The sequence below is a fragment of the Megascapheus bottae genome, chromosome 17, assembly GCF_031878675.1.
Source record: "Megascapheus bottae isolate mThoBot1 chromosome 17, mThoBot2.hap1, whole genome shotgun sequence".
In the NCBI taxonomy this organism is placed as follows: Eukaryota; Metazoa; Chordata; class Mammalia; order Rodentia; family Geomyidae; genus Megascapheus; species Megascapheus bottae.
The window spans coordinates 13,191,136-13,263,224 of record NC_143525.1 but is presented as its reverse complement, the minus strand read 5'-3'; the positions used below and the strand labels follow the sequence as shown (position 1 = coordinate 13,263,224).

Here is a 72,089-nt window from a genome sequence, read left to right as displayed (position 1 = left end):
CCGGGGCGCCTCGGGGTGAGCTGGTCTGCACGCCGGGACTCCTAGAGGCCGAGGTACCGCGGGGCCTCTCCCCGGCCTGGCCCGGCGCCCGCACCTCCGCCCGCGCTCCGCTGGCACCTGCCTCTGGCGCAGCTCCCCAGCCGACTCCCCATCCCTCCGCGCGCTCTGCCGGTCCACCTTGTCATCCAGCCACTTCTGCGGCCCCTCCTCCCCACGCTCCCCACCTCCACCCCCTCCGCTCCTCAGCTGGGCTTGGACTACGCACAGTTTGGAGAGGAAAAGATGAAGGGGAGGGGAGGGGAGCTGACGCCTTTTATTTCCATTTTCAATTTTTAGAAGACATTGCAACCCCTGAAAAGCCTTTTTCCTGTAAGCTGGTGCCAGATGCGTGCGAGTGTGTGTGTGTGTGTGTGTGTGTGTGTGTGTGTGTGTGTGTGTGTGTGTGTGTGTAAAACGACTCGGTATATTCTCTTTTTTGCAGCCTCCTGGCAGGCCACCTCCTGGCCGAAAAGACTTCTTTTACCTAGAATCTTGGTGATTTCCTGTTTGGATGGAGTTTGAATCCAACTCGGCCTGGACTTTCAAAAGTGGACAGAGAAGACTCTTGCACGGGAGGGAGGGGCCGCAGCGAGTTCCATTCGGAAGAGTTTAGCTTGAGCCATGAGAAAGTCAGCCCACATGACTCACTGGGGTCCCCCTTCTCCTGATCGCCGTGAGATCACTGACCTACTCCGCCCCTGGTGAGGAGCCCAGGGAGCTGGGAATTCCTCCTCACCAAGCCCTTGGAGAACTGCGGATTCAAGTCAAATGCAAGCAGACCTAGGAGGCAGCCAGCCCTCACTGAATATTCAGGAAAAGACACCTTTTTGTAAGGAGTTGCCTGCCAGGGTAACTCAGCTCCAGTGTGTGTGTGTGTGTGTGTGTGTGTGTGTGTGTGTGTGTGTGTGTGTGTAAATTGCTTCCTTTTTCTTACTGGAGTCAGTCTGTTTTTACAGATTCAGATTAGAGCTCCTGCCCCTGCTGCTCATGGAATATTCTTTGTGGTTTCTGCTCTCTTCTGGTCTGCAAATGGAAATGACAATCGAACTTAGTCCTGCTGAAGCTGGGTGCTTGTAATCTTAGCTACTCAGGAGGCTGAGATCTAAGGTTTGAAGTTCAAATCAGCCTGGGCAGGAAAGTCCCTGAGACTCTTATCTCCAATTAGTTACCAGAAAACTGGAAGTGCCATTTCCTTCAAGATGGTAGAGTGCTAGCCTTGAGTGAAAAAGCTCAGGGACAGTGCCCAGGCCCTGAGTTCAAGCCCCATGATTGACACAATCAAAACCAACCACCAGCAAATTTATTCCTGTTGGGATTATGAGGAAACCCAAATGAATGAAAATATAAAGACTACTGACAGCAGCCCCTATGTCAGGCTGAGTACAGGGTATGTCTTGGTGGTGGTGGTGGTGACAATGATGAAGGTGATGATAACGATGGTGATGATGATGCTTGCTTCTTGCCTCCTGTATCAAGAAGGCTAGGTTAGAGACGATTGCCGAAAACCACAGAAGTCTGGGAAAGGTGGATTCCAGAGTCTGAAGGCCAAGTCTAAGTGAGAAACCCCAGTACTCCCAGTGAATTCACTTAGCTAGGTATGGAAGGAGGCATATGAGAGGTTCTGAGACATTTTAAGTTTTCTCTAGAATGAAGTTTTACTTGGCATTCAATTTCTGAGAAATGTTATGCCTTCTGGCATGTCTACTTGGGCTTCCTGGCCTGTAGATAAGTCAGGCATTGAACCATGGTGCTGTAGCTGCTTTTCATTTCTTCTGCACTGGCACAAAACCCTGGGCAGAGCCAGGTGCCAGTGACACATGCCTCTAATCCTAGCTATTCAGGAGGCTGAGATCTGTGGATTTGGCCCTGTGAGTCTATATGCATGAAAAGTTTCTCAAGTCTCCAGGTGCTTCATGCTCCCACAGATACATTTTTGATTAAATGCTTCCCCACCTTTCCCTCACATGGAGAGCAGCCATTGCATTCTTAAATTTCAGCTACTTGCCCCATTTTCTCTTGTCCCAGGTTAGGAGCCCATCACAGCTCTTATGAACCCTATAGTTTCTCTTGTTTCCCTGTTACATATTGTCTTTAGTGGTTTGGATATGGTACGGGTTGAATGATGGCCCTTCTCAAGTATGTGTGTTAAATTTTTACCTTATTTACAAAGTCAATTTATTGCAGATATAATTACTTAACATAAAGTCATGCTGAAGTAGACTTTATTTCTATATGATATGTATCTCCTTTGTGTATGTGTGCATGTGTGCACATGTGTGTGGGGGTGTGCAAGTCCTGGGGCTTTAACCCAGTGAGTTTTTTCATACAAGGTTAGCACTCTACTACTGGAGCCACAACTCTATTTCTGGATTTTTGATAATTAACTGGAGGTAAGAATCTCAAGAACTTTCTTGTTTAGACTGGCTTAGAACCTCAATCTTCAGATTTCAGCTTCCTGAGCAACAAGAATTAGCCACCAATGCCTGGCAAGTATCTCTTTTTATATAAAGAGGAAACTTGGATACTGAGACACATATTTGGAGAGTACTAGGTGAAGCTGGAAATTGGGGCTGTGCCACTACAAGCCAAGGAATACCAAAGATGACCGGCAAAGTAGTAAAAGCTGGGGAAAAGACATGGAATAGGTTTTTTCTCAGGAAATCTCCTCTTATTAGATCTTAAACTTTAACCACCAGAACTGTGAGATAATACATTTCTGTTGCTTAAGACACAAATGCATGGTGTTTTGTCACAACATCCTGGGCACACATCCCGTGCAGTATGCTCATCTGCCCCCTTTAAAGACGCTTTGCAGCCTTGCATTGGGAAATGCTCAAGAGATGCTCACTGACTGTGAACAGGGATTTTGTCATTTCTGCCCCCACAGGATCTCACACAGGTCAGTAAGGCCAATAGGGTCCAATAGGGGCCCAACTATTGGTTATTATAAAATGAGCCCTATAGGAAACCTGGAAGAAATATCTGATAATTATTTCCTGCTGTCAAGCATCTTTTATGATCAATAGAGGGACAAGCTCTGATTCTTCCAGCCAATTAAGAAAAAGAATGAGATACAGCCTGGAGCAGATTTATGAATCTCTGCCATTAGGAGGAGTGAATTCAAAGGGCATTTGTGTTTCCTTTCAGTCTCCTAAATATCAAGCTTTCTACTTCTAGGAATTAAATCATAAAAGCAACAGTGTCTACAGAGTCAACATTTAAACACATGCGTATCCCCCATCTGTGAAGGTTATACTCTATTTTTATCTAGCACATGTTCACATGTTGCTTAAAACATGCTTTGTTGTCTCTTGGTTGGGTGGTTTGGCTGGTTTTGTGCGCTGGATGGTAACTCCTTGAGTACAGAGTTGACAAGTTGCTTGTGTTTGATTTTTTCAAATGTCAGTACTGGCGCTTAAACCCAGGGCCTTGATGCTGTCACTTAGCTATCTTTGCTTAAGGCTGGTACTCTACCACTTGAGCTACTACACTATTTCAGACTTTTGGATGATTAATTGGACATAAGAGTCTCCTAGACTTTCCTGTTGGGGCTGGTTTTGAACTGCAATCTTTAGATTTTAGCCTCCTGAGCAGGTAGGATTACAGGTGTGAGCCACTGATGCTTAGCTCTGAGGGTTTTCGTTAGCATACGTGTGTGTGTGTGTGTGTGTGTGTGTGTGTGTGTGTGTGTGTACAGAGCGAATCTTTGTGTGTATGTGCTTCACTGGTGTTTAGATCTTGTGCCTTGTGCTTGTATGGCTCGTGGTTTTCCCCTGGAGTCATGCCTTCATTAGATTCGTCTGAAGCTGCTGGCTGTTTGAGAGAGCCACAAGAGGACAGAAGCAATTGAAATGGCCATGAGGGGCAAGCCCAGAATGCAATCAGCTTTAAATACCTGATCTTCTGAGCTCAAAAGTCCAGAATTTGCTTATTCTGAATTAGAAAGCTCAGAACTTTTAATGTGTGATGAAAACAGAAGGCCTCAAAATAGACTAAAAAGACTTTTTCAAAGTGCTGCTTGTGGGTCCGATTACCCATATGTATGTACGTATGTGTGTCTGTAATTGATCTGCTTTGGATCAAGCAAGATCAGAATGCTTGGAAGTGGGCTGGGAATGCACCATTTGAATTATTATTAATCTGATATGAATAAGCTAGTTGTTAATCAGCTTTTAAGAATGAGATTCAGATTGGAACCTGAGAATCACTGGCCACAAGGACAGAGCTATCCAGAACAGACTTGTGGTTTTGATTACAAATGGTTCAGCTGGGACACTTGATCAAGGGCTGGAAGTCAAACATGCCTTGTTAAAGTCTGATGGGTGCTGGAAAGAGAGCGTGTGTTTGGCCAGCACAGTCTATAACTATTATCAGGAAGCACAAGTGGATCGAGACTCCAGTGCTTGTCCTTTATAAATGATGGGTGTGCAAGGCGATTGTGCTGTGAAAAGCCGTGACTCTCCTTATTTACAATTTCCTTTGGGAAACTGAATTACCTCCTCTGGGTCCCATTTTCCTCATTTGAAACACTAAAGCCAATGATCTCTGAGGTCCTTTTCAATTTAAAAATAATAAATTGACATTTTTTCCCCATTAAGCATTCAAGAATCAAACTCTTGGGTTGGAGGTATGCCTCAGGCGGTAGAGTACCAGCCAATGAGCAAAAGCAAACAGACAGAAATTTTGAATCCCAGTCTTGAGCAAAAAAAAAAAAAAGAACAAGAAGAAGCAATCTCCTTTTTGCAGAAATATATTCCTAGAAGTATCCAAATAGGTGGGAAAGGAAACCAAGACATTATATAGGAAGAGGAAACGCATAGTGCTGGGAGTAAGGGAGCTCAAGTTGCAGGTCTGGCTCATCCGTGATGGCACACAATTAGCTTTATCATATGCCCATGACTGCTATAAGCTAGACAAGTTCAAAATTCCTTCTGGTCTTAATTTATTTTAGGAGTAAAAATGAAATAAGAGCATTATTAAATGAAAAATAATAAATCAAGAAAATTTATCATCAGCTACCTGCTAAGGGAAGTTTTCAGGTGAAAGGCACATTTCTCCCAGAGACATCTGGAATGTCAGCATTGAAGGATGAGTAAGAAAAATGGTGGGCAAATATGAGGAATTTTTTTCTTTTAAGTTCCTTAAAATATGTATGTCACTGAAAACATTATGACATTGTCTCCTGGAGTTTATATGTACATAAATATATGTTTATATATTTATATACACATATATACCTATCACAGTACATGTGTGTCCATATACATATGACCATTATATTGTAAAGGGAAAGGGTAAAAGGACCTATATGTTGGTGAGAGTTTTGGATTTTACTTGAAGTGCTAAAAGATTAATTCTAAATAGACTGAGAAGCAAAACAGCTGGGTGTTGGTGGCTTACTCTTGTAATCCTCAGTAACTGAGAGGCTGAGATCTAAGGACTGAGGTTCAAAGCCATCCCTGGAAGACACAAGCCTCTAACCAGGCAATGTTGGAAGTGGAGGTGTGCTTCCACTTGGAAGATGGAAGAGCATCATATTTGAGTGAGGAGCCCAAGCGAAAGCTCAAGCCTTGAGTTCAAGACCCGGTACCTGTGCGTGCGTGTGTGTGCGTGCGCGTGTGTGTGTGTGTGTGTGTGCGTGCACTCTAATCATCCTAAATATTAAAATAAATATGGTCCACTGTATTGAGCACGTTAGTCAACTAAATATGTGTTATAATGAAATAAAAAAAATAAAGGATGCATACTTCTATCCCAAATAATTTTCCCTACAGACTGGCTTATAATGGCAAAGAATTGAAAAAAAGAGTGAAAATGTTCACAGGAGAGTAAGGCAATAAGTTGCGGTGCACTGGTGCATGAGAAGCAGCAGTTAAAGGAAGTATAATTATATTGTTTTGGCTATAGATGAATCTTTAAGCTGTGTAAGATTATAAATATTTATGATGTGTCCCTAGATGCTATTTAGGTAGCATTCAAAACTGACAAACTAACTCCTGATGTGTGTGTGTGTGTGTATGTTAAAAGTATAAAAATAAAAATATTCATAAGAACGACACCTACTCTCTTAGTTGATTTGGTCTGTTGTAGTAAGTATACAGTTGCCTGTAGATTGAACAGCAGAAATGTCTGTCTGTCTGTCTGTCTGTCTGTCTGTCTGTCTGTCTGTCTCTCTCTCTCTCTCTCTCTCTCTGCTGGTCCTAGGACTTAATTCTGGGTCTGAGCACTGTCCTCGGATTTCAAGGCTAGCACGTTACCATTTGAGCCATAACACCACTTGCATCTTTGTCTGTAATTAACTGGAGATAAGAGTCTCACAGACTTTCCTGCCTGGGCTAGTTTTGAACCCCGATCCTCAGATTTCAGCCTGAGTAGTTAGGATTATAGATGTGAGTCACCAGTGCCAGGCAAACAGGAGGAATTTCTCACCATTCTAGAAGCTGGTAAGATCAAGATCAATGTGCCAGCAAATTCTTTGGTGAGGGTTTCCATCTTGGTCTGCAAATGGCTATATTCATGTTGTATCTTCACATTGTGGAGAGATGGAATTTATCACATTTATGAGGTCCGCATTCCCCTGACCCACTCACCTCCCAAGCTACCATCTTCACATATGCTCACATCCTTTGTTTCCTTAGTTTTGGAGTTTGTTTCTGTATGTAGAATATATATATATATATGAAGAGGTGCTTGGCTATTACAAGTTGATACTTTTCTCCTAAGACTATCCTCTTTTGTGCTGGGACTGGCTTTGAAACATGATTCTCAGATCTCAGCCTCCTGAGTAGCTAGGATTACAGGCGTGAACCACTGGTATCTAGTGAAGGTATGATTTTTTTTAAACATGTATATATTGTATGATGCCCCAAATCAGACAAAGTATCTCTATCGTCCAAATTATTTGCCATATTATTATAGTTTAATTTGTTTGTGTTCTGATAGTACTCATTTCTAAGCTCAGTTTTGTGCTTGCTAGATAGGTGTTCTACCAACTGAGCCCTACCTCCAGCTCTCTTTGCACAGGTTGTTTTTGAGATAGACTCTAGTTTTATGCCCAGGTTAGTGCCTGGACAGGGGCAAAGGTGCATGTCACCATACCCAGCTTCTTCCATTGTGATAGTCTCAAGACTATTTTTTTTTTTTTGCCTGGGTTGCCATGAGCCTCCTGACCTTAGCCTCACATTAACTGAGATGATAGGTGTGCAACACCTTGGCCAGATATTGGATGAGATAAGAGTCAAGTGAACTTTGTGCTGGGAAAGGGCTTGAACAATAATATTCCCATTTCTCAGCTTCCTAAATAGGATTACAAACACGTGTCACCAAAGCCAGCCATATTTCAGTTTCTTAAAGAGACAGCTGAAGTGATGTTGGGTTTTGTGGTAAAGGTTAAAGCGGGTAAGAGAGGTCAACAGTCCAGACATTTCTCCTGTTCCTGTTTTAGAAGAGATACAAGTTAAGGAGAATACACAGGAGGCTAACCATATTTCTGTTTCAGAATGAGAAGAAATCCAGAGGCCTTATGCGTCTTTGCTTTTATGCTGTGCAAATCTGAGCAACCCCCCCACTCTACAACACACACAGTTTGTGAACTTCAGGTGAACCACAACACTGCATCCTATATTCATGTAGTACCACTACAGCACAGTGTTCTCAGGAGGTGGGAAGGCAGTACATTGTTGGATATCTAGAAAAATGTTCCATCTTAAAGGATTTTTTAACTGTAGGTTAGCAATTTCCAAATGACGATATGAATTCACTGAGATTAAGTGAGGCAAGCTTTCAACCAGTGTGACATAGATAAATAACCTTGTTCTGGTCAAAGATCAGGCTTAGAACATCCGCACAGCCAAACCAAACAGACAGGACTCCCGAGAGCATTGACAATGAATGCAGATCTGCACGCAATAACTCCTGAGGGGTGGAGAAGGGAGAATTACGTTTTTGAGGTATACAAAGATTAGTCTTCCTTTCTACGTATTCATTGCACATGTTTGTGTATTCACAAACTCCAGGTTTTGTGTCCTTTTCCCTCTCTTCTTTTCTTTCTCTTACATGCCTCCCCTAAACCAGTCTACAAGGATGATTCCTTCCTTGCTTCATTCCTACCCTCTCCTCTCACACATGGGCCTTCTCCACTCTGTTCCCACCCCTGCCCTTTCCCTCTCTACTCTCTAAGCAGCTCAACCCTACAAGGTTCTGTTAGTTTGCTGGGCTATCAAAGTTCTCCAGATGGAGAACTCTAAATATATGTAATATATAATATAGCAGTAGGTAATTTCTTGTAGTCAGCTGATAATCATTAAATTCAATAGATTTATTTATTAGTGGTTTTATTGCTGGTACCAGAGCATGAACTCAGGATCACTCTGCTAGAATTCTTGATCATGGCTGGTGCTCTACTACTTGAGCTCTGCCTCCAGTTTGGCAGTTTTGTTAGATCACTTGGAGTTGGAGTCTCATAGACTCTTCTGTTTGGACTGGCTTTGAACTATGATCCTCCAGGTTTCAGCCTCCTGAGAAGCTAGGATTACCAATGTGAGCCACTGATGCTTGACTCTATGTTTTGCCAGTCCTGGGGCTTGAACTCAGGGCTTGAGCACTGTGCTTGGGCTTTCTCAAGGCTAGAGCTCTACTACTTGAGCCACAGCACCACTTCCAGCTTTTTCTATGTATGTGGTACCAAGGGATCAAACCCAGGTCTTTGTGCATGCTAGGCAAGCGCTCTACCACTAGGCCAAACTCCTGGCCCTGTGCTTGACTCTTAAAATAATAATATTCTTGATACTGTCAAGACAAGGATTATAACTAATTATGACTAAGACAAGAAAAATGGCATTATCCTTCTCTCTCTCTTTTTGGAGAAGTTTGAATTCAGAGGCTTGTATTTGCTAGGAAGGTAAGGGACTCTTCCATGTGTTGCTTTGGGGGTTTTTGAGATAAGAGAGTCCTGTGTTTATGCTTGGCCACCATTTTCCCATTTATGATTCCATGTAGCAGGGGTGACAGGTGCATTTCACTGTATCCAGCTTTAATAGTCTGAAATATGAATCACATGTTCCTCTCTCCCTCTTTTTTCTCTCTCCTTTCCTCCTTCCCTCCTCTCCTTTCTCTCCTTCTTTCTTCTTCCTTTCCTCTCTTTAGCCCCCATTGACCTCTCCCCTCTCCCCTTGTTCCTTTCCAGAAATATGGTAGCCATGTGTTGCCAATAAAAATCTCGACTTAGAGTCCAACACCTCTGGAGCCTGCCTGTTATATCAGGTTGTCGTTTCCTAAACTGCTTACTCAGCGAAGGAAGATGGCTTAGGTTCATCTTGGGTTGCCATAACAAAATACTCAAAATACAAAAGAGGGGGGGGAGAAAGAGAGACAGAAAGAGAAAGGGAGGGGTAGAGATAAGTGGGGAGAGAGAGAGAGAGAGAGAGAGAGAGAGAGAGAGAGAGAGAGAGAGAGAGAGAGAGAGAGAGAGAGAGAGATTTATCTAAGTGCTACTGGCTCACATCTGTAATCCTAGCTACTCAGGAGGCTGAAATCTGAGGATGGCAGTTCAAAGCCAACCAGGGCAGAATAGTCTGTGAGACTCCTATCTCCAATAAATTGAACTAATCAGAAAAAGCCAGAGTGGCACTGTGACTCAAATAGTAGAGCATTACTGTGATGCTATGGCTCAAATAGTAGGCCCCTACTATATTTTGAGTCTTAGGGACAGCACCCAGGCCCTGCGTTAAAGTGCCAGGAATGATGTGGGGAGAGGGAAGAGATTTATTTTGGGTCACAGTTCTGTATACTGCCCGTGTCAACATCTGGTCAGCAACTATGGAAGACAATATACAGCTCCATGCAGGGTGAGGAAGCTGAAAGGAGCATGTAAGAGACTGATCACATGGTAAGGGAAGCCAAGAAAGCTGAGCTCACATTGTGACAACTTTCTCTTACTGTGCAGAATCTTATCACGTGAGACCCAGTCTAGTTTAGAGAGAAACAACACAGAGTCTCAAAAAGCAGCCAGGAGAGAGGCTAAGGGAGGATTTGCCATCTCTGTTGAGTTGTATCAGGGAAATGTAGAGAAAGGATGTTGGAGGGAGACCCCTGACAGTGAGAAGGGGTGGTCCAGGTAGTCAGGTTGCTTGTATGAGTGTACCCAACAAGGCAATGCTGTTCTTGAGGAAGTCTTCTACATAGAGGAATGTGTCGGGTGTGAGAAAATTGTTACATTTCAACAAGATTTTGGATCTGATCATATATCTATGTGTTTATTTTTATATGTATCTATCTATATCACTAAACATTATATACAAATGTGTACATTACAAATAAAATACACCATATATTAGACACATTGTTTATGTATGTATATATTATATATTTACTTACCTATCTAGCTTTCCCTTTCCCTTTCCCCCTCCCCCTCCCCTCCCCTCCCCCTCCTCTCCCTTCCTCTCCCCCCTCCCTCTCTCTCCCTCTCTCCCCTTCCATCTGAATACACAGTCATTTTCTTGAGGTTGTGGAGGGTGGGAACCTCAGGGCTTTGCATCATGCAGCCTTCCCAGCTCGGGCAGTCCGGGTTAGTAGCACACCCATGGGTTTAGAAGAAGTCTCTCCAGCAATGTTTGGCAGCCTGGGGAATCTCAAACAGAGAAAACAGCTGGCTTTATTCAAGGTCAGGAATTTGTGGCTGAAAAGTCCAGGGGCTAGCAGGTGACAAGATTTCACTTTATTCTTTTATTTTTTTGTCTTTACTTCAAAACAATGACTTACCCGATGATCTTGGGGAGATGTGATTGGCAGGGGTGGGGTGATCTCACTGTCATACACTTAGGTACTTTTTGTCCCCATGAAGGCCTGTGGTCATCCCAGACCTGCAGATGGGCTATTTGCTCCTTCTGACTATAAGTCTGGGTGGAAAGGATATGGCTCTGAACTGGACTTCAAGACCCCTGGGTTTTTTTTTCCGTCCTCTCTTTCAAAGGCTCACACTTGCAGGGAAGTAATGACCTGAAGAACAATGGTACGTTTCTTTTCTTGCCAGTTACCTATGTTTTCTGGATATACATGTTTCACATTATTGTAGGTGGCTTCTAAAAAAGAAAAAGAAAGGCTCTCAGACCTCTGTGTTTCATGACTTTGTTTAATGAAGTGTGAGAGAAACCTAGTGACTTCCCCCCAAGGAATAGAAAAGCAGGACAAGCAATAGGAGGTCACTCCTGAGACCCAGTCCTAGACATGGTGACTTTCTGTTTCATTTGCTCTCTCTTTCTTTGTGACTTTCTCATTTTGATGAAGCCAGGTTCTGGGTTTTTGAGCTGTCCTGTGTAGAGGACCGTGTGGCAAGGAGAGGGTCATTTCTAGCAAGGAAAGAGGCTCTCAGTCCAACAAGGTGAACAGCATCAACCATCAGAAATTGATTCCTCCCCAGACATTTCTTGGTGACACCAGCCCTACGGGACACCTCTACTTAGGTATCTAGTACCAATCAGACTGAGTCTCAGCTGTGCCTGAATTCTGGACCCACAAATCATTTTATTTTATTTTATTTTATTTTATTTTATTGCCAGTCCTGGGCTTGAACTCAGAGCCTGAACATTGTCCTTGGGCTTTCCTCAAGGCTAGAGCTCAATCACTTGAGCCATAGCACCACTTCTGGCTTTTTCTATGTATGTGGTACTGAGGAATCGAACCCGGGTCTTCATGCATGCTAGGCAAGCACTCTACCACTAGGCCAAACTCCTGGCCCCAAAAATCTTTTTTGTAAAAAGCATTCATGAGATTTTTAAGCCATTAAGATGTAGGATCATCTGTTACACGGCCACAGTTAACAAATATACACATGTCACATTTTCTCAGATGCTATTACTTGAAGATACCATTATTGTATGTACCCCAAATAAGAAATACTACTGCTCTTATGGTCTATCATAAGAAGGATGATCAGCACTGTTGATTGGAGGACATAGTCTAAATTCAGAGATGCTCTTGTGCGCAAAAAATGCATCTTGGGATTGATGACACTATGGTAAATTGCAGTCATTACACATAAATTTTATGATATATATATTCATTCATACATACATATATACATACATAAATACATGCATGCATTTACTGTATGATTTATTATAGGCACAGTGCCACAGTGCAAGGTTGTATGAAATATTTTCCTCATCCAGTTTTATCTGAGCAGGCAGTATAAACATATGGCAGAGACTTTCAACTAGTGCATGTGCATCTATTCTTATATCTAATCAGCTTCATATATTTCCAAGAATAGTTAATGCACACTCTAGCATTCTGTCCTTTTTCTTTTATTCTTCTCTCCCTCCCTCCCTTCCTCTCTCCCTCCCTCCCTCCCTCCCTCCCTCCCTTATGTATGTATGTATGTATGTATGTACGTATTTATTTATTTATTTTGCACCCTTCTTGGAAAGAACTCTTGGAAATATTTTCATCATGATATAAAGTGCTCCCTGTGCCTCTGGTGGTTCTGTAGACATTTGGAGTGCCTTATGAACATTTCTTAGCACCACACTTTCGAGGTTAAACACTCTGCCATTGCCATACTTTCCTCAACTGTTTTTCCCCTCTATGATCTTTTAGGATCTTTTCTTTATCCATTATTTATGTGCCCTGATATAGGTCTGTTACTGTCATTATGGTCACTCATGTAATTATTTACAGAGGCTTTGGGGGTTATTATCATTATTTTACATTTTAGGAAAGAGAGATTTTTGGGGGGAGGGAGTTCCCCAATCATCCAGCCTGTTAGCAATGGAGCCATGATTAAGACCTACAGTTTTGCGCTTCATGTTGAGTCCTTTATTGTATTGAATACAAATATTTTTCTATTCCCCATTTTCCTCACTTATCATTTAGGTATCATAATTATATTCATTACTTGTCAGTTTTGCTTTAAATGGCTTAAAGTTTTGTACAAATCATAAAGACTTTCAGAAATTTAAGCTATACAGAATAGTATGAGAGAAGAATTCATAAATGGGTCTTCTGGCACATACTTACAATCTTGGCTACTCAGGAGGCAGAGACAGCAGGATTATAGTTCAAGGCCAGCTGAGCCAAGGTGTGAGACCTTATCTGAAAGACAAACTGAAAAACAGAATAACTGGGACATAGTTCAAATAGCAGGGCAGGTACCTAACAAGTTGTCAGAGCCAGGCCCTGAGTTTAATTTCCAGTAGATCAAAGAAGAAGAAGAAAGAAAAAGAGGAAAAGGAGAAGGAGGAAGAGGAAGACAGAGAGGAGGACGCAGAGAAGGAAAGACAGAAAGAAAAGGGGGAATAAAAAGTTAAGGAACAGGAAGAAGAGGAAAAGAATCAGAAGGAAGAGGAAAGGAGGAAGAGGAAGAAGAGGAGAAGGAAGAAAAGGAGAGGGGGAGGAGAGAAAAATAAAAAGGATCAGACTGGGAAAGAGCAAGGGAAGGGATGACATTATCCAAAAAGAAATGTATTCATTACTTATGGAAATGTAACCCCTCTGTACATCACCTTTATAACAGCAATAATAAAAAGAAACAGAAATCCTGCTACCCAGTGGTAGATAGTTAACACCTTGGTGAGCATCTTTTCCACAAACTTCATAGGCTGACACACATTCAAATTTATGTTAATATGGCCATTCTCTATGTGCAGTTCTCCAATGAACTTTTCAGTACAAGAATATTGATGCATGCCTTTCCATGATCAACACAGTCTGTCACTGGGGACGAATGCAGAGTGTCTTTGTATGTAGCAGTTCCCCTCATCTGGAGTTCATTTGTTTTCAACTTCTTAGTTACCTTGTGGGTCACCCATGTTCTGAAACTATTAAGTGGAACATTCCAGATGTAAACAATTCCTAGGCTTTCAAGTTCACACCATTCTGGGTAGAAGGATGAAATGCCAAGTCATTCTGTTTGTCCATCCAGCCCAAGATGTGAACTGTCCTTTTTTTTCCCCTAATATATCTGTGTGGTACCTAAGTGTCTAATCTTAGTTCTGTCTACACTATCAGACCATCTATCAACATGCCAGTACTTGTAAATAGTGCTTAGTATGCTGAGGGTTCAGTTGACTCTTGTAAGAAGGTTTAGCCATTGACCCATCTTTCTTCAAGCAGTTGTGTCCACCGAAGTGTCTTTTTTTTTTCTTTTTCAGTTAGTAATAAAATCCACCTGTCAGGCTGGAGGCATGGCTGAAGCAATAGAGTGCTTCCTAGCAAATACGAGGTCCCAAGTTCAGTTCCTGTTACTGACCCTTCCCCATCTCTCTTTACCTTTTAATTTCTTCACTTCAAACCTTAAAGAATTCTTTTTCAAAGGCTTGGCATATCTTTGTTATTTTCCTCCCCTATAACTTGATTAAAAAAGATGAAACTTTAATCCATTCAGAGCAAGAAGGCTTTTGATTTCCAGTTTTATTAGAAATGAAGTGACAGACCCTGTCTTCAGGGTAGGAGAAATCTCATTCTTCAGATGAAGAAATCTTTCTTACAGTAGGGTTTGCTTTCTTTATAAAGTATGTATTCATTGTTCTCAAGTTCCTCACGATTTATTCTTTTTTACTAAAGAGAGAGAAAAAAGCACTTAGAGATGAGTAAAAAGATAACTTCTTCATTAACCTTTCTACAGCCAAGTTTATGGTCATCTCCAGAGTAACCCAAGTTTATCAAATTGATGGAATACCTCCCATCACATGCATCTAGAGAAACTCATGAACTGCAGTTATGCAACCATAGCCAACTGCAGATAGATAATGGGAAGCATCTGTATTGAACCTTCACAGGTTTAATTTTATTCTTGTCATTTCTTCCTAAACTATACGGTGTAGCAACTATTTGCACAGCATTTACATTCTGCTCAGCCTGTGTTAGGTATTTTAAATAACTCAAAGATGATCAGAAATGTCTGGGAAAATGTGTATAGGTCATATGCAAATGCAACATTTTAGGTAAGCGGTTTGAGCATCGAAGATTTTGACATACTGGGAGGGAGTGGGAGGGCTGGAACCAAGTTCCCTCTGATATTGAGGTACATTTATATTCTGCTGGTTGATTTTCCTAGCCAATAGTGTGCTTCAGAGGCCTCTCCATATTAAGTTCTCTCTTTCTTTTATTTTGGTGAGACTGAGTTTACTCAGGCCTCTAGGCAGACATTCTACTACTTCAGTCTCACCTCCAGTCCTTTCAGCCTATTAAGTTTTAGAATTGGTTCTTGTATTTATGTCTGGACTGGCCTGGACTCAGATGCTCCTGTATATGCTTCACATGTAGCGGAGATACTGGTATGTGCCACCATACGCAGATATTGATTGAGATGGGAGTCTCCTTAATTTTTTTCTCCACCTCAGTTGGCCTTGAATTGCCATCTTCTGGATTGCAGTCTCCTTAGTAGAGAGATTGCAGGTGTGAGCTACTGTGCCCAGAAACATTAATCCTTTTCTAAACATATTTCATTCCATGTAGTATTTCATAACATAGATAAACTATAGTTCATTGGACCATTTCTAATTGATGAACATTTTTCATTATTCAGGTCAGCAAGGTTGCTCTTTTGACTATTTTGGAGACTCCTTTTCTAGGATTGATAATAGAAGCTGAATTGCCAGGGTAAAGAAGTGCATTTGAATTTTCTACTATATTTCAATTCTCATTTCATGGGCCAGTGTTGACTTTCTGTTATGAATCCCTTAAGGAAAACTTAAATTATTAAATTAAAGTTCTCCCTTATGAGAGACAACACTGAAGAATAAGTATTTTGTTGTTGTTGTTGGAAATTATGATACCTAAGGTTTTTTTTCAGTCTTGGGGCTTGAACTCAGGGCCTGGGCACTGTCCTTGGGTTTTCTCAAGGCAAGAGCTATACCACTTGAACCACAGCACCACTTCCAGCTTTTTTTTTTCTATGTATGTAGCACTGATGAATTGAACCTAGGTCTTTGTGCATGGTAGGCAAGCACTCTATCAGTAGGTCAAACTCCCTGTCAACTAGGACATTTTTTTTTGCCTATAGGACTTTTCTTCCAACCTCTGAAGAACAATCTTGCCCCACTGAGAATATGAGATTCAGATAAACAAATTGGAAACATTTTTTCAGTGTGGGGTGGCCAAATGGAAAAACTACCCCTTTATTTTATGAGGGCTGAAAAATAATATATTCACTCTGCTAAACTTGACAGCATTTTAGCACTAATATCTCTCAAAAACTTTACTGGAGAATGGGCACAGTAGCTTATGCCTATAATCCCAGCTACTTGGGAAGCAGGGATTCAGGAGAGTTTCCATATGAGGCCCTCCTTGGCTCAAGGTTGACAAGACTACATCTCAGTCAGCAAGTGAGGCATATTGGAGCAATCTATCCTGTTATCCCAGCTGTGGCTAGATGGGGACTGTAGCTAGAAAGACTGCAATTTGAGGTTGGCCCTGAACAAAAATGTAACTGAAGCAAAAAACTAACAAACCAGAAAACCCCAGAAGACTGGCTCAAGTGATAGAGTGTTGCCTACCAAGCTTAAGGTCTTGAGTTCAAACTCAGGAAAAAAAATACTCTTGAACAGAATTGAATGTTGATGATGTAAGATCTATCTGAGAACGTGATCATCCCTGGCCATAAAGCAAGGCAGACAGACACTGCTAATTTGCTCTTCCCCGTGCACAGTAACTAACACTGTCAAAAGTATTAGACTCTCACCAGAGGATTCACACAGGAGGGAGATATGGGAAAGAAAAATGTGGGCTCTGGGGAGCTTGCTCATGCACCTGTTTGAGTGCAGCTTTAAAGGGTTGTGGAGAATGCAACTGGCCCCTTGTGAGATTCCTGGTGGAAAGATGCTTTTGAACACGCAGGAAGGACACTGCAGAGAAAAACTGACCCCCTGGGAAATGAGAGCTGTGGCATTTAGGAATGATAACTTGTAGCTTGATCATATAGACTCAGCAACCACACTAGATGTGAAAGGAAGAGGATTCCAGACAGCAAGAAGACAAGTTACAAAATAGGAAGGTGGGAATAGGGAGTAGACCCAGGGAGGAAGGGCAGGCCTGCTTTGTGATCAAGGGAAAGATAGCCTCTGACCTACCCTCAGCCCTGCAATGAAGGTGTGGGGCTGCAGTGGGCCAGTCACTCTGTGGCTGTGGTCCTCATTCAGTGGCTGTGGTCCTCATTCAGTGACTATGGTTCTCATTCCATGGCTGTGGTTCTCATTCAGTGGCTATGGTCCTCATTCAGTGGCTGTGGTTCTCATTCAGTGGCTGTGGTCCTCATTCAGTGGCTGTGGTCCTCATTCAGTGGCTGTGGTCCTCATTCAGTGGCCGTGGTTCTCATTCAGTGGCTGTGGTCCTCATTCAGTGGCTGTGGTCCTCATTCAGTGGCTGTGGTCCTCAGTAGCTGTGGTCCTCAGTTGGCAGCTCTGATCCTCACTTGGTGGCTGTGGTCATCAGCTTAGCTGGATGTCCACATTTTCCTCCGGCCTTTGTGTGGAAGGGTTTGTTGTGAAAGCAGTTACAATTGCAGCTGAGTGTGAGTAAATGCTACCACAATAGCAAAGAGATGTGGATTACAAAGGAATACAACTCTTGTGTTAAACTACCAATGTCATAGGTAAGGGTGATATTCATTCCTTCCCATTCCCTTTCCTTTGGATTGAAGTCAAGACCTCATTCTTGTTAGGCAGGCACCCTATGGAATGTAGGTTTAAAAAGAAAGAAATTACCTTTAAATTGGTTCAAGGAAAGATCATAATAAGGTTATGTATAGGATGAATGAAGCTTGAGGCACAATGATTCATGCCATCCCTCTCTAGGGTTGGCTCTGGCGTGAACTGTTGGAAGAGTCACACTGTTAGCCCTTTTTTCCACTGGATATTTTCAGGTAGGGTTTCACTTTCTTTTCTTTTCTTTCTGTCGGTTGTGGGGCTTGAACTCAGGGTTTGCCCTTGAGGTCTTTTGCTCAAGACTAACTCTCTACTATTTTGAGCCACACAGAATCACTTGTGGTGTTGGAGTGGTTAATTGGAGATAAGAATCTCATAGGGTCTTTTCTGCCTGGGCTGGTTTCAGACCATAATCCTCAAATCTCAGCCTCCTGAGTAGCTAGGATTACAAGTGTGAGCCACCAAAACCCAGTGAGGGTTTCACTTTTCACTCAGGCCCATGCCTAGACTTCCATCTTCCTCATCTCAGTGTCTTGTATAATAGGTGCTACAGGCTGGGATAACAGGTGTGTGTGTGTGTGTGTGTGTGTGTGTGTGTGTGTGTGTGTGTGTGTGTGTGTGTGTGTAGTGTGTGTGTGTGTGTGTAGTGTGTGTGTGTGTGTGTGTGTGTGTGTGTGTGTGTGTATGTGAGGCTGGACTCTTCTATATTTTGAGACAGATCTTGTGCTCAGTTAGGCCTCCAATGGATGATCCAGATTTCAACTTCCTGAGCAGCTAGGATTACAGACCTGAGCTGCCACAACTGTCTCATTCCAGTGTCTGACCTTTGTCAGCATGCAAAGCACAAAATACATTTCCTCTTAAAAATGCACATAGTAACCTTTATTGGGGTTTTTACTGCACCTGTCACTATTCAAGGGGTTTAGGATATTTTGTTTCAGCTAATCCAGACAACAACATTAGGAACTAAATAACATTATGATTGCCATTGTTCTCATTTTACCAGGCCCAGGTCCCTTATTGCTTCAGGCTCTGTAGTGAATCAGAAAATAAATCAGTGTTTCTTTCAGTGAGATTGATTGTGGGACCTGATCATCCTCTCTGCCAATCATATCACTGCCAACACAAGGAGTTTTTTTCTGCCAAAACAGTTGAGAGATCTTGTCCTTCCCAAAAGATAGAGGCTGGCTCCCTAGACCAGTGCCTTTCACATGTTCATGAGTGTCCAGAATCACTTGGGGAATCTTCTGTATGGAAATGTAGATTCTCAACTACATCTAGGTTAGAACCGTGAGATGGAGCCAGCATTTCAAACCAACTCCCAAGGCATTGCAATTGTCCGATGGTCCTTGGATTGTGCTTTATGAAGAAAGGTTAAGAGATGGTTTTTTAATGCAGGATGCACAGCTTTGAGCCTCTTCTGGCCTCATCTCCCAAGTTTTCAGATGCACTCTAGTTGCATGGTGATGGGTATAAACTTGTGGTAGTGAAACAAGACATTTGGCATGCAGAGGAGACAACACATACATTCCCAGACTTCTGACTTCCTGTGTCTATTGGCTAATGGGAGGGAGGAGGGGGGCATTTCTAACCCTTCTCAGAAACAAAACAAAGGATGGCATCAGGGCACAGAAGCCTCATTCTGTCTCTTCCAGGAAACAAAGATTTCTAACTCTATAGAGAATGGTCAGTACTAGTCCTGGACTTCAGGTTATAAGCAGACTTTAAAAGCCTTTTCATCGAGAAGTGTTTGAGAATTGTTGAAGCCCCTGTTCTGGGATGCCTAAACGAAGACAGATTGTCCTCTTGTCTGAGCTGGCTTGGCAGAGAGACATCACTTGGCCTTTTGGTTTCCCCGAATCTCCTGGACTTGAAGCCTGTGATCTCTTCCTTTCTATCCTTTTCCCTGTCCCTTTGGATAAGAAATTCTCTATTGATGGTCTGGGATGTAGCTCAGTGGCAAAGCACTTGCCTAGCAAGTGCAATGTCCTGGGTTCGATCCCCAGTGCCAAAAAAGAAAAAGACAAAAAAAATACAGTTAAAAAAAAACCCAACAAGAAATTTTCCATTGATATTTCCCTGAGGAAAATTCAATATTGCCCATCACTACAAGGGCAAATCTTAGTCCAGAAGATTGAATATACAAGGAAAGCGTATATGTGTGTGTGTGTGTGTGTATACATATATATATATATATATTACTTTATATGTTTTTTTCTTCTTTTTTTGGGGGGGGGCAGTCCTAGGACTTGAACTCAGGGCCTGGGTGTGCTGTCCCTGAGCCTCTTTGTACTCATGGTTAGCTCTCTACCATTTGAGCCACAGTGTTTCTTCCAGCTTTTTCTGAGTAATTTATTGGAAATAAGAGTTTCATGGACTTTCTTGCCTGGGCTAGCCTTGAACCATGATCCTCAGATCTCAGCCTACCTCCTGAGTAGCTAAGATTTACAAGTATGAGGCACCTGTATCCAGTAACTTAATATATTTTTGAAAATCAGTCTAAGTTTTGTTTTAAAACTTTGATTTTTCTTGGAAAATTTTAATCTCAGCTGATTTGAGATTATTCATTGCACTTGGGTTATACTTAAATTCTGATAATTTAATATTATTATATACATATATTATTATATACATAGTGGATAAGATACCTGCCATTGAATCCATCTTCTCTGATCAGCCTAAGCAGAATACCACAGATTTCCTGTTGGGTTTTGTGTGTGTGTGTGTGTGTGTGTGTGTGTGTGTGTGTGTGTGTGTGTGTGTGTGTTTTAATGGCTCTCACACAGTCTTTCTCTTTTTTTTTTTTTTTTTTGTCAGGCATGGGACCTAAACTCTGGGCCTAGGCATAGTCCCCGAGCTCTTAGCTCAAGGCTACCACCCTACCCCTTGATTCACAGCCCCATTTCCAGTTTTCTGGTGGTTAACTGGAGATGAGTCTCATGGAATTTAGTGTCCAGGCTGGCTTTGAACCACAATCCTCAGATCTCAGCCTCCTGAGTAGCTAGGATTATAGGCATGAGCCACCACGGCCCGGCTCACAGTCTTCTTCTTATTCAAGATGTTTTCTAAGAAATATTTTGTGAGGGCTGAGAGTTTGGCCTAGTGGTAGAGTGCTTGCCTAGCATGCATGAAGACCCGGTTCGATTCCTCAGTACCACATACATAGAAAAAAAGCTGGAAGTGGTGCTAAGGCTCAAGTAGTAGAGCTCTAGCCTTGAGAAAGTCCAAGGACAGTGTTTAGGCCCTGAGCTCAAGCCCAGGACTGGCAAAAAAAAAAGAGAAATATTTCGTGAAAGTTATGAATTCTTTCCCAGGCCTCTAGAATCATATGTTTAAAAAAAAACACTGAAGCCAGGAAAATGTATTTCTCAGCTTCCTTTTCACAGACTTTCCTTTCCATGAACTAATAAGCATAAATAGCTTTGCTGTTAGAAGAAAAGAGAGAAAGAGCCCAGAAGGTCTCTATTTGTAATATATCACTTACAAAATCTAATTTATCTAGGATGAATTCCCAGGAAATTTGTGAGGATCAATATTGCAATCCTTTTAGTAGTAGTAGGATTTTTGTTTGTTTGGTTTGGTTTTGGTACAAGTGCAAGGGATTCAATTGTCCCTTAGCTTTTTTCACTCTAGACTGGCATTATACCACTTGAGCCACAGCTCTACTTCTGGCTTTTTTGGTGGTTAATTGGTTATAGCAAACTGGATTTCTCCTGCCTCGGCTAGATTTGAACCATGATCCTCAGATTTCAGCCAAGTTGCTATGATTACAGGTATGAGCCTCCAGCCCCCTTCTTTTCATTTTCTTAAAAGCTGTTCCTTAAATTGGTCCTCTTCTGTTTACGTGTACTCTGGTGGAGATTCACAGTTGCTGGAGGAGAAAAGAGGAAGGAGAGAAAGGGACCACATTTGAGAACTTGATTGGGTTATGGTGTTTAAAATCTGGCTTATCCTGATTCCCTAGCCTAGTGGTATTTACTTCAATTATTATTATTATTATTATTATTATTATTATTATTATATTGTTTTATTTTGGTGGAACTGATGTTTAAAATCAGGGCATCGGGCCTGGAGTTTGGCCTTGTGGTAGAGTGCTTGCCTAGCATGCACAAAGACCCAGGTTTGATTCCTCGGTACCACATACATAGCAAAAAGCCAGAAGTGGTGCTGTGGCTCAAGTGGTAGAGCCCTAGCCTTGAGAAAATCCAGGGACAGTGCTCAGGCCCTGAGCCCAAGCCCAGGAGTGGCAAAAAAAAAAAAAGAAAAATCAGGGCTTCATACTGGCTAGGCAAGTGTTCAGCCACTTCAGCTATGCTCCCAGCTCTTTTCCTTTAATTATTATTGCTGTTGTTGTGGTTTAGTTGGGTCTTTGCTTAGGATCTCCTTCTTCTAACTATGATCTTTCAGATTTCTGTCTCCCAAATAGCTGGGATCACAGGCCTATACCACAATGCCCAACTCTGAATTGAATAATTAACATAATCCTGTTACCAGGCTCATTTTATGCGATTCAGAGAGTAATTGAGAATATAGGCCATAGATTGAAGACCTATGTTTGAGTATTGACTGTGGCACTTCCCAGAGAGTTGACGCTAGGCTAGCTATTCAAACTTGCAAATTTCTCAGCTGAGGATAAGAGAAATATCTGTGTGGTAGGATGGTGGCAGTGTCTGAATGAAATAATATAAACTCTAGGAAATGGAAATGAGAGGGTTTTTTTCCCTGTTGTGACTGTTTTTATTTTCTTTTTACCTTGTTTGTTCATTTATCTGTCCTTGGGAAGGCAAAGGGGAGCTCAGAAATGGAGGAACAAAGGTTGAATAAATGCAGCAGTGGTACTTACTAGGCACTGTGTTGGAAATGAACTGTACAACTTGTGGGTGAGAATGGGAGGGAAAAAATGGGAGAGGATGAGGGAAGAGTTGACATAGTCTCAAGAGAAATATACTCACTACCTGATTTACATAACTGTAACTCGGTATATCACCTTTATTATAACGATAAAACAAACTAAAAGAGGGGTAAGAAAATATAATGCATATTGGGCCCTGAGTATAAGGAATTCCTAACCTTTGGCAAGCAGAACAAATGCTAACTTCTAATAATAGGCTTGAGATTTTGAAAACTTCTGCAGCTGAGTGACATTCTTTGTTTGGTCCTTATTCATGGAGATGGAAAAAACCCAAGAGGAAAGACAAAGATTTTATTTAACTGACCTCAAGTTCTGAAGACAGACCTTCCATAGCTTGCTTTACCATAAAAATTGTGGCTCCAGAATAATTTGGAGCTGGTGGATTTAGCAAAGCCAACATGCTCATTTTACTATATGGGAGTTCAAACATAACCTTCTGTGAAACATATCCAGATGCCTGTGGTGGTATTTACAATGCTCTAAGAAAAATCTTATTAGTAGTAAAAACAAACAAACAAAAATCAAAAAAAATATGCAAGACAAATTCTGTTCTGATTTTACGACCCCTGTAATCCTGGAAGCTGAGTTGGGGAATGACAAATGCCTACCAACTTCTGAGTTGAAACTGAGTTTCAGTTGCTCTTAGGTTCTACCTTTGGGGTCTTGGGATATCTTTATGGGTCTTCCCAACTACAGCCTCTACTTCACTTCTTGAAGGTTTCCTTTGTCTTTTCTACTACCAGTGAAAATAAGTAAACATCACAGAAACTAACCAGCATCGTCAGTGAGGCAGTTGTGTCTTTACAGAGTAAGAGACGTGTGTGTGTGTGTGTGTGTGTGTGTGTGTGTGTGTGTGTGTGTGCTAGTACTGACTGGGTCCTGAATAGAGAGCCTTAGATCTCAGCCTCCTGAGTAGCTGGAATTACAGGCATGAGCCATCAGTGCCAGGCCCATAAGAAGGAATTTTCAGGGCCACATTCATCAGGCATGTCCTTTATTTTCAGTTTCACAACCTGTCTAAAGAATAATTTTTTCATGATTTCTTTCAGGGAGCAAAACAGTACTCACAGGGCACTGTACTTTGATAATTCAGCTCCCATCAGTGTAGATATATCCTGTCTTAATCAGCTTGGAGGAAGGAAGCTACATTTCATTCAGACGTAGGAAAAGTATTTAACCTTAGACAAACTGATTAGCTTCAGTGACTTTCTGTTTCCTCAAGGGAAAATGGGGGTGGTAATACCTCTCGGCATTATTTAGACTCCACAGTGGCAGATATCAGGCCTTCATCCCAGTCAGGGTTAGCAAAACAAAGGATGACTTATTCTTGAACTGCTGCATGTCTTATGTAACAAGAACAGCAGGACTTAGAACGGAACAGCCATGAGGACAACAGATCTGCGAGTGATTGTGTGGTAGGCAGGACATATGTATAAATGGTAGCTGTGAAAGTCCTTATTTTTAAAATATTCCTATGGAGACACTTCATATTGGTGACCCAGGGCTTGCTTGGAATTGTTTCTCCAGCCTCTGCTGCAGGTAGAAACTGCTACAGAATGCCTACCTTTCTTGCCAGCACTCAAAAGATGCCTCATGCATTCTCCTCTGCTCACCCAAGGGAGTGCTTGGCTTACAAAGTGACGTGTATTTGTCTACCTCTTCTGCATGCTGCATTGTCCAGCTGAAAAGACAGCTGGTTAAGTGTGGGTGTGGTGGATAAGAGAGAGCTTTCTATTGATTTTTTTAAAAAAAAATTGCACAGCTCTTGGGGAACATTGGTCATGACAAGTGATGCTCTGTGAGTTTGTCTACTCTTTGTTTATAAGTGTGATTATAAATAGTGTAATGAGAAAGAAAGGAAGATGGAGAGAGGGAGGGAGGGAAGGAGAGTGGAAGGAAGAGAGGAAAAACAGAAAGAAGACAGCAATACATAACATGTTATGATTATAGTGTTCCCACATTCATAAATTCTGTCCTCTGAATTAGGGCAGGAGCCAATGGAAACACAGAATATACACTTTTAATAGCTGCAAAGAAGAAGATCAATCAGTATGTGGTCACAGATTTAATACATATAGCTCGGTCAATAAAGGGGGCTTCTTTTCCCCCTACCCAAGTTCCTGGAAGGGAGATTCTCATTGGATCAGCCTGGGTGAACTTTTCCTTTCCTGACTAATCATCTGTGACCAGGGGGTAAGGTCATGGCATATTAAATAGCTTCCAGATGTTCGAGACTGGGAATATGGGTACAAAGATTGGCTGGTAGGGTCTATACCCCAAAAAACATAGCTAATTCAAGACCTCAAAAGGTCCTGTGAAACAACATCTACATTTGAGCCCCAGAACTGAGCTTAAGTCAAAGCAAAACAGGTATTTGTTTCTTTTTCCTAAGCACAATCTTGCTTTTCTCCTAACAGAATGAGGTGTCCATTCCAGTCTTAGATCTCTGGATCAGGCTCTGCCAGACATTATAATCTAAATCTGTAAAGTCTAAGACTCTTTAAGTCTCAAATCCTAAGAGTCTGATAAAACTCTCTCCTGAATGAAGCCATTAGCCGTCACAAAAATACTTCTATCTCAGTGTGATAAAATCTCAGCTGAACATATATCTAAAGCCCAGCTTGCTAGGTTAAGTCATTAATCTCTGCAATTGTCCTATCAAAGGACTGATGTTATCCTTATTTTATAAACATGCTAAGGAAAACTCAGATAAGTTAAATGACTAGTTTAGGGTGACCTGAGTTTCAGGTGCAATTTAACTTAAATCATCTAAGGCTAAATTTCATGTCAATGTACAGGACAGGGACCTTTCAGGAAACCCATCCTCTTATAATTAACTGAAGCTATTTGCTTCGGTATGATTAGCTATTGAAGCAAGACTGGCAGAGGAGCATTCAGTCTAGACTGAATCTATCAGGAATTGTCTGTGGTGTGAAGGACAAATCTAATGTGCCTCTCTGTCTGTCTGTCTGTCTGTCTGTCTGTGGTTGTTGGTCTTGGGGCTTGAAATCAGGGCCTGGGTGCAGTTTTGCTCTTTTGCTCACAACTAGTGCTCTACCACTTTAAGCCACAGCTCCATTTCCAGGTTTTTGGTGGTTAATTAGAGATAAGAGTCTGGCAGACTTTCTTGCCCAAACTGACTTTGAACCTCCATCCTCAGATCTCAGACTCCTGCATATTTAGGGTTACAAGGGTTAGCCACCCTTTCTAATGACATTGAAAATTGCATATTAAATAGTAATTTTCCCTTCTATTTTGAAAATGCTACCTAATAGACCTTAATTCTGAACTGAAAATACTTAAATTGTAGCATATGACAATATCAGTACTTCTTATGCAGCTATGCATTTTCTCAAAACAAAAGTTTTCTTGTGAGAACCTAACTCTACCTTATTCCAATTATTCTTTTACTATGCAGATCTTCAGCATTCCTGGCTGATTTTCTCTCCTCCGGTACATGTTATTCTATGCTACTTCTGAAATTTACCATATGAGTAGACTTGATTTCTAGTAAGTGGTGGCAAGGCTTTGCCTTTTGTCCTTTTTTTTTTTTTTTTTTTGCATTGTCCTCATTACTGTTAGGTTTTTTTTATGGAACTGGAAACTGGATAAGTTCAATACTTTGCCTTTGCATTTTTCCTTTGGTCCTGTTATGATTTTCTAAGAAACTCAATACCATAGAGTGAGATCAAACACCATAAATCAGCAGAGTCACATATGGAATCTGAGTTCCTTCTCTAAAAGTGTCTTCCTTGCTGGTTTGAGGTTTAGCTCTAGAGTCTATCTTTTTTTTTTTTAATTTGTAAATAAGCAAGCCTTTACTTTTCCTATAGCCCAGTTTCACATTTGTAAATAAGATGACTTTGAGAAAACAGAGTTGTAAGAACAAACCACAAGATGTTCCAGATGTTTCTCTAGGGACGTGTTACCTGTTGGAGAGCAGAACACACTACAAATAAATTCTGGAGACTTGTGGCTCCCAAGAACATATTTACATCAACTTCAATGAAACAAGCTAGAGGTACCTTACCTTTCTCTTACTCCTCTTCCTTTCCCTCCTCTTCCTCCTCCTCCTCCCCCTCCTCCTCTGCTTCCTTTCAAATTTTATTGTTATTAGAGAGGTGATGTACAGAGGGGTTGCATTTACATGAGTCAGATAATGAATACAATTCTCTTCATATGGTGTCATCTGTTCCCTCATTCTCTCCCAGTCCCTCCCTCCCATCTCCATCCACGAGTTGTATACTTCATTTTCATCAATGTCCAGTGAGTTTCATTGCTGCTTTTTTTCATTCTTTTTCAACTTTGAGTCCGAGCCCTTCCTCCCTCTCCCTCCTGAAGAAATACACATGAATCCACCATATATAAGGCAAAAAAAGACAGAATCATCAAAAACTAAACACTACAAAAGAAAGAGGGGAAAACAGTCTTTTGTTTCCGTATCTTGGGAGTTTGTTTCAGTATGTGTATTATTTTATATAAGCATGAAGAGGTGCTGAGGCATTGCATCTCTGCGATTATCTCCTATTACTAAGCCTCTTTGGACTCACTGTATGTATCTATCTAGAATCTTGTATCATTTGTTATAACCCAGTGTATTTTAGGTTTAACTGCTGCATATCAGAGAGAACATGTTCCGTTTATCTGGCTGTACTTGTCTTACTTCACGTAACATGATTTGTTCTAGTTCCATCCATTTCCTTGCAGAGGACATTATTTTATTCTTTCGAATGACTGTGTAAAATTCCATTGTGTGTATCCTCCTCCTTCTTCAGCGTACTGGAGTTTGAGCTCAGAGCCTCACGAAGTCTAAGCAAGAGTTGCTCCACCACTTGAGTCACATCTCCAGCTTTTGAGATTTCTTTCCTCTTCTTTCTCCTCCTCCTCCCTCCCCTCTCACCTCCCTCACTCCTTCCCCCTTCTTCTCTTCCTCTTCCTTCTCAAGTTTACTTGAAAATGAAAGGAAGCAGAAAAGCCCCCCCTCCACCCCGATTCTCGTGCCAGTGGCTCACACTTGCAATTCTAACTACTCAAGAGGCTGAGCTCTGAGAATTGTGGTTATAAGCTAGAACAGGCCAAACATTCATGAGACTTTTATCTTTAATTAATCCCCAAAATGCCAAAAGTGGAGCTCTGGATCAAGGGGTAGAGTACTAGTTTTGAGCAACGATAGCTCAGGAACAGTGCCCGGAGTCCTGAGTTCAAGCCCAGGAACCAGAAAAAAAGGAAAAAAAAAAGAGTACCTCCTCCCAAAAGATGAATCCTCTTGAAGGGTGATTTTTTTCATGATAGGGCTCTACCCACATCTCTTCTCCTGGCTCTTTCAAAGTTATCCTCTTAACAAAACCAACTAGCAAGATCAAAACAAAGCAAGAAAGGAAAATCTCAAAGTAGCAGACTGTGTACCTCTTCATTGGCTGTGCGGTTCTTCTCTGAGGCTCTGGGAGGCTAGGTAGCCCTCACCCGCATCTCTCCTCTGCAGAGGCCACCATGGGAAGATGCTGGTATCACATTCATCACTTGCCTTGAAGGCTGATGCCAAATGAACCATGGCTTCTTCTTCCCATTGTCTCTTCTGGAAATTCTTTAGAGCTAGCTGCCAGAGCCAAGAATTATTCTGATTTGGTTCCTTGGAGACATAGATGCACAAAATGAGTTATGAATGTGATAGATTGAATGAGAATACTTTAACCTTCTGCTGTAATATCAAGGGCCTAATTGGTTCCTGTTGAAAACAGTATATAAATATTGAATTTGACAAGAGAAGAAGAGAAGGGACTTCTAGAAATTTTAGGGTTTTTTAAGTACTAGTGTTTGAATTCATGATTTTACACCTGCTAGGCAGGCACTCTACCAGTTTTAGCCATGTCCCAAGTCCCTTGTGATTTAGTTATTTTTCAGATTACAACCATATGCCCCTGTTCATGACTTATTTGTTGAGATGAGGTCTTGCTAGATTTTTGTCTGGTCTGCCTTGAACCTCAGTCTTCATAACAGCTGCCTCCAAGTTTCAAGAGGAAAGAAGTTAGTGAGGGGGAAAAAAATTCAAAGTTGTTTCCTGTTGTTCGATTATAGAAATTTGGAAATATATTATACTGATATATTGGTAAAGTCTCATTTGTTGCACAGAAATTGTAATTATTCTTACCATTTAAATAAAAAACGACAGTTGATAAAATAATTTCTAAGCTGATAGGCTGAAGAGTTAGAAAATCATATTTGGATTATTGCTAAGTGTCAATATTTCTTTTGCAATTCCATGCCATTATTTATGTAGTCCAAACTACTCACTCTTGCTATTTATAATATATTTCCAAATTTGTGATTGTGACAATTATAACATTGCTAGCTCAACATTTATAATAATTAAAATATGCCTCCAAGCCCCCTAATTATGGAATGAAGCTAGATGTGTTAAAAAAGAAAAATGCTCCAAAGGAAAATACAAGAATGCACAGTGGTTATGACAAACTGTAATGGCCCTTTTCCAAGAATACAGTCTGCAAAACGTTAGAGCTATGTGGAGGGGGGAAAAAAGACACAGAGTACTTTACAGTGAGTTTGTATGACTTGAATTTATGGGAACTCTGAAATTGGACAAAATCATGGTGAAAAGGGAAGGTGACAGCTCTACGTGTGTGTGAATAATTTTGTTCATAGCTTATGTGCTCAGAAAATCTATTCTCAACTATTATTTGTGCTTCAGCCAGGGTCATGACTCTTAAGATATGTGAGCCAAAGAAACTAGTTCTTTGTGTAGCAGGTGATTCCCTGTGGCTAGAGAAGAGGCCACCTCAGGGAAAGAATGGGGGTGGGGGTGTAGAAAATGCTAAGATAGTGGGAGCACAGAGGAGAGGAGGTAAGCCTGGAAACAGAGGCTTGGTTTGATTTAATAGACAATGGCAAAACCACTGAATGCTGTTAGCAGTGTGGTTGTTGTTATCTGTTTGCTGCTGCTAGAAGTAAGCTGAGACAGGGTAGTGTATAAAGAAAAGAAACTAGCTGGGTACTGGTGGCTCACTGCTACAATCCTAGCTACTCAGGAGGCTGGGATCTGAAGATTGCAGTTCTTTTCTTTTCTTTTGTGGGTCATGGGGCTTGAACTCGGCCTGGGTGCTGTCCCTGAGCTACTACCCTACCCTTGAGCCAAGCCCCACTTTCCATTTTCTAGAGGTTAATTGGAGATAAGAATCTCAGGTCCTTTTGTACCTGAGCTTGCTTTGAACCTTGGTCCTCAGATCTCAGTCTCCTGAGTAGCTAGAATTATAGGTGTGAGCCACTGTACCAGGCTAAAGATTGCAGTTCTAAGCCAGCTCTGGCAAGAAAGTTCTAGAGATTCTCATCTCCAATAAACTACTCAAAAAAGCCAGAAGTAGCGTTGTGGCTCAAGTGTTAGAGCACTAGCTCTGAGCAAAAGAATCACAGGATCAGCTCCTAGGCCCATAGTTCAAACCTTAGGACCCACAAAAAGAAAGAAAGAAAGAAAGAAAGAAAGAAAGAAAGAAAGAAAGAAAGAAAGAAAGAAAGAAAGAAAGAAAGAAAGAAAGAAGGAAAGAAAGAAAGAAAGAAAGAAAGAAAGAAAGAAAGAAAGAAAGAAGAAAGAGAGAGAGAGGAAAGAAAGAGGGAGGGAGGGAGGGAGGGAGGAAGGAAGGAAGGAAGGAAAGAAAAGAAAAGATAAAAAGGGAATAAAGTTATTTCCTACCACTCTGGAAGCTGGAGAGTCCAAAAACATGGTGGTAGCCTCTGCTTGCCACATTTCTTTCTCCCACGATGGAGGGCAACATGAAGTGAAATGAAATAGGCATGCTAGCTTGGACCTCCTCCTTTTCCTCACTTCTTCTTTTCTTCTCCCTGTCCTTCCTTCCCCTCCTCCTCTTCCTCCTCCTCCTCTTCCTCCTGCTCCTCCTGCTCCTCCTCAATCTAAAGCTGCAAATGCCACCTTGGGACCACCATTCTCCAGTCCTCCTCTTATACCATTCACATAGAATTTGAGGATTCAGTTTACAACACATCCCAACGTAGCTCAAGTGCAGAACCTTATGCACAAGGTCCTGGGTTCAATCTTAGTACCCCTACCCCCACTGCACCAAAAATATTTTCAGCATATGAACTTTTAGGGGATGCATTCAAATCACTAGTGTTATGATGCCTGAGATTGTGGATACTCAATCAGGTTGGCTATGGAGTGAATGGCTGACGAAAACCACCCTGGAGAAAGGCCTTAGTATTTTGACAGAGGAGGCAACAAAGGAAATACACGTAAAAATCAACACAGGTATGCCCAGGAACTTCTCTTTTTACCAAAGTAAATATCTCTAGGTGCATTTTCAGAACTACTTAGGGCTTGCATTTGATTTTTGGAATCTCAGAATTTGGAGAAAACAGGAAAAACTGCTCCGAGATGCACTTGGTCCATATAAAATGACAGTTCTTTTGTCTAATAAGAGCTGGTGGTGACAGAATCACACAGCTGTCTCCCAAACCAAAGATCAATTTTTACTAGTGGCATGGGGTCATTGTTTCTGGGAAACCATTCTAAAATTAGAAAACAAAGCTTTATTTCCCTCAACTAAGTATAATTACTTTGGGGGCATTAGAGGGAAAATTGTTAGGACTTTCATCAACATTCAATAAGGGCTACTTGCAGTGGAATATTTCTGTTTCTTCTAAAGGAACTGAAAAACTGTTGGGAAATTTTGCATTCCTTAGCATTTTATAGGCTATAATAGCATAAAGGAAATTCCCAGATCTCCAGTGAAGCAAATGCAGTAACATAAAAGGAATTCCAACTCAGCCCGGCACCTGATGGCTCACACCTGTAATCTTAACTATTCAGGGGACTGAGATCTAAGGATTACAGTTCAAAGCCAACCCAAGCAGAAAAGTCTGAGTGACTCTATATCCAATAAACTATTCAGAAAACACTAAAAGTGGTGGTGTGGCCAGGTGGTACAACGATAGCTTTAAAACAAAGAGACTCAGGGACAGCAAGTGCTCAGGACCTGAGTTCAAATCTCTTGACCAAAAAAAATTTTTTAAAAGAAAAGAAAAGAAATTCCAAGTCTAATGGAATTTCATTTTGGAAAAAACAATGTGAGGGGCTCCTCTTGGTGAGCTTCGAAAACCAGAGGATGAATCACTTCCCATGGGTGAATGATGATTACTTAAATGCCTTGCATTTCACCTGCCTTGCTGGTCATGGTGATATATTGTGGATGTAAGCTCACTGATTCCACGCCACCTACGAGCGTGATACACTGAGGCTTTTGCCTCCCCTCCCCCCACCACTCCTCTCATCACCACTTTATTTCTATGGCTCGTCTTATATCATAGGCCTCATCTTGACCATAAACTGGGTATGATGCCTCAGACCTGTGATTCCAGCTACTCAGGAGGTAGGCGGTGATGGAACGTAATCAGAAGTTGTGTGGGGAGGGGGGGAGCCAGATTCCAGCTGGGTGCCAGGGGCTCACACCTGTAATCCTAGCTGTTCAGGAGTGTGAGATCTGTGGGTCATAGTTAGAAGCCAGCTTGGGCAGGAAAGTCCATGAAACTCCGATGAACCACCAGAAAACCGGAAGTGGCACTGTGGCTCAGAGTGGTAGAATGCCAGTCTTGAGTGAAAAAGCTCAGGGACAGTCCTGAGTTCAAGTCCTACAACCAACAAAAAGAAAAACAGAAAAGAAAAAGAAAAGTGGAAAGTGGAATCCATGTGAAAAAAGGGGGGGCTAAAAACGTGGCATAAATGGTAGTGCACCTTCCTAGAACTTGTGATGTCTCTCTTAAGTTCAAATTCCAGTCCACCACAAACAAAAATACCTGGCTTCCTCTTGACTCTGACACCCAGGCTGAGCCTCCCCTGGAGGAGGCTCAAGCAGGAGTTTGGGAGCTCTGATTACTTGGGTTCTGTTGGTGACAACTCCATTGTCTCTGCTATGTGGCAAAAGGCTTTGAAAAGCTCCATCAGATGGATCTCTGTGCAGGAGATGTTGAATTCCAGTGTCTGTGGAGTGGCTTTGGTTAACCGCCTTGGGGGAGATGCTGTTTCGTTCTGCTTTAGGCAGAGCAGCCTTTGAGTATCCCCTGCTCCCCAGATTACCCTTCCCCACTTTCTTGGGGTGGCAATGAAATACAGATGCATGTCAGGAGTGGTAGAATCCTGTTGGCCTTGCATTTCCTCCTGTGTCTTCGCTCCCATGCAGTCTTCTGTCATGGCAGCCTCCCCTGGGCACAGAAAATGTGTGTTTTGGGCTAAGAGCACACTGTCCCAGCTCTTCTCAAGAACTGCATTATGGTTGCTCTGCTCTCTGGGTAGAAGGGACTTGCAGATCTCAACAGCAAAGGGAAGACACTGAGAATCCGGGTCTACCGTGGCATATCTGCCGCTTCCTGTCATTTGGCAAATAAGAAATAGTGGTTCTGTGGTCTGTACTGATTCAAGGGCAGCAGCGCTGCAGTGTACAGCACAGTGATGAAGGGGGGTAAAAATGATGAGCATTGTATAATCTAACAGGGACTAACATCAGGCCATGGTAGGTTCTGGAATGAGAAGCAAAAAGCAAGCAAGGCAAAGGGACTGTGTGATTGGGGACCTTATGGACAAGCCAGGTCTTTGTGAGCAGGTGACATTTGGGAGGACCTGAGAAGGAAATGAGGGAGGGATGCAGGAGGGAGAGAGGGAAGCAAGAAGAGAGAGAGGCAGGGAGGGAGGGAGGGAGGGAGAGAGGAAGGGACTGTGCCCTGTTCTCAGAAGAGGAAGTCACTGGTGGCAGAGGCCTCAGGCAGGAAAGTTGTAGGTGCACATGGCTGACTGGTGAGGTGGCCAGATGTGGCTGCAGAAGAGTGGGAACAGAGAGGGCAGGGAAGCAGGCAGCCCTCCTCCCCCAATTAAAGGGGACTCGACAGGAGATGGGAGAGCTTTGGAATTAATTCATTTTTGTGAAGCGAAGGCACCAGGCGAGGGTTCCTAAGAACAGAGGACTGACAGATCGGATGTGCGTTACTTTTTATTTTTATGTTATTTATTTATTTTTTTGCTAGTCCTGGGCTTGGGCCCAGGGCCTGAGCACTGTCCTTGGGCTTTCTCAAGGCTAGAGCTCTACCACTTGAGCCACAGCACCACTTGTGCCTTTTTTTTTCTATGTATGTGGTGCTGAGGAATTGAACCCCATCCTTCCTGCATGCTAGGCAAGCATTCTACCACTAGGCCACACGCCTGGCCCCACTGATGTGCATGATAAGAGGAAGTGTCTGCCCACTGCACGGATACCCCAGCAGCAAGGGGCCTAGGGCAGGAACAGGGAGCCCAGCCAAACTGAAATGGAATCCTGAGCGTGCCTATGGGATCAGAGAAGGAAAACTATTCTAGGTCAAGTGATCTGATGGTAGATTTTGGACTCTTTTCATAGATTAGCTGCATAAGCAGAGTTTTCTTGTGACATTGCCTTGTCTGTATGCAGTGTGTCACAGGTAGCCTTATTCGTTTGGCGACTGTCCTGGACAATTGTATCAGGTCCCATTGCTAGAGTTTCTAAATAGCAAACAGCTATTCCTCCTCCTGTTCCTCCTCCTCCTGTTCCTCCTCCTCCTCTTCCTCCTCCCCTTCCTTCTCCTCCTTCTTTTATTAACTGCACTAAAGAATTTGACCACTGGTACATCACATGAGCATATTTTATACTTTTTCAGACTCACCCTTGCTATTATTTTTTCCTTCCTGGTAACCCATATCCCTTATTAATCACCATCTTTCACTGTGGTTCTTTTTGCTATTGTTCACGCTCCATTTTTGTTTATCCTTTTTCTCTTTTGCCTCATGTTCTCATAGTTAGAATCATGTTCTCTGTATATACACGTAAACTTATGTATACCAGTAGAAGTATGTATGTACATGCTCATGCATATATATCCTCTGGTATTTTTGAAGAAATCTTTTCAACAGCCTGCTCCATGCATTCACTTAGCCCTAGGAGCAAGGAATTTGCTCCTCATTGTGAGCCTCATTTAACAGGAATTTAAGGCATAGAGAGGGCCAATACATTGCCCCACTGAGTGAAGCTGCCAGGTAAGAGCATGGGGACTTGATTCTGCTAGAAAAAAGCCAACGTGCAAGCATTCAACCTCTACATGGATTGCAGCTCCATTTGATTGATCTGTGTGATCTGAGAGTTAGCTATTAATATCTCCATGCTGCATCTAAGGGAACAGAGGTCAGAGATGCTTAATAATCAACTAAAGATTCCTTAGATATGACATCAAAAACACCAGCTATAAAAGTACAAATGGATAAACTATACTGTGTCCAAATGAAAAACTGGTGCTTCTGAAAAGACACTGCTATGAGGGTGAAAAATATAGGCTGTAGACTAGAAGAAAATATTTGCCAAACATATGTCCGATGAAGTCTTCGTATCTTGTATATAAAGAACTATCAACTCCGACAGTCGAGACACCCTTGTCTAAAACTGAGCAAGCATTCCGAATAGACACCATAGCGAAAAAATACAACTGATCAGACAATGATTTTGTGAATATGAAACGAGGATCTTTCTCCAACCTTTTTGTTACTGCTCAACAATGATATTTATGTTATACCAAGACTAGGCAGGTAAATCTAGGCAGAAAGACACAACCAGATGATGCTGCCATAGACAGAAGACAGCCAAGCAGAGGAAATCCCCAGGGGGCATGAGGAGTTCAGTGCAAGCTAGGGCAAGGCCCAGTTGTGCTGGTGAGTATGGCAGACTGGCCAAATTACACCTCTTGGACTAAGATCCTTATTAAAGACCTGCACGTTGGAGACATGTTGGCTTACCAACATGCATCATTACAGCAAGACCATGCATAATCATAGTGATTTAAATGAAGTTAAAAGAACAGTCTAAATTAGAACAGGTACTCACCTTTCAGTGTCTCTGCAGAAGAGTGCATTGGATAAAGTTCACTGGAGGAACTGTGAACACAGTTCTGAAGGTGAGCTGACCAGTGGCAGCATGCATAGGTTTGGAAACGACCAGCATGTATGTTGACTTTGGACTTTTGGTGTCTTCTCTCCCATCGTTTTATCACAGAAAGATCTGCATCAATGGCTTGATCTTCTTGTGACTCAGTAATGCTGTGTTAGGATGTTTTCAGTGAATGCTACCTCAACTGACTAGTGTGTGCCCATAAATAATCTTTTTTTTTTGCAAGATACAAGCAAGCATTGGGCTATGTGGCTTCCTGTTATAAGGACTCTCTTGAGAAATCCCCGATGAAGATTGAAACTTTTTTGATTAAAAAAAATATATAGTCTTTCACTCTTCTACAAAACAATTGTTCACACACTCTTCCTAGCAGGGTAACAGTAAGATATGTTTTTGTTTTGTTTTGTTTTGTTTTTTGAGAAAGGAAGGGTGTCATTTTCTTGTTGTTTCTTACAGTCTCCAACAGAGGAACTTAACAGCCTAGGTGTGGGAGTTTGGCTAACCTAAGGTAAAAAATAAACGCGATTTCCTGTTTGCCTCTTGTTTTCTTCCTTCACATTCTATTCTTATTTTCCCTCAAGGAGTGAAGAGTGGCTGCAAGTTCCTGCCAGGACTAGCATTTTATACAAGCAAAGAAGGTGTTATTTAAAGACCAAAAACATCAATACTTGACACCTTCCAAAAATTCTTACCTCTCACTCAGTAGTATCTCTTCTTGTGTATCTTTATTTTGGTTGAATCATATGTTACTTGGAGTGTTAAATAAAGCATTGTAATCTTGAAGCTTTATGATTTTCTTATATGTCTAATGAGCTTGAAGACATTTTTAACTCAGGAGAATATGTAGTTTTCCATTACACATCCATCCATCTATCTGTCCATCTATCCATCTGTCTGCTCATCAGTCTATCCATCCGTTTCTCCATCCACACCCATTTATCCACCTACTCATTCACCAAAAATAAGAGTGGAAATTCTGTATTGCTGAGGAAAGAGCAAGTTCATGATCTCCAGGAATGACTATTTGCGGGTTTCAAAGGAAAACAAAAAAGGAGCTTAGGAGCTGTAGCACAGTGAGGAAAGGGGATAAGGGATAAAGAAGAAGTACGTGGAGGAAGAGGGGACAGAAAGGAACAGAAAAGAAATTCTGTAGGTTTGGTCACAGAGATGGTGAAGGGCATGATGACTTTCATCAATGGCTTCATTCTCAATGCATTGAGAACCCGCTGGTGGGCTCTAATCCATGGATGATGATGTGATTTCCCATTCATAAGCCTAACTCTGGCATCTGTGTGGGGAAGGCACTTTAGGAGGGCAAAAGTAGAAGCTGGGAGTGTGAGAGAGTTGGCAGTATTGATGGTGGGGAGGCAAGATAGAAACCAGATAGTCCATGAAGGGAAGAAAAGTGAGTAGCTAATAATGGAGACTGGGCTGGGAGTTTGGCCTAGTGGTAGAGTGCTTGCCTACCATGCACAAAGATGGGGATTCGATTCTTCGGTACCACATACACAGAAAAAGCTGGAAGTGGTGCTGTGGCTCAAGTGGTAGAGCTCTAGCCTAAGATAGTGCTCAGGCTCTGACTGCAAACCCCAAGACTGGGGAAAAAAAAAGAATGGAGACTGGATGTATGGATGGATTGATACCTCTGGTTGGAATAGAAAACACTGGGGTTGGGGTGGAGCAGTCAGACTTGAGGAAGTAGGGGACAATCACCAGTTCTGTTTTATGTATTTAAGTTTAGTCCATTCATGAATCCTCTGAGAAGACCTGTACACAGGAGGCTATGCAAGACTGGAGAAAGGTCAGGCAGGAGACACACATTCAAAAGTCATAACACATACAATAGATTTGCAGTTTGGAGACTAGGAAAGAAATATCACCAGAAAGGAGAATATGGGTAGAGAAATGAGTGCTCTTGCATCTAGAAATTGGTAAGAAGAGGAGGCTTTAGCAAAGATGTCAGCTTACTTTAGGCTGGTGGGAATAGGGGCTGGAAGACACCATTTTAAAATGTTTGCAAGTCAGAATTTCTCTTACCAGAAAAGTCCATGGGTTGCAGATATATGGGCTGTCAAGGATTCTGTCTAGAAGTAATTGTACAAATAGGCTTCAAGTCAACATGTCAGTTTATGAGTGCAATACATCATGGTCAGTGTCACCCCTTCCATCATTCTCCCCAACTCTCCCAACCACTCCACCCCTCCAGTGACCTCGTTCCCTTTTCACACAGTCAAGCCTTCTTCTTCTTCTTTTTTTCTTTTGACTGTGAATATTTTTTTAGTTTTATTTTTTATTGTCGGGGTAATGTATAATGGGGTTACAGTTCGCCAGGTAATAGGTGCATTACTTCTCACACGTTGAGACCCCTTCTCATTCTCTGTTCCCATTTCCCTCCCTCCACCCCCTCCCAATCATCTTGTTTTCCCCCTTCCCTTTCCTATCTCAAATAAACAAATAAGCATATATACAATGTACCAGATAACATTCAGATACAGTAACAATATGAGATTAACCAAAGGGCAAAAAAAAGAGATGAGAAATGGGGCCGGGAGTTTAGCTTAGCGGTAAAGTGCTTGCCTAGCATGCAAAAGATCCCAGTTTGATTCCTCAGTACCACATACATAGGGGAAAAAAAGCTGGACGTGGTGCTCTGGTTCAGGTAGTAGAGCCCTAGCCTTGAGAAAGCCCAAGGAAAGTGCTCAGGACCTGAGTTCAAGCCCCAGGACTGGCAAAAATAAAGGTGGGGGGGAGAGAGAGAGAGAGGAGAAATAACATAGTACCCTAAGAACAATAATCACACTAGATAAAGCTTTTTTCCATATCCTAGAGATCTTTTCATATAATCTCATATACCTAGGTTTTGAGATATTTTAATCCTTTGCTGGGCGAGTCCTAGATGTGTACTAATTATTACAAATGAGGGAAACCATTGAGCCTATGTTCCTTGGGTCTGTCTTACTGCACTTAATATAATTTTTTTTGCTAGTTATAGGGCTTGAACTCTACCACTTGAGACACAGCACCACTTCCAGCTTTTCTATGTATGTGGTACCTAGGAACTGAACCCGGGTCTTCATGCATGCTAGGCAAACACTCTACCACTAGGCCAAACTCCTGACCCTTAATATGATTTTTTCCAAGTCTTTCCATTTCCTTATAAATGGGGCAATGTCATTCTTTCTGATGACATCATGATCCAATCATCTACTGAGGGGCATCTGGGTTGGTTCCATATCTTTGCTATGGTAAATAGTGCTACAATAAACATCGTTGTGCTACTAGCTTTAGTATGTCCTTGTTTCTGGACCTTTGAGTAAATGCCAAGGAGTGGAATTGTCTGGTCATAGGGGAACTCTATGTTTAGACTTTTGAGGAACCGCCATACTGCTTTCCATAGTGGTTGAAAGAGTTTGCACTCCCATCAACAGTGTAGTAGTGATCCCTCCTGGCCTCATCCCCTCCAGCATCTGTTGTTATTAGATTTCTTGATAATGGCCATTCTAACTGGAGTGAAGTAGAATCTCAAAGTTGTTTTGATTTGCACTTCTTTTATGGCCAAAGATGTCGAGCATTTCTTCATTCTTAATTCCTCTTAAGAGGCTTCTTTAGCTTAGAAAAATGTCGTTCAAGCCAGGATGCTCCTTAGCCTGCTCCCAGTGTGTACAGCAAGACAAGTGGAAGAACACATTGGAGACCTGTGCCCTGTCTGATTGTAATTATTGACTAATTTGGTGACTGAGCAGTACTCAACCTCTCTAAGCTTCCTTTCTCTAAGATGCCATATTGAGTTGCTAGTGTATACCTGATTGTGCAAGTGTGGACCTATGTGTATGAGGAATACTGCAGCTAGCACATAGCCAGGGCTCTGTCAATCTTCATTCTTGCTATGGTGGTCAGAACGAACCCCCCAGATGGTACTCTTGGCCCACATGCTGCTCCTTTTCACTTTTGTCAAGGTTTCCCTCCACATTCCAATGTCTCTTTGTCTCTTTTCTTCCTTTCTAGAACTTCTTTTTTTTTTGTCAGTTCTGGGCTTGAGCTCAGGGCCTGAGCACTGTTCTTGGACTTTCTCAAGGCTAAAGCTCTACCACTTGAGCCTCAGCACCATTTCCGGCTTTTTTCTATGTATGTGGTTGAACCTGGGTCTTCATGCATGCTAGGCAAGCACTCTACCACTAGGTCAAACTCCTGGCCCCTTTCTAGAACTTCTTATTCAAAGTCTTTTATCCAAAAACTAAAAAGTATTTTCAAGAGCTTGGTCTATGAGCTCAGCTGTGTATCAAGCACTCAGCAGCATGAAAATCTCATCCCTTCATCCATTCATCCATTCATGCATGCATCTACCAATCCATCTATCCTTCCACTGATTTGTCCATCTATCCATCCATTCATCCATTCATCCATCCTTCCTTCTACGCATCCATCCATTTATCCATCCATCCATTTATCCATCTATCATCCACTCATCCATCCATTCATGTTTTTATCCATATATCCATCTACCCATCCATCCATTCATCTTCTTGGTGCCTTTCTATTTCCAACTGATTTTTTTTTTACAATGTAAGATTGAGAATAACAATCTTGTGTAATCATTCCACAAGTACATAATTTGCTTTTCTAGTGAGATTATAGTTCTTGAGTAGAGGGAGAACGTATACAACTAAGTCAGGATGCAGACCAAAAGCCCAGCTAGCCAATGGGTATGCACTGTATTTATGTTAATAATAAGACCTGGGAAATGATTTGCTGAAATGTCTTCCAGACAGCCCTCCTCCCTGTGTCCTGCCAGACTATTACAGTGTGGCCATTTTCACACTGTGATTTACAAGATAGGCCGAAATGCCACAATTACACAAATCACACAGTGCTGCCTAAAGAAAATGCTTCCCAATTGCAGGGGTGTATGCTGATGTTCATTTTTGCTAGTTGCAGCTTTCAAACATTCCATTTGCTCTCAGACACAGGCGCATTCACTGAAGTCACTTTGTGCTCTGTCTCTTTGTCTGTCTTCCTATCTGTCTCTCTTTCTCTTTCTTGCATTTTCTTCTATCCCTAGTGATAGCTGCTGTGTTACTACCAAAGTTCACCCCCTATTCCAAAGCCTTGGTATATATTTCTTCTTCATTCATTCATTTCTATGCCAGGCACTCAATGAATAACCATTGGGAGTTGATGCTGAACTGGGTGAGGGAATAATACATGATTAGTACTCTCTAGAGAGTCAGAACTCTGGAAGCAGATGACAGACAACCATAATCCATTGTGATAAATATTCCAAGAGTGGAGTAAAATATACAAGAGCTTGTTCTGTCTGTAAGTTGGGGAGAGGGAGTTTCACAAACAAAGTGAAGGATATTAGAATTCCCCAGGAGAGAAACAAAAGAATGACAGAGAGAAGATTGTGTGCAAAGACACCATGGAGTGTGGAAATCTGGGGTATCCAGTGATAGAGGAGAAGCGCTGAAGTCATGGGGTGGGTTTTCAAGGAGATGAGTGTGGAGAATTAGGAAAAGAGGGTAGAACTGATGAAGAAGGGTCCCATGTGACATGATAAGGAGCTGGTTCTTGTTGGAGAGCCAATGAAGGAGTGGGAGACATAATCACATCTGTATTTCAGGAAATACGTCTGATAGGATGGTTACTAGAGTCTCCATAGTGCATAGAAGAGATGAGGAGGGCTAAAAGTAAGGTGCTAAAATGGACATGGAGATGAGGCACATGAATAACTTGAAAGATGTACAGAAAATAGCAGCAATATGCAGGAACCCACTGAAGTTATTAAGATGTCAAATTCCAATGTCGATATAAGCGAGATTTCATAAGTAAGATGGTGAAGATGGAAGGAAGTCAAAATGTTGGAGAGAATGTAGCACTCCAATACATTATAGACTTAGAAACACAAATAAATTTAGAACTCATGGGAAGAGGAGTGAAAATATTGATATGTTATGTACATGTCTTTGCTTTCTATTAGATCTGTCTGTCTGTCTGTCTGCCTGCCTGTAGGGCTTGAACTCAGGGCCTGGACACAGTTCCTGAACTTTTTCGCTCAAGGGGAAGCACTCTACCACTTTGAGCCATGAGTTCTCTTCTAGCTTTCTGGTAGTTAATTGGAGAGACGTGTCTCACAGACTTTCCTGTCCCAGCTGGCTTTGAATGGCGATTCTTAGATCTTAGCCTCTGAATAGTGAGGATTATAGGCAAGAATCATCAGTGCCTAGCTCTGTTCCTTATTTTACTTGTGATTTAACAACTTCAGAGTCAAATGAGGTTCTTTATCTTACTGAGTTTCAACATTAGACAGGTTTGGGTTCAAATTCAATTATTCTCATATACTATCAGCCTGTCTTTACACAAGTCAACCTGCAACTACCAGCCAGTATTTTGCAACCGAAAATAAAAATCAGTCTTTAGGGTACTTGTAATCATGCTGAGGGTAACAGAAGTCTTATACAGTAATTAGAAAGCTCTAGAAAGACCTTTATAAGCATTTTTAATGGGCTCTGTAGGACGGGGAGTTTGTCCTAGTGGTAGAGTGCTTGCCTAACATGCATGAAACCCCAGGTTCAACCTCGGTACCACATACATAGAAAAAAGCCGGAAATGGTGCTGAGGCTCAAGTGGTAGAGCTTTAGCCTTGAGAAAGTCCAAGGACAGTGCTCAGGCCCTGAGCTCAAGCCCAGGACTGGCAAAAAAAAAAAAAAAAGTGAATGGGCTCTGTAGAGATTTAGCTATTATCAAGTTTTTTATTTAAAAAAGAACTTAAAGCATAGCAGATGGTCATGTGAGCAAGGCAGGAATTCACTTTGTGTTTTCATACCTTGATTATTCCTAGAGCAAGTCTGCAGGTCTCAGGGGACATTGGGCCCCCCTAAGTCCATGCATGGTTTCACTTTCCTGATGGTCTCGAAAAATATAATTCAGGACAAAAATCCCCAAGTCTACTCTTCACACAGCATCCTCCAATGATGACTGTAGTTGTTCGATTACACAGGCATTCACAAAGTGCAGATTATAGGGTTACTTAGCCGAAAGCTTTATAACTTGACAGGACATAACGAACTAAAACAAAAAAGGTAAGCAGTGGACATTTTCTGAATGTATGGCAGCACTTAGTCCTAGTCCGCAAGAAATGGGAACAAAACAGAGCACTAATGTGAGCATGGAGGTGTTTTTCTCTTGGATCGCTGGCTTCTTGAGTATGTGGAGACTGGAGAACCAAGCTTGGTGAGAAGGATCAAGCCTTGTTTGGAAATACTTGTTAGTAATAAAAATGATGAAAAATATAGGTGGTTTGAAATGATGTTACAGATAAGTTCATGGCTAGTGTGGGCTGAAATCTGGTATTGAGTTTTTCATAGAAATGGTGGTGGGCAGTTCTCCAGGGCAGCCCTGGCGAGCAATCCTGTTCCAGTACATTCCATCACCTTCCATTTGGTAACCCAAGACTGAAACTACTTTGGAAACCTGGTCATCCATGCCAATATCAAGTTTGACCAATCTACCTTCAAACCATCTATTGTTGTTCCTCTTCTGTCCCTTAGTCCAACCCATCTTATCTCTTGTTTGGACCACAGTATTTGTGTCAACTACAATTGGTCTCATCTCTGATACTCCAACACTTTCCATGATGGGAAAGGCCATTACTTTTCTTTTTTCTTGTGTGCCCATATTGGGGGTATTGCTCTATCACTAAAGTCATAGCTCCACTTCTGGGTTTTGGGTACTACCTTGTAGATAAGAGTCTCTCACGTGGCTTTTCCATGCTTGAAACTTTCATAGGTTTCCATGGTCCTGGGGGATACAAAGGCATGAAGTTCCCCCCTGTTTCTGGTCCCAGTCCTGTGTATGATTCATCTGCATGGTGCTTACAACATTATTGGCACTCACTCACAGCTTTGCCAGACACATGAGTGTGCCCAAGACACAGATACCCACCACCAACCCTAATGCGATATCCATAAAAGAGGCACTCACGACTCCACATGGTAGCATGACAATGGGGAGAAGAGCTGTGGCTCAAGTGGTAGAGCCTCGAGCATAAAAGCTCAGGAATAGTGCTCTCTGACTTCAAACCCCAAACAAAACAAAACAAAATAACTCCCCCTCCCCCCACAAACCACCCAAATTTCTTCTGGTAATGATTGGACTTGGAAACTACTGACAGCCTCATATGCTTCCCAGTTATCCATTTCCTACTAGAACTTGCTGTCTCTCTCTCCCCCCCCCTCTCTCTCTCTCTCTCTCACACACACACACACACACACACACACACACACACACGTGCACAGGACTAGAAATAACACATTTCTAACACTTCCAGTGCGGGTATAAAGTATGGTTCAATGGTAGCTAAGTTGTAGCCACCGATGGTAAGCTTAAGCTTACTAGCAATCTGCTGGGGAGAGAAGAGAATCAAAATCTGGAAAGAATGGGGGGTTGGGGTTTAATGGACTGTAACCCTCCCATCCCCACTGTGGTCAGGCCCGGAACACATTGTTCTATTTGGTCGTGGTGTGATTGCAGTGATCAGCCGTCTCACCTTTCCCCAGTGGTTCACAGAGGCGAAGTTTTAGAATTCCCCTACTTATCCGAATGGTGACAGTGTCTCTGCATGCTTGGGTCTCCGCGCGCTAATTGCTAGAATGCAAAGTCTTGTAGCAAGAGGTCCGAAAGGCAGATTTGTACATTTTATTTCATGTCCTTATATTTTGTGACGTTAACTATTGGGGGAAATAAGGGTGTCTTCATGTGGCTCACTGCTTTCTCTTGGCTATGGCTGCTGTTATCTTTCCTTAAGTCCAGCTCTGTGGAAGTCAAAGGTAAATCTTGAAGGGTCATATCGGTGAAGTAGGAAGCATCCAGTTTTTGCCCGTGGGAACTCATGAGCAGGTCTCCGGGAAGCACCAGGCTTTGCATCTCCTATGAGACAGAGAATAATGGCAATGAAATAGAGTGTGGAGGAGGCTACCACTTTCCCCCTCCCCTTAGCCAGCTGTTCATGGAAGCAAACCTCATCAAGCTCTAATCTCAGCTCTCCTGTGGGCCATCATCTTGGCCCACTGACTGTAGAGAGTTCAGATTTTGTCTCCTCAACTTTGAAATGAGTATGAACGTTCATATGACAGAGGTTCAAGAGAATAACAGGTTTGCAAAATTGGTAGCCCACTACGTAGCATGGAGTGAGAGCCTGGCATGTGAGCACTGTCCCTCTTAATGTAAGAGATAGATATGTTCCCTGCCTCAGAGGGTGGATATGGCCAAAAGAGCTCATTTAGATTATTCTCATCTTCTGGGCATCAGGTATGGGTGAGTTCTTCTCATGAACCATTTATGTTTGTGCTTTATTCCATGAGTTTTGCCCTTGGCTCAGTTTCCCTAGAGAGATTAGAAGCTCCTCGAGGGTTGAGTTGGAGCTTCTAGTCTTAGGTTCTGTCAAGGTAGAGTTGAGATTTCTGTGCCTGGGTTCTGCCAAGGACCCAAGCTCTGGACTGAAGATGGATTCAAGATATGCTGGTCAGTGAGTGGAGAGAAAATCAGGGCAAATTTCTAGAAAGTTCACAGAGCCAAGGTCCTTATGTTAGGCCACATATGGGAATCATCAATTGTTAGAGTGAGCACCCACTGAGTTTGCTCTGGTTCCAAGGAACTGAGGGGTTTTTATTTTTATATTTATTTGTTTATTTTATGGGTCATGTGGCTTGAACTCAGCCTGGGCACTGTCCCTGAGCTCTTCAGCTCAAGGCTACCACTTTACCCCTGGGCCTGGGCACTGTCCCTCAGCTCTTCAGCTCAAGGATACCACCCTATCCTTAATCCAAGCCCCACTTCTCATTTTCTATGGTTAATTGGAGATAAGAGTCTCAGGTCCTTTTGTGCCTGGGCTGGCCTTCAACCTTGATCCACAGATCTCAGCCTCCTGAGTAGCTAGGATTACAGGCGTGAGCCACCGTGCCCGGCTATTTTTATATTTAATGTTTGGTTTTGGAAAACAGGTAATGTAGGGTTTTAGACATGAGTTGGAAAGTCCTAAGACTAATAAGAAAGTGGAAACATCAGGTTGAGCTGGTGACGGTGTTGGCGTGGCTTTACAACTTGCCAATCTGATGTCTGTGGGGCTTCTGGAATCGTTCTGAGGTGAGATCCGGACGTTAGCATGATTCATTGATACCCAAGTGAATCTGATGTGTGGGAAGGGATGTGTGTGGATGACCAAAAGCTCCTATCCTGCATTTTGGTGCACCCTGTTAAGCTGTGAATCCAAGGTGAACCCCTACATGTTTTGGTCCCCTTAGCACCTGCCTATGTTTGTTCCAGTATGCCTTCCCCGATGCACCACATTCTGTGTGTGTGCCACTCCACAAACAATGTTGGGATGTGCAGATTGAGTTCTAATGCTCAAATTGCTCTAATGCTCCAGGCAGACAATTATTTGAAAGGGGAATTTTAAGTCCCACCCAAGACTCTCCAAACTGGAATTGGTACAGGACTTTAATCCAGCTTCCCAAGTGACTGACAAGTACACTCATATTTTAGAAGAATATGTACATCAGAAAACAAACAAAAATCTTTCTCTTCTGGAGCCTACTTCCTCTCTTGAAATTACCTTGTCTCTGAATATCACAGAAATAATTGCCTTCAGATTTTCCCTTGGACCTCACTCCCTCACTCACGATGATTGATGATGATGATGATGATGATGATGATGATGATGATGATGATGATGATGCAGAAACTAAGGCTAGTGTCAGAAGGGGCAGTTATCCTCAATTCTTTACTCTCCCCTGTCCTGTGACTTTGCATTGAACAAAACTTGAAAGAACATGTGGGGATGATGTGTGAGAAACCTAGCTGCTTGCTACTGACTTTTGGAATCTTTTGTTAATCAGCATCTCTCTCCCTCCCTCTCTCCCTCCCTCCCTCCCTCCCTCTCTCTCTCTCTCTCTCTCTCTCTCTCTCTCTCTCTCTCTCTCTCTCTCTCTCTCTCTCTCTCTCTCTCTCTCTCTCTCTCTCTCTTTCGTCAGCCAGAGCTGACTAACACACTCCTCTCCAAAGGAGAAAGAATGAAGGTTTTGCACTTCTAACCCCAAAACACTTTATTTGCAACCTCTAACAAAAGAAGAGCTCACCGTGGTGGCCAGAGCCTGGAAAGGAGAGAAGATCTGCCCGCACGGGTAGCACTTGTGCATATCGATGTCGCCGAAGCGGTTGCGGCGTTCCTTCCAGCTGGCCAGTCTCCTCTCCACCTTCAGGTCCATCAGGTGCTGGAAGGGGCCCTTTGGGAGCTTTGATGGCCCAGGAGTGACAACAGAGAGACCACAGATGCATGGTTATGCGGGAACACGGAGACCAGGGATGCGCTGTGCAACAGCCAGTTCTTGGCAAGATAGGGAACTCGCCAAGGTAGGGATGGGACTCTTGTGGATTCGTTGGAATCTCATCAACCTTTCTCAGTTTTCTGTATCCTTGGGGGTCAGACAAAAGGTCACCATCTCCCCACTCTGCTTCAAGGAGTCACCCCCACCCACAAGTCCTCACTGCCCAGGCACAGGGCCAGTGTCTGGGAGTGCTTTACAGATGGTGGCTCCTGGTAGATCCCCTGTCTGCCAGGCTTTCACTCTTGTCTCCATCATTCCCTCATTCCTGACCACCTAGCCCTCACCTAAGTTCTCCCTTCTGGTCTCATTCCTTCCTAAATTCTGCCTGGGTATCAATTTCTCTTTTATAACTGGTACCTCCTCTTGCTCTGCCCATGGGTAGCCAGTGGGAGAGAAATGCTTGGCTTCCAGTAGGGGTGTGTGTGTGTGTGTGTGTGTGTGTGTGTGTGTGTGTGTGCAGGTGTGATCTCAGGGTCTCAAATTCTCATTTGGCTTTTCTGCTTAAGACTGGCACTCTACACTTGAGCCACACCTCCACTCTTAGATTTATCTCTTAGATTTGTCTGCTCAGACTGGCTCTGAACCTTGATCTCCTGAATAGCTAGGATTATGGGTATGAGCCACCAGTGCCCAGCTTGATGTCTAGTCTGGGCAGAGGGGGATGAATCCTGTGTCCAGGGATACTTAACCACCCTTGTGTGTGGACAAGGTCCAGCAGATGCTATGTCCACATCCTGGTTTCTTTCCTGCTCCACAGTGGGGTGGGGGGAGTTGTCAAGTGAAGATGTTAGTGGATGGGTTTTGGCTGGTGGCCAAGGGGTGGGGGTAACTGAATGTTGGGGTGCACTGAGGACAGGGTGGCTGGGAGGTGGTTCGTGGCAATTAAGGAATCAGGTCATTTCCTGCTCCCACATAGAAGAAAAACAAAAACATGTTTTGTTTTTGTTTTTTCAGCACTGGCCATAAAGACCCCAGAGAGAATAAGACAGCAGCCTGGGAGGCAGTCAGGACACAAAGCTGATAAAAATCAGAGGCCAGGGAACAGTCCAGGGACCAAACTCCCCCCCTCCCCCCCCGACTTATTTTAGGAAACAGTACACCCAGTAAGATAAAAGTTGGGACTTCCTTAAGTGTCATCATTGTTTGCATTAAATTCAAATCCCCCACTCATTGCTTCAGAGTCACTGCTCGGTTCTAAGAAAAGAAGTTTCCAGAAATCACTTTGGAAGAGCTGCGGCTTGGTGCCAATGGGTCCCAGATGGAGCCAGACCACCCCCTGAGGAGTGCTGAGAAGAGCTGACCTATTGCAGAGCTGTGTCTGGCCTCCTCCAGCAATTTTTCCCCCTGTCTGATTTTCACATTGACATCATTGAGTCATCACCTTCATCCTCATCATTGTCTTCCTGCTCTTCTTCCTCCTCCTCCTCCTCCTCCTGCTCCTCCTCACCACCACCACTCCCATCATAATTTTATCACAGGAGCTGAAGTTTGCATCCTGCCACGCTGCACTGCCCTGCCTTCAGCCTTTAACCTTTCCCTGCCTCACCCTCATTCACCCTTCAGAATGCTTAGTTTTTCTTCTATGCCATTTACTCCAAGTATCTGTATCCCCTTAGCTGATGTACTGCTGTCTCTCTCTCTGTTTGACCACATCCCAATTAGACCCTAAGATCCTTACAAACATTTATGCTTATCTGCCTGCATGGATCACACATCTATCTATCATGTTTCTATACCCAATAGAAGTTCGTAATGTGAATGAGCAATTAAATCCTCTCTCTCTCTCTCTCTCTCTCTCTCTCTCTCTCTCTCTCTCTCTCTCTCTCTCTCTCTCTCTCTCCTCTGTGTGTGTGTGTGTGTGTGTGTGTGTGTGTGTGTGTGTGTGTGTGTGTGTCGGGACTGGGGCTTGAACTCAGGGCCTGGGCACTGTCCCTTAACCTCAACCTTTTCACTCAAGGCTGGCTCTCTATCACTTGAGCTACAGCTCTGCTTCTGGCTTTTTTGTGGTTAATTGGAGATAGAGTCTCATAGACTTTCCTGCTTGAGCTAGATCCAAGCCACATTCCTCAGATCTCAACTTCCTAAATAGCTAGGATTATAGATGTGAGCCACCTGCACCGGGCTGACTTTTCAGTCTGCAAATAAAGGAGGGGAAAGAGGGTGGGGGAGGATCCTAGAAAGACATACGTCAGGTATTCGGATGCTCTTTGCTACTGGAGGAGGCAATTCCCAGCTGTGTCCCAAGGCTTTGGTGCTCAGATTGGAGGAGAGTAAAGGTGGGTAGACAGGTTCCAGTGGGATGGGCAGCTTCCAATCTGTTCCAAAGAGAGAGGGGGGGAGGGGCGCTACATGCTGGGATCTCATACATGGTGCTTGAATAGAGTCCATTTCTTGCAGTCTAACCTTACAGCATGACCAGAGAAGCCTCCATCCAAAGCTAAAGGTGAGAGCTCTGGTTAGGAGATATATTCTCATGGCTTGTCTGTCTGTGACAATGTGCTAATTAAAGCATACACACTCCCTGGGCCCAGATGCACTGTTGGTGTTTTTGTTCTGCCAATGTCACATATGTTGATTCTCACCATGGGGATTCAACTCAGTAGAAAAGATCACCAGGGACTCCCACATGTTGGTTTAATTAGGTAAATTAAAGAACCAAGTATGTAACCCTCTCATTTCCCCAAGCATGTGCAGGGTTTTTTAGCCTTGGTACAGAGGTTGGCAATCATTCTTTTACAAATCTAGATAATAGTTTAGGCCTTGTAGACCATGTGGTCTTTGTTTCAACTAAACAATGAACTGTCATGGCTTCAAAGCATCTTGGACATTAGGTAAATGAGTAAGCATGGCTGTGTTCCAATAAAACTTTATTTATGGACATTGCGATTTGACTTTCCAAGAAGTTTCGTGTCACTAAATTTAGTTATTTTATTTTATTTTTTTGCACTTGAATTGTTTCAAACATTCAGGACTGGAAAACTATTCTAAATTCACAAAGTCACACGAGAGCAGGTCAAGGATACATGAGACTTGCAGGCCATAATTTACCAACTTCAACCTTGTAGATGCCTCCTGTTACATTAAAAGTCCTAAAGAACTTATTTCATCATGGTGTTCCTTCACCTGTCATGGGAGCAGCAATAGGACTGTTCTCAGTCTCATCTATCTTGTTCATGTTGGGGTAGAATTATTTCTTATTTATTCTGTTGCTCCTGATTACCAGAGGGGTCTGAACGTCAAGTTGCCATTGCTAGGTTCCTCTTCTCAACCAGCCTTGACTTTGGGTATTGCTCAATTCTCTTCCCTAGATGGAAGTTGTGGCTGATGTTACAGAGAGCCAGGCATGGTGTTTGTTGACGTAATTTTGAATGCCTCCAGCAGCCTGAGGTAAAGCCCTTCTCTTCTAGAAATATTGAAAACAGAGGCTACTATAAACATAGCCTAGCAATTTCCCAAGAATAGAATAGATGCAAGCAAAACAACTCCAAAGGATTATTTCTGCACCTGTCCAGACACTTTCTTTGGAGGTCCTGGCAGGATTGTAGTCCTGTGAATTTACAGGTTAGTGGGAATGAGGTGGCAGTGGCTGGCCATGGTGTCTTGTGTGTAGCAGATTCTCAAGACATGTTCACAAGCGCACAGGGTGAAGGCTGCATGGGGAGCAGGAATTCCTTCAGCTGAACTGCTGCCTGGGCAAAAATTATAAGAAGGAGAATGTATAGTGTGTGTGTGTGTGTGTGTGTGTAGGGGAGCACTTCCCCTTTGGGCCCTTGGCAACAGCTCCCATTGTCATATGCTTCCTTGGCCTTGGGCAAGGCTTTCTCAGTCATTATGGTCTGTGTTCTGCTGTGTTTGTAGTTGAGCTTGAAGGAATTGGCCCCTCCTATCTCAGGATGTCATCTTGGGTGGTGGAGAGAAAGGGGGGACTGGGATTAGAGGAGGGAGGAGGAAAGAAGAGAGGGAAGAGGAATCTCTGATTACTATTTATCCTATGAGATAACCAGAGAGGTCTGGCAATTTTAAGTTCCCATTCTTAGTAGTGTGGGGGGGTGGGTAGTGGAGGGAGAAGTGAGAGAAATTGAAAAACAGCTGTTCTCTGGAAGCAATTAAATACATGTATCTAGAATGATACACACATTCACAGAAGACTGAGAAAAACATTGGAAACAATTTGCTTATGGCCTCAAAGTGAGTTCTACGCTCTTGATTCTGAAAGCACTGCTCAGGCACAAGATGAGCAACTTCCCATCTTGGCATGAGAAATTAGGATCTGTGGAGTTGGGGTTCTAGGGAGACACCCAGATACTTGGCTCCAGCTGAGATGGGGTGGGCTGCTATTCTGGTCAGGCCTAGAACATCAATCATCTAATGGTTAGGATTTCCTTTCCACAAACAAAAGCTTTATCTCCAATGGAAATGCACATTTGAATCCAGCTTTTCAAGATAGTTATGCCAGAAGAGGAGAGGCGTAGGAGACATGACAGTTAAGCTTAAAAATCTTTGAGAGGGAGAAGGAAGATGGCGCCGAGACAATAGGGACGCTGCCTAGCTTTCTCTGACAAAAAGAGAGAACCAGGGAGTCCCACAAGCCAACTACCTAAAGAAATCCACAACAACAAACTCAAAAAGCAACGGAGAAGGACTCAAACCGGAAAAGAAATCCAGATAAAGCTCACATCCAACTTTCTCAAAGAATTCGGAATGCGAGGACCCCTCCCCCACCTCTCGCCCAAAGCGCGGAAAGCTGCGCAGGACCAAGCTGCGAACAGCGGCTTGAGCGGGCACCGGCTCCACGCAGGAAAGCGGGGGCGGGCACCGGCTCTAACCCACGAAAAACGGCGGCAGTGGAGGGCGCCAGGCTGGGAGCCCAACGGCTGCAGAAACCAGCACAGAACCGGGCCATCGAACGGCAGAAGCAGCGGAACCCAGACGCGGAACCCAGACGCAGAACACAGGCGGGGGCGGAGACCCGAGGGGAGTGAAAGACTCCCCACCACCGTGGAACACCCGCAGACAGACGCAGAGGCGTGAGTAATACAGCGCGTCCCCAAACACATCGGGAAAGCGGAGCGGGTGCCAAGCAATAGAACTTAACTCAGACCCCAACACCCCGCCCGAGAAAGACTGGCGGGAGCAGGGGGCAAGGAATTTAGAATCCTGTCCCTCCCCTCAACAGCCCCCTCCCTCAGGCCATTGACTGGAGATTGACAGGTGGGCTACCCATAAGACCCAGCACCCCACCAAGGGAGGCGGGGCTGCCCCAACTCCCACCCGCCCAACGGGCTCAACCCCCAGCCCTCTGACTGGAGACTGACGAGCGGGCGGAACCTAAGACTCAGCACCCCACCAGGGGAGGCGGAGCTGTCCCAGCTCCCACCCGCCCACCAGGCTCCTCACCCAGGCCACTGGATCTGGAGAGTGGAGGGCTTTCGGACCCTGCCTTACAACAGGGGGTAGGGGTGCGGGTAAATAGGAGCCAGCATCTGCCCCCCCTCAAATCTCGAGCGGGGCATCCTCCAGCTGGGAATCCTGAGCAAGACAGCATCCAGGGGCCCCCCACAGTCACAGACTCTGACAAAACAGTGGAAACACAGCAGGGATCTGAAGGGCCGACCAGCAGCCAAGCTCCCCTTCTGAGAACCAAAAAGGTGCGGCTCCGCCCTTGGAGCCCACGTCCCCAGCTGGGCCCCACCCCTGGGAACAGAGGGGCCTCCTGCTGGTCCTGCTGAGAGCCCCTGAAACTCTCAATCCCCAGACCCTTGGCTTGGGGCCGCCACTGGAAGCAGCACAGGAAAACGTCCGCCAACCACGCTCATACAGAAGCTTGCAGATCCATCCCATGGTCCACTGTGAGGCCACTGGTTGGGCTAAGAGCTAGTCGCGCAGCAACACATAAGTTTTATTCTAATACCTTCCAAACTTTGAACTCAAATACTCTACCTACTTACCCCCTGACCTCTCTCATTCTATTTTTCTATCTCTGGACCTCTGCTCCTCTTTCAACCTTTATACTGCATGGATCTACACTTGATGGCTGTTGAGCAACATTGTATATCTAGGTGTTTAATTATTCTCTAGGCTCAGAGGGACTTAAAGACAATAGAGATTGGATTGAGAGGCTTATTGTTTTGGATATAAATCGCTTATCAGCGAATAATTAGACTAGTCGGTAACTGCACAAAAAGAAAGAGTGATAACACCAATCAAAACTTGTGAACATCTAGAGTCTGCCAGCTACAGAGGTCTAGGTTGGTTATATCTGAAAAACTATAATCGTGTTTAGTATTAATCTTGCTCCCATCTTCAAATGGGCAGAACAAGAAACTCAAGAAAAATGTCAAATAAAGAAACAACATCTCCCACCTCCCCCACCCAATGTAAACAGCCAATGGAACAGTCACTGGCAAACCTAGAGGAGAGTCTTCCAAGTGCTGTACAAATGCAATTGATAAACATCATTAATGAAAAATGTGAAAATATAAAGAAAGAGATAAGGGAGGAAGCCATAGCTGAACAAGAGGAAACCATAAACAAGGTGATAAGTGAAAAAAAAGAAGCCATAAAGGAAGCCATAATAAAGGCTGTTCAAAGAAAGATGGATGAATTCATACAATCCACAAATAAAAAGGTGACCGAACTCCAGCAAATGTTCAAAGAAAATAAAGCTACTGAGCTAACCACTCAAATGGAAATCAAGGGGCTAAAGAAATCCATACATGATCTAAAAGAAGAGATGCAAGGCATCAAAAATGAGCAATTAGTAGCAAGGGAGATGAAAAATAAAGTAGATAGCTTTGATAGCAGGTTAGACAATGCAGAGGAGAGAATTTCCGGGGCTGAAGATAATTTAGTTATTATAGAGAAAGAACAGAAAATGAGTCAATCCAAATCTAGGAAAAATGAGAGAGCGCTTCAGGAGGTCCAAGATACAATTAGGAAGCCTAATTTAAGGCTAATTGGTATTGAGGAGGGTCTGGAGAAAGAGGTCAATGGTATTGGACATATACTTCAGGGAATCATCTCAGAGAATTTCCCAAATATCCAGAAGGGCAGACCCATCCAGATACAAGAAGCTTTTAGAACCCCAAACAGACCTGACCAGAAAAGAACATCTCACCGCCACATCGTAATCCGAACTGGATTAGTAGAAACCAAAAAAAGGATCCTAAAGGCAGCCAGGGAAAAGGGTTCAGTAACCTATAAAGGAAAACCAATCAGAATAACCCCAGATTACTCAGCAGAGACCATGCAAGCAAGAAGTGACTGGAAGCATATATGTCATGCCCTTAAGTCAAATAACTACCAACCAAGAATACTGTACCCAGCTAAGCTCTCATTCATAACTGAGGAAACAATAAAAACATTCCATTCCAGGGAAAAGCTGCAACAATATGTCGCAACAAAACCAACACTACAGAGAATTCTGAAAGATGTTCTATCCATAGAAAACCAAAATAAATGCAATATAGGGAAAGAAATGGCACCTAAACAGCATACCACCTAAGGACCACAAGAACTCTCAAGACACAGGCCCAAATAAAAGCTTTTAAAAATGGTAGGACCTAATAAATATCTCTCAATCCTAACTCTCAATATCAATGGACTCAACTCTCCAATTAAACGGCATAGGCTGTCTAGTTGGATCAAAAAGCAAGAGCCATCGTTCTGCTGTCTTCAAGAGACACATCTTACCCAAAAAAACAAGCATCTTTTGAAAGTGAGAGGTTAGAATAAACTCTATCAAGCTAAAGGCCCCCATAAACAGGCTGGAGTTGCCATCCTCATATCAGATAAAATAGACTTCAAACCAAAATTAGTAAGAAAAGAGAAAGAAGATTACTACAAACTACTAAAGGGATCTTTCCTCCAGGAAGACATAACGATCCTAAATATTTACACACCCAATCCCGGAGCTCCAAACTTCATCAAGCAAACTTTACTTATACTGAAACCATACATAGATCGAAATACAGTGATTGTCGGTGACTTTAACACACCACTTTCACCTATGGACAGATCAACAAGGCAAAAACTCAACAGAGAAACCTTAGAACTGAACTACTATATAGACCAACTAGATCTAATAGACATCTGCAGAATATTCCACCCAGCAACAACACAATATATGTTTTTCTCAGCAGCACATGGAACATTTTCCAAAATAGATCACATCTTAGGCCATAAAACAAACCTGGACAGATTCAGAAACACAGAAATTATTCCATGCACACTCTCAGACCACAAAGGCATCAAACTGGAACTGAACACACATCTCCACCAATGAAAACCCTGTAACTCATGGAGACTGAACAACACATTGTTGAATCACCAATGGGTCATCGAAGAGACCAGAACAGAAATCCAACAGTTTATGAAATTTAACAGTAAGGAGCACACAAAATACCAACTCCTTTGGGACACAGCAAAGGCAGTACTCAGAGGAAAATTTATAGCGCTGAGTGCCTACAAGAACAAGTTGGAAAAATTGCAAACCAACAAGTTAATGTCTCACCTTAAGCTCCTGGAAAAAGAGCAACAAACCAACCCTAATCCCAGTAGAAGAAAGCAAATAATTAAAATCAAAGCAGAATTAAATGATTTGGAATCCAAAAAAACTATAGAAAGAATCAAAAAACAAGGAGTTGGTTCTTTGAAAGAATTAACAAAATTGACAAGCCCTTAGCAAATCTTACCAAAAAAAGAAGAGAGCATATCGAAATAAACAAAATCGCAGATGAAAATGGTAATATCACGACAGAAATTACCAAGATCCAGAATATCATGAGGGAATACTTCTCAAACCTTTATGCCAACAAATTTGAGAATCTAGATGAAATGGATGAATTCCTAGCCAATATTAACATACCCACACTGAACCAAGAAGAACTAAGCCAACTCAACAGGCCTATTTCAAGCTCTGAAATAGAAATGGCAATTAGAGAACTTCCACCTAAGAAAAGCCCAGGGCCAGATGGATTCACAGCTGAATTCTATAAGGTCTTCAAAGCAGAGCTCACACCAATACTCCTCAAGCTCTTCAACGAAATTGAAAATGAAGGTTCCTTACCAAACTCATTCTATGAAGCCAGTATAACCCTCATCCCCAAACCAGACAGAGATTCACCAAAGAAAGAGAACTATAGACCTGTATCTTTGATGAACATCGATGCAAAACTTCTCAACAAAATACTGGCCAACCGTCTACAACAACTCATCAAAAAAATTATACACTATGATCAAACTGGATTCATCACAGGGAGGCAAAGCTGGTTCAACATACGCAAATCAATTAACCTAATTCAACACATCAACAGGAGCAAGGACAAAAATCACATGATTGTCTCAATAGACGCGGAAAAGGCATTTGACAAGATCCAACACCCCTTTATGTTAAAAGCTCTGGAGAAACTAGGAATCCATGGAACATTCCTCAATGCAATAAAGGCTGTGTATAGAAACCTACTGCTAGTATTACACTTAATGGTGAAAATCTAAAGCCATTCCCTCTAAAATCAGGAACGAGACAAGGATGCCCACTCTCTCCACTACTCTTTAACATAGTACTAGAATTCCTAGCCAGTAAAATAAGGCAAGAAGCAAGAATAAAGGGGATCCAAGTAGGGAAAGAGGAAATAAAACTATCCCTCTTTGCAGATGACATGATTCTGTATTTAAAGAATCCTATAGACTCTACTCCCAAGCTCCTTGAGCTGATTCAGAGCTTTGGAAGAGTAGCAGGCTATAAAATCAACCCTCAAAAATCAACTGCCTTCCTTTATGCCAACAGTGAGAGGAACGAGGCAATAATCAGGAAAGAAACTCCTTTCACAATAGCCTCAAAGAAAATAAAGTACCTAGGAATTAGCTTAACTAAGAATGTAAAGGACCTTTTTGACGAAAACTTTAAAACCCTAAAAAAGGAAATTAAAGCAGAACTAAGGAAATGGAAAAACCTCCCATGCTCCTGGATTGGAAGAATCAACATTGTGAAAATGACAATCTTGCCAAGAGCTATCTACAAATTCAATGCAATACCCATCAACATCCCAATGTCATTCTTTAAAGAAATAGAAGAGGCAATCAAAAATTTCATATGGAATAATAAAAGACCCCGTATAGCAAAAACACTTCTTAGCAGAAAGAACAGCGCTGGAGGAATTTCAATTCCAAACTTTAGACTCTATTACAGAGCTATAATTCTCAAAACAGCTTGGTACTGGCACAGGAACAGGCCTGAAGACCAATGGAATAGAACTGAGGACCCAGATATTAAACCACAGACCTATGGCCACCTAATCTTTGACAAGGGAGCCAAAAAAATAGAATGGAAGAAAGACAGCCTCTTCAACAAGTTGTGCTGGCAGAACTGGTTAAGCACCTGCAGAAAACTAAAGCTGGATCCTTCTTTGTCACCTTGCACTAGAATTAACTCAAAATGGATCAAAGACCTGGAGGTAAAAGCTGACACACTGAAAACTCTACAGGAAGGAATAGGAGATACACTAGGCCTCCTTGGCACAGGTCGAAACTTTCTTAATAAGGACCAAGAATCACAACAAATCAGAGAAAGGCTGGATAAGTGGGACTGCATTAAACTGCAGAGCTTTTGTATGGCAAAGGACATAGCTAGTAAACTAATCAGGAAGCCTACAGAGTGGGAGAAGATCTTCACCAACCAAACAACGGACAAAGGCCTCATATCTAAAATATATCAACAACTCAAAAAATTGAATCACTCCAAAACTAACCTCCAAAGTAACAACCATCCCATTAAAAAATGGGCCAAAGAGAGTCTTCTCTGAAGAAGAAACAAAAATGGCCTATAGACACATGAAGAAATGTTCAACATCTCTGGTCATAAAAGAAATGCAAATCAAAACAACTCTAAGATTCCACCTCACTCCAGCTAGAATGGCCAGGATCAGGAAAACGAATGACAACAGATGCTGGAGGGGATGTGGCCAGGAGGGATCACTACTACACTGTTGGTGGGAGTGCAAACTCGTTCAACCACTATGGAAAGCAGTGTGGCAGTGCCTCAAAAAGGCTAAACATAGAACTCCCCTATGACCCAGCAATTCCACTACTTGGCATTTACCCAACCACCCAGAAACAAGGACATACTAAATCCACTAGCACAACAATGTTCATTGCAGCACTATTCACCATAGCAAAGATATGGAACCAACCTAGATGTCCCTCAGTTGATGAGTGGATCAACAAGTTGTGGTATTTATACACAATGGAATTCTATGCTGCTGTCAAAAAGAATGACATCGCCCCATTTGTTAGGAAATGGAAAGACTTAGAAAAAATCATATTAAGTGAAGTAAGCCAGACTCAAAGGAACTTAGGCTCAATGGTTTCCCTCATTCATCATAATCAGTAGAAACCTTGGGCTCTACTAGCAGAGATTTGCAATAGAGCAAAATCTTGATACATAAGGCCATATAATGTGAAGCTAATTGAAAGGACCTCCAGGATAGTGAAACAAAAGCCATATAATGAATGATTTTTGTCCTTAATGTACTATGTTGTCTCTCATCTCCTTTGCTGTCCCTTGGTTATCTCATATTGGTATAGTATCTCACTTTGTTATCTGATATATTGAATTTATTTGTATTTGGATATTTGAAATTTGATAGGGAAGGGGGGAAAACCAAGATGGGTGGGGGTGTGGGGGGGAGGGAAACGGGTACCAAGACATGTGAAAGGGTATCAATGTATGTGAATTAATGCACCTTCTATCTGGCAAATATCATGTAACCCTTTTACTAATTACAATAAAAAAAAAGGTACTTGAAAAAAAAATCTTTGAGAGGCCCTCATGTACAGTGAAGAGCAGACTCCCTCGGCTCTGTCCCAAAGGTGGAACTGGAACTGGTGGATGGTGGGAGCTTCCGGGAAACAGATTGGGATTCAGGTTTGGGTTGCGTTTATATTCCAAAGGCAGAGTGCCTCATCTCAGCGGAGCATGTCAGGCTCACCTGGGTTTGAGCCCATGTTGAATGACCACTTCTGGGATAGTGTATTTTCATGGGTGATTTATCTTCAATCAAGGAATGAACGGGTGAATAATACAGTTATTCGTCGCCTATTGTAAGTCAGGATCTTTCCTTAGTGATTCTTCATGCTCAGTCTGAGGCACTCCCTTTTGTATGGTGGAAGGCCCACGAACCTTGCCTGCACGGAGTTATAGGGAATCAAATAGCCTATAAGCCTAAAGTCCCTCATTCTCTTTGCACCTTTCATCCTAGCTACTTTCCTTTCCTTTTTAATCATTCAATGCTCCTTCTATGCTTTATGAAACCACCGCGCCTTAGAGAGCAAATTTGGCAGCATGCACACTTACCCAATCTGAGTCTGGAAGATGTGTTTTTCTGACTCTGGACAAGCTATCCCTTTGATTTCTAATCTTCCAAACTCCCTTTGATACTCTCGAGCAGAGATGGATTGTGTGCAAGGGCTGCAGTTCTCATAGGATCCAACAATGTGGCTCTCTGCCTGGTGAGGGCGATGGATTCTTCAGCCAGCCGGATCTACTCATCTTAGATTCCGAAAACTTGTGCTGGAAACCACACATTTCCAAGCAAAGCCATTTGTGTTCAAATGTCTTGTCTTGTCTGTCTCTCTCCCTCTGCGTGTGTGTGTGTGTGTGTGTGTGTGTGTGTGTGTGTCTACCACCACACTGCCAATGTCTACATTTCTCTCATCAGTAGACATGTCCTCCCCGGTGGGATTAGGGAACTTGTTATGCAGTAGAAGTCAACCTCTGCTGCTGGTCTCTCTTCTTCAAAGCCAGTGGGGCCACCCAGCTCCTTCCAGCCTCCATTCTTCTATAGCACAGAAGTCTTGCAAGATGCTACAAGAGCAAATTAGTGGCTGTGGACATTTGCCCGGACACTGGTGGAGGCATCCATTGGAAACTTGCTTTGTAATTTCCTGAGCTTTCAGGGTCAGAAGTGGGTAGATATCCCCAGATGAAAGGCAAGTCAAACTAATCACTTTCATGTGGGAGGAAAAGAAGAAGGAGGCCTGCTCACATATCTGAGGCATGTAGATCCTACATTCAGGCTCTAAGATACAGGTTTCAGAAGCACAGCTCTTCCAGAGAGTGAGCTCTGACCTTCTGAGATGGTTGGGGCCATATGTGGGTGGCAGCTGTATTCAAAGCCATTGCTCTGCCAAGCTAGGGAAGAGTTAGAGAAGGGATTGGGATCTGTAATAGATTATCTGTGACCCTAACTTTGATCATCTTTATTGATTCTATTCTCTCATGCCTTTTCTGTGCCTGGACCCAATGCCTGACACATGTATTTGCCAATTGGAGGAACGGACATAGTTTTGTATCCTAAGCTCACTCTGAAGTCCCTGTCACCTTAATTGACTGCATAGATGGCTGTCTTCTGAAACAGAGGTGCAAAAGTAAAGGGAGCTTCGATTACTAAACAGGACTGGAGAGAAATAAAAACAGGATAGGCTGGGAAAATTGTGGAGAGCCGATATGGCTGTCTGAGAGGGCCAGGAAGAGAGAAGAGACCCTTAGAAAGTGTCTAGTGACAGATTCGCAGGAGCCTGGAGTTTCTCTCATGGCCTTTCAAATTGACATTGCTGTCTGAACTAGATGAAGGTTATGTACTTGCTCTGCTTCAAGTCCAGACTTTTATCCAAAGATAAAAGGTTTCCTCTCCTTCCCTTCCATTTCTCTCCTCTCTCCTTACCCTACAATTCTCCTTGATTACTACTTTCAGTCTTGAGGAATAGGACTGGGCTTTGCAAATGAGTCATTTCTTTTAAGCTCTTCCTTATCAGGGCCACATGTTCATAGTTTGCATGGGCCAGAATGTGACTAAAGCTAAGACTTTGGAGAATCAAAACGATGACTTTTCAAAAATGTATGCAGCATCAGCATAACTCAGAACCCTTTTTTTCTCATTCTGTGTTGTGAGGGGCCTCGAGGTAATTTGGGAAATTTATGTGCCCCCTCCTTACAATTACAGTTTGTTACTTGTTTTAGCATCTGTAATAACTAATAGCTCCCTGTTAATGATCAGAAAGCGCTGTATCACCCAGCAAGAAAAGGAGCCTAAGGACAACATTTCATCGTAACATATAAACCCAGGCCACCCAATGCAGTAGTATACACCTGTATGTAAGCCTGTATGAGAGGCCTAGCTGGGAGGATAGTCTGGGCTACATAGTGAGATACCCATTTTGTTCTGGCACTGGAGATTGAACATAGGGCCTTGTGATCTCCCTTAGCTTTTGTTTCCTCTAAGACTGGCACTCTGCCATTTGTACCATATCGCTACTTCCAACTTTTGGGTGGTTAATTAGAGATTGAAAAAAAAAAACAAACTTGTGGGCTTTTCTGCCTGGGCTGGCTTTGAAGTCTCAGATCTCAGCCTCATAAGTAGTGAGACACTATCAGCTCCTGGATAAAGTCTGTTTTGTTCTATTTGTTTATTTGTTTTCATCTAGAAGAAAATATGGAAATGAAAGCTGAACTGTCTCCCTGCTTCCTCTAGCTCTTCCTGCGCAGACAGTCCAGGCTCCTCTGTGTATTTAATTCAGGGTGGTAAATGAGCCCCTTTGAGCCCTAGGCAAGGATAAAGTATTCTTTAGGTGATAGGTAGTTTAGACAGAGGGGAGGGAACAAGGAGAGGAAGAAAGAAGAATGAATTTATGAGTCAAGAGGAATGGAGAGGCTGTAACCTGCCTTTAGGCAGCCCAGTTGCCATTCTTTTTTTTTGGGGGGGTGGTCATGGGGCTTGATCTAGGCCTGAATGCTGACCCTGAGCTCAAGGCTCTGCTGTACCCTTGAGCAAAGCCCACTTTTTGTTTTCTAGAGGTCACTTGAAGATAAGAGTCTCAGGTCCTTTTGAGCCCAGGCTGGCTTTGAACCTTGATCCTCAGCTCTCAGCCTCCTGAGTAGCTAGGATTACAGACATGAGCCACAGCGTCCGGCAGCACAGTTGCCATTCTGTGCATCAACCCCAGAGCTGCTGCCTAGTGCTTTGATGTGTGCCATTGGCTGAGCAATTCATTCCTCACAATAAGAGACTCTTTATTGGCTGGGCAATTTACTCCTCATTGTCTGGCTGTTGTTCCTTCTCTTACTATGTCATCCCTGGGCTCATCTATTTACCTCACTTCAAGAAAACAAAGCCCAGTACTGAAAACTCAAGTCTACAGAAGCAAAGATAATAAATGAGGCAAAGAGCTGCTGGGTCTTTGGCCAATCAGACTATATCCTGGAGCACGAGCTCCAGTAATCAGAGCCTCTCTGAGAAGATGATGTTGACTCTGGGAGTCAGGATACAGAATATGGCTTCAAAGATATTGACACGCATGGCCTTTGGTTCTATTGGAAGCCATCCTCTTTGGCTCGACACTGGACAGTACCTAAGTATTTAAAACAAAACAAAACCTAGACTTTTTGAGCCAGAAGTTCAGGCTTGGTAAGTAGAAACTCTGCAGACTTGTGGTTACAACATTACTATTGCTGTTATTATTATTAACTGTGTCAAATATCTGTTAGTGTTATGGCATCAGCTCTGCCCACACCCTGGGAGCTATAGCTTTAGGGCCCTGTTTCATAAACCCAAAGAATGCCTGCAAGTGCACCAGGGTTGAGTTCTGGGCTGCCCTTACCCTTTCCTTCCTTTTGAGGTTCTTTCTTCCTGAGAGTAGGACTTTCCTCCACAGTCTCCATATCTTCCAACTTCTTGGTTTTGTTCTCAGTGCTCTGAGCACCTTCTGCCTTTTGCAGCATCTGACCCTGAGGCAGGTACTCATCTTGAAATCGCTCATGGAAAATGCTAAGTGTAAAAGAGGAAATAAAACCCATTAGGTTTTGAAGGACTGGACAATCTCCAAATGAATGGCCTGGTGTGTGGTCGTCAGAGGAAGAGGTGGAACTGGGGTCTCTGTCTTCATGAGAAATGGTTTCTTCTGGAAAGAAAGGACGTTGAAGGTGTCCAGCTATTCTTGTGGAAAGCAGTGTTTCTCTAGACACTTCTGGCTCACACCTGTAATCTTTGCTAATCAGGAAGCTGAGATCTGACGATCATGGCTCGAAGGCTGCCCAGGCAGACAAATCTGAAAGACTCTTCATTTGGCCAGCAAAAAGCTGAAGGTGGCAATATGGCACAAATGGTAGAGCTCCAGCCTTGAGTACAAAACCCAGGTGAGAGTGTGAGGCCCTGAGTTTAAGCCCAGTACTGGCCCCCACACAAACAAAAGACACTCCTGAGCCAGGCACCAGTGGCTCACACTAGCTACTCAGGAGGCTGAGATCTGAGGATCGAGATTCAGAGCAGGCCGGGCATAAAAGTCCATGAGCCTCTTATCTCCATTTAACCACCAGAAAACCAGAAGTGGCACTGTGGCTCAAATGGTAGAGGGCTAGCCTTAACCACCATTCTGGACAGAATATCTACCCCACCACCACACACACACCCAAAGGCTCATGTCTTAGAGACCTAGTGTCCAGCTGGAGGTACAACTCGGAGATGGTGGAAATGTTAGTATGCACGATCTAGTTGGAGAAAATAGTTCATTGAAGACTGTGTCCTTGAAGGATAGATTGTTTCTGGCCTGTCTTCCTTTCCTTCCTCTTCTGTTTCTCTTTCTTTTCTGTCCCCTCTCTATTTTCTCTCTCTTTTTCTCTTTCTGGCTAGGAAACAGAAATACCTCCACAATTAAAATAAAAGCTTAGAGGGCCGGGAGTTTGGCCTAGTGGTTAAAGTGCTTGCCTAGCATGCACGAAGACCTGGGTTCGATTCCTTGTTACCACATATATAGAAAAAGCCGGAAGTGGTGCTGAGGCTCAAGTGGTAGAGCTCTAGCCTTGAGAAAGTCCAAGGACAGTGCTCAGGCCCTGAGCTCAAGCCCAGGACTGGCAAAAATAAATAAAAAATAAAAGCTTAGAGAACATCTGCTTTCTGTGTGCCTTCTAGGTTCCCCTGGATTTTCTAGCAAGTTGTGACACTTGAACTGACAACCTTAAGGCATAGCTTAGCACAGTAAGGAAATCTGTACTCAATGTACTCAAATCTGTATTCAGCATTTCTTTAGTGCCCTAATGGAGGATCTAAAAGTGGTTTGCTCACCTTGGGATGCTTGTTTATAGTGCTATAGCTAAGTATCACCATCTACCAAATCTAGCAGGTATGCAAATGTGTCTGAACTCACAGGACTCAATTAAGCCAAGCTTTGTCAAGATGCATGGGGCTCTCCCATAGTTTCTGAGTTTGAATGCCCTTCCTAAAAACAGAATCTAGCACTTAAAAATTATAAAATGTTAAAGGGGAAAAATAATTTTTAAAGACCTCAAGTCAAGTAACCAGTGGAGAGCTGACCAGATTTCCATGTTTCAAATTAAATTAATCAGTTAGAAAAAATCCTTTTCAACCTTAACTGAAAGCATTTTTTGAATCTTATGTGGCTGCTTGCTTGATACACGAGTCTGCTGTATTTCTTCCTTCATCTTAGCTGTAGTCTCTGCTTTATTAGAAATACAATATGGAACCTGTGGGCTCCATTCATCCACCATTTGTTCTTTGTTACCACTTATGCTTCAGGATCTGTGCACATTTTTAGAGGTTATGCTATGAAAAGATAATAAATAACAAAATATGGAAGTAACGTAAGAGTGGTTTGTGGAAGATTCCAGATAGAAAGAAGTGAGGGAGGTAGATGGAGAGGACAAAGCTCTCAAGGACAGTGGTGATGCCGCATGGTCAGGAAAGGTTCTTTGGCAGAGACTTGGAGTATCAGAATCATTTTCCAAATAGAAACTGGGAATTGACTGTCCCAGGCTGAGGGACCTGTAATGAGGTGGGGGGTGGGGAAACCAAAAAGTTTGAGACAGGGAAGTACTTGAAATATTCAAAAGAGAAAAAAAAAATCCATTGAAGGAAATGGTCAAAGTTGAAGCTGGAGAGAAGCTTGAGCCAGGCCATAAAGGTCTTAGGGGAAATGGTTCTGATTTTAGATTCTCTCCTATAAGCCAATGGAAAAGGCTCTATTTGGATTTGCTCGTTATAACAGTTAGGTTGGCTAATCTCTGAGGAACAAATTGGAGAGGGGAAGGGTGAAGCAGTGTGGGTAGGAGGAAGGCAGCATCTCAGGCCAGGTTAGAAGCGATGGTGCTTTGCTGTAGGGGAGCATCACTAGGGAATGGAGAAGGGAAGATGAGATGGAGAGAGGTTTGGGAGGAAGCACTGACAAGACTTGATGATGCTTAGGATTGAATGGATCAGAGAAAGAAGACCCAGAGGAAGTTGCTAGTGTTCTAATGCGAGCAGCAGTGTGGGTGGTGGCGGTGTATTCTGGGAGGGGCAGGTCCTGGGGATGGAGCAGCTGTTTTGTGGGCAAGTGGGTGGAGAGATTTGCTCCTAAGCATTCTGTAAAAACGAAGTCTTCTTCTGTCAGTCCATCACTTGTAATTTATTGTTTTACCTCTCAAAGCAATGTTAGAAGCATTTTGGAAGAACATGCAACCAAGCTCCAGACACCTAGAGTTGGGGGAATTAAAGATGTTTCAAAGATGGGCAATGACTCTACTGGAACCTGCGTCATCTTAGATGTTCTGTTTTGCAGCTTCTTGTTTGGTTAGAATTTGTGGATTGTATTGGAAGTAAATACATGAGCTGATGTATGGGTACAGGGTGGGGCGGGGTCTGAAGATAGAGTGGGCTCAGGGAGGTGATTGAACACTTAAAAAGGAGGAGGAGAATTACAGTTGAAAGAGAAAGATAAGGTATTTGTGCTTACATGATGACACTATTTACTTTTTAAATATGATCCTTTAAGATATAGAAAATGCAGGGCCGGGAGTTTGGCCTAGTGGTTAAAATGCTTGCCTAGCATGCATGAAGACCCAGGTTCGATTCCTCGGTACCACATACATAGAAAAAAGCTGGAAGTGGTGCTGAGGCTCAAGTGGTAGAGCTCTAGCCTTGAGAAAGTCCAAGGACAGCGCTCAGGCCCTGAGCTCAAGCCCAGGACTGGCAAAAAAAAAAAAAAAGATATAGAAAATGCAACCCATTATTATTATTTTAAAGCTGTCCTTTAAAATCAAGTGTGATAAAAAAAAAAAAAAAACCACATAAGAACCAAGGCTTTGTGTAGCATTTCTTGGGCCCAGTCTCTGTCTTCCTATTCACTTTCAGCAGACTGTTTGTTTTTCCATCCATCTACTCACTTCTGGGGACGCACTGTCCAGCTCTGTGCACTGCTTATCTCTCCTTCTGTTTGGTGTTCTAACAGTGTCTGTGGTGCTTTTAGGAAGCATAATATTTAGATGGTTGGTTAGCAGTCTGCAAAGCAAAATGCAGAGCTTTTGCACTTGCCCCAGAAGCATAGATTATCCCTTCAAGTTTCCGGTTGGTTGTGTGTCTTGAATCTCACACTTGGGCAGGGCAAAGTCTTGTACAATTGGTAGGAAAAGCTAAAAGTTTCAGTAAGAGAGGCATGAGTTGAACGCTTAGCTCAACTGTCTTCTAGCTTGTAACTTTAGGCTTATGACCTCATGTCTATGAACCTAGTTAGTGTTTTCATTGGTAAAATATGGATAATTATACACATGTAGATTGGCAGCTGTTTGAGGTCTGAAGAAGCAGACCTCACCCCTTAGAGGGTGGAACAGGAAGGTGCCTTGGACTGTATGGTATCAGTTCATGATTAATGTGGAAACAAAGGTAAGAGTTAAACTGAAAGTTCTAATTTCAAGATGGGAGATTTAGAAAGCCTGGTAAACTCATAGCCTTGGAAAGCAGTCTATATGGAGGGTAAAAAAGAGCTTGTAGGTTTCTAGAGGTCTTATTTGACAGGTAAAGAGAATAGATTAATATCATAGTGTAGAGCCAGTAGAAGGAATTATGGGAAATTCCTATCAGGTAGGAAGAGGAACTAGAAAGAATCTCCCTGGGCGCAGGGAGAGCAGGACTGGTACAGCTAGGATGTCAGAGGTGTGTCACGGCTTGCTCCCTGAGGAGAGATGACCTCCTACCTAATGCACCATACCTAAGTAAAACTGGGGTATTGGAAACCCTCATATAAACTGCAGATGCCCTGAGGGAAATCCATTCACACTGTGACGGTACCTACCATGACAAGGAAGCGTCAAGAGAGCCAGTGTGGAGAGTTCCTGGAGCCCCTGACCGCCCGTGGTGAGTGGTCACCAAGGCATCAAAATCAGAATTGTCTTAGCACCGACTTGTGATCAGGGCAAAGCAGCCAGGAAGTATAGGAGCCTGGTGATTTGTGGGTTTAATTAACAACAAGTGGTAGCGAAGTATCTACCAAGGGTAGTGAGACCAGTAACTAAGTAAATACCAGGCTCAGGACATTTCAGCTGTAGTTGAGGATCCTAAGGTTGTCACAGCAGTGTATCTGACTTTTGAATCCAGATACCATCTTGAGGAAGAGTGGGCATAATGCCCCCTCAAGAGGAGAAAAAAAAATCCACCAAAATATTCTGTGAATTTACCAGGCATTTACCCAATAGAGCTAAGTTAATCTTAGAGTGATATGTGTATGGCAGAGTAATTTTTATTTTTTTGTCTGCCATCAGTGGAAATAGGAGAAAGAAGAGTGAAGAAAGTGGGAGAGGGGTGAGAGAGAAAGAGGAGAGAGGAGAGAGGGGAAAAGAAAAAAGAGAGGACAGAAAGAATAATGATCAAAGTCTTCATTCATGTTAGCCACTGGCTCACAGTAAGTGTAGTAAATGAATTATATATAGCAATCATTACTTTCCCTAATGATTAAGTCATGTTCGATACAAAAGCTATATTATAGGGAATACAGAGGAAAAATGTCCAACCAACTTCTCACTCTAAAGGAAAGGAATCCATTTTCAAATGTGTTGTCTTTGCCCATGTTGTTCAAATATTGCTGGCTAGATTGAGCAGACCTTTAATATCTGGAGGCCCAGGTCCCCAGTCCCTGGTGACATCAAGGAGAGAAGAGACGAGCTGATTACCTGTTGCTGTCAGATGACATTAAGTGTTGGCTGGTTTGAATGCTCTTCCAACCTTTGAAATGGGACATTCTTACAGTGCTGTACTCAGCAGTGGTGAAGTGGTGAAGGCGTTTTACTGCTTCCTACTTCTTAGCTCTGGAGTTTCTATGAAAACCCTAGTATCGCTGTGGATTCATCTCCAATTTTTCTCTGCTGTCTTAAATCCCAATCCTCTATCTCTGCGTGGGTTTTTTTTTTTTGTGGAATGTTGACATTGTGATGTTGTTAGGTGACTGCGACTGATGGAATCCTCAGGCTTTCCCTCAGTGGACTGCTAAAGAATAACAGGGCTGAGCTTTGCTTGTGTCTTTCTCCTTTATGTCCTAATGCAGGTGGCATTTTAAGGAAACTTTGTTTTTTCACAGATGACTGGAGAATCAACAGTGTCATACGGCACCTCCTGCTGTTGTTTGGGTTGCTCTGATTTGGAGGCATTTATTATTTATTGTTTTAAAGGATTCCATTTAATTAAAAACTCTAAAGACACATAATTAAAGCTGTCATAGATCCATGAGCAGGGAAGACGCTGGTTGCTACAGTAGTGAAGAGGCAATGTAGAAGTGTTGTTATTGCATCTAAAACCCAGGACATTAGTTTTATCCTATCACTAGATGCTGTCATACTGAACAAATTAGACAGTGGGAAAGATCAGAGCACGAATAAGTCAGCCTGGTATTATTTATACCTTCCATCAGGATTTTCTTTTTGACTCATCTATAGTTTAAAACCATTTTAAATTGGTAAATTCATAAAGGGGCACACACACACACATTCTCTTTCTCTCTCTCATGGGGTACTCCTTATACTGGCAGAAAATATAACCTATTTGTTTCGCCAGCTTTTGGGATACTTTATATGCTCAGTTTCTGAAAAATATTCCCAAAGAAATTGAAAAGAATGCAGATTAGCCAGGTGCAGTGGCTCACGCCTATAATCCTAGCTAATTAGAAGGCTGAGATCTGAGGATCAATGTTCAAAGCCAGCCCAGGCACAAAAGGACCTGAGACTCTTATCTCCAATTAACCTCCAGAAAATGGGAAGTGGGGTTTGGCTCTAGGATAGGATGGTAGCCTTAAACTGAAGAGCTCAGGGACAGCGCCCAGGCCGAGTGCAAGCCCCATGACCCACAAAAAAATAAAAATAAAAAATTGTAGATCAAGAATTGACATAAAGTCCTAAGTGTGGGAACCTGCTCAACTGTCATGTTATTTAACTTGTTAACATCATTATTAATTCCTGGCCACTTCATTAGTAGGATGATTTAAAAAATAACAACTGAAATTCATTATTTAAATTTCTCTTGGGATTTACTTATATAAATTGCTACTTTGTAAAAAAAAAAAAATGACCCAGTGTTGTCCATGGTTCAAATGAACATTTTGAGGTTGTTACTGTTTGTTGGTTCAATTTTGTTGTTTTCTTTATCACTTCTATATTTTGACTGAATAACAAAATAATAGACTAAACAAGTAGAGGTATGGCTCAAGTGTTAGAGCACCAGGACTGAGCAAAAATCTAAGGGACAGCAGGGAGTTTGGCCTAGTGGTAAAGTGCTTGCCTAGCACGCACGAAGACCCGGGTTCCATTCCTCAGTAACAGATACATAGAAAAAAGCCGGAATTGGTGCTGAGGCTCAAGTGGTAGAGCTCTAGCCTTAAGAAAATACAAGGACAGTGCTCAGGTCCTGAGCTTAAGCCCAGGACTGGCAAAAAAAAAAAAAATAGGGGGCTGGGAGTTTGGCCTAGTGATAGAGTGCTTGCCTAGCATGCACACAGGCCTGGGTTCGATTCCTCGGTACCACATACTTACAAAAAAAAAAAAAGCCAGAGTGGTGCTGAGGCTCAAGTGGTAGAGCTCTAGCCTTGAGAGAGTCCAAGGACAGTGCTCAGGCCCTGAGCTCAAGCCTAGGACTGGCAAAAAAAAAAAAAAAAAGAAAGAGAGAGAGAGAGAGAGAGAGAGAGAGAGAGAGAAGAGAAGAGAAGAGAAGAGAAGAGAAGAGAAGAGAAAGAAAGGAAGGAAGAAAATAAAGAAGAAAGAAAGGAGGGAGAAATAAACAAGAGAGGGAGGGAGGGGGGAAGGAGGAAGGGAGGGAGAAAGAAAGGAAGGAAGAAAGAACAAAAGAAAGAAAAAGAAAAACTGAAAATTTCCCTGAAGATATTGTTCTGCTTTGTTCTATTATCAATTGTGTTGTTCCTTGGTAAACAGACTGTTCTTGAGAAGCAGTGGAATTTAATGATAAAATACATGAACCTCAAAATTGGACTTTATGGATTGGAATCCCAGTTTATTACTTCCTGTTTGTGAAGCTTTGGGTAGCCATCTTATCTTGTGATGGAATTTAATAAATTGAACCTCTATGAAAGTGCCAGTGCTCCATTACTTCAATCACACTAAAATGGCAATTTCATGGAATGCACACTGATATTTTACTTCCCAAGGATGTTAAACTTTTTCTTCTTTTTTCTGTGTTGTGTCTCTCCCCTCCTCCTATTCCCTATCATACAATTCCATTCCCTCTTTTATTTCTCTCGTTTGGGTCAGTGCATTGCCTCCCTTTCCCCTCCCCAAATCTACATGAAATCTACTCAGAGAATAGACTCCGAGTACTAAAACCTCTATTGTGTAATGCTGAAGTGGTAGATCTGTTGCTGACGTAGTACTAGTACTTTCTAACTCTGTAACTCTGGGGAAGTTAACTTCTCCATGCCATAGTTTCTTTCTCTACAGTGTAGGGATTTTAATGATTCTTCCTTATGAGCCTGCTGTGAGGGTTAAAATGACTAATGCAGCCCAAGGACACAGAACAACACGGATACATGTTCAATAAATATTAGCTAATCTCCCTGGATCAAAAAAAATATTATTTTTAATTTGAAAGGATAATGGGAAATGCTCCTGTTATTGAGTAGGAAAAGGTCCCAAAATAACAAGTGCAATATAACTTCATTAAAAATACTCTCTGTAGTCATGTGTGCACAAAGTGAGACATAGGTTATTTCTAGCTTCATTGATTTCACTTTTCATTTTTTCTAAAAGGAACATATGTTACTTGAGATAGACCTAACTGTGTGTTTCCTACATGCTGAGTTCAAATGCTGAAGCTGAAGATTGGAATTATTTTGGTTATCAAGGTTGGCAGAGAGCCAAATAAGGCAGGTAATCTCCATCTAATAGAAAATCCTTCCAAGAATTCTAAATCTCATAAGTAATTAAGAAGCACTCCATAATTCTCACCAATGCCCTGGGTATGATTTATTTAGAAAGAAACAAGTATTTTCTTGAGCTCCTTAGGGAACGAACTGCACTTTGTATAACTCTTGGGTGTGGTTGTGTGTATGCATCTGTGGTGATCAAGTCCTGGGCTAGACTCTGAGAACTCTATCTATCGAATGCTTCGGAGCATTTATAGTTCCCTTACTTGGCTGGATGCCTTAGTTCTCCTATCTAACCAGGAGGCTGAGATCTGAGGATTGAGGTTCAATGTCAGTACAAGTAAGAAAGTCTGTGCGACCATCACCTCTTAAAAACCATCAAAAAGCCAGATGCGGAGCTGTGTCTCAAATGGTAGAGCCCCATTTTTGAGCAAAAGAACTAAAAGACAGTGCCCACACTGAGCTCAAGTCCTAGTATTGGTGGGTGCACATGTGCGTGAATACACACACATACACACATGCACACACAATCACTTATTCCTGTGTCTGTACTCTTGTATGTTTCCTTTTTTAAAAGAAGCAATTTTTTTCTAGTCTTGAGATACATCCAAATATCCAGCTTTTCCAGAGATGTCATTATTCTGTGTGATTGTCTCAATTGTAATTATTTATTCCATGTTATATTCTTTGAATTGGAGAATCAAGTCTATGAAATCTATTACTAAATCATGTGGCCTGAGGATTAGGCATGAGTAGCTGGATACCTCAATTGGTGTCCCAGGTCCCAGTTCTACTGCTTGCTGGAGTCAGGGTTGTTTTTCACTGGCTCTAAGCAATGCCTGTGATCTTTATAATCCATTCCCACTTTCTAAGTTAGCCAGAGTGAGTGTCTAGCCATGCATACAAATGAGTCTACCTGATGGTCTTTTCAGTTTTCTTTTGTTTAACAGAGTAAATGACAAGAGCCCCAAATGTG

General features: G+C 42.6%; 1 protein-coding gene across 1 annotated transcript; it reads right to left on the bottom strand.

Moving 5' to 3' along the window:
• Positions 1-44,223: 44,223 nt before the first annotated feature.
• Positions 44,224-68,218, bottom strand: LOC150051122 (uncharacterized). The gene is made up of 5 exons (XM_090349847.1): positions 67,923-68,218; positions 62,588-62,754; positions 49,121-49,248; positions 46,685-46,840; positions 44,224-44,477 (listed from the first exon to the last, which is right to left on the bottom strand). The coding sequence occupies exons 1-5, from the start codon at positions 67,988-67,990 to the stop codon at positions 44,247-44,249; spliced, it is 750 nt and encodes a 249-aa protein (XP_090205973.1). The 5' UTR covers positions 67,991-68,218; the 3' UTR covers positions 44,224-44,246.
• Between the last annotated feature and the right edge of the window lie 3,871 nt (positions 68,219-72,089).

Coding starts and splice junctions, on each gene's coding strand:
- LOC150051122 (XM_090349847.1), bottom strand. CDS start 67,990: ATGTCCCATTTCAAAGGTTGGAAGAGCATTCAAACCAGCCAACACTTA. Junction 49,249..62,587: donor ACCTCAAAAGGAAGGAAAGG/GTAAGGGCAGCC, acceptor TCTTTGGAACAG/ATTGGAAGCTGCCCATCCCA. Junction 44,478..46,684: donor TCCAGGCTCTGGCCACCACG/GTGAGCTCTTCT, acceptor TCTGTCTCATAG/GAGATGCAAAGCCTGGTGCT.